The following is a 68,853-nucleotide window of genomic DNA, read 5'->3' as shown; positions in this document are numbered from 1 at the left end:
CCTCCCCAAATACACACGAAGCTGCCTGTACTGACCCTTGGTCCATGAAAGTCAGTATTGTCTCCTCAGGACAGCAGCGGCGCTCCAGGGTCTCAGGCGGGGGTCTTTCCCATCGCCTGCTTGCCTCGTCCCTTTGCCTGGAGAGGCCGGAAATTGAACCGGGGACCTTCTGCACAACTGTATGAACACACGAAGCTGCCGTATACTGAATCAGACCATTAGTCCATCCAAGTCAGTACTGTGTACTCAGATTGGCAGCGGCTCTCCAGGGTCTCAGGAGAAGGTCTTTCACATCGCCTGCTTGCCTCGTCCCTTTAACTGGAGATGCCCGGGGTTGGACCTGGGACCTTCTGCATGCCCAACAGATGCTCTGCCACTGAGCCACGGCCCCTTTCCATGGCTCTCCAGGGACTCAGGCTGGGTCTTTCCCATGACCTGCTTGCCTCGTCCCTTTGACTGGAGAGGCCGGGGATTGAACCTGGGACCTTCTGCATGCCCAATAGATGCTCTACCACTGAGCCACGGCCCCTCCCCAAATACACACGAAGCTGCCTGTACTGACCCTTGGTCCATGAAAGTCTATATTGTCTACTCAGGCCGGCAGCGGCTCTCCAGGGACTCAGGCTGGGTCTTTCCCATTGCCTGCTTGCCTTGTCCCTTTGACTGGAGAGGCCGGGGATTGAACCTGGGACCTTCTGCATGCCCAATAGATGCTCTACCACTGAGCCACGGCCCCTCCCCAAATACACACGAAGCTGCCTGTACTGACCCTTGGTCCATGAAAGTCAGTATTGTCTCCTCAGGACAGCAGCGGCTCTCCAGGGTCTCAGGCTGGGGTCTTTCACATCGCCTGCTTGCCTCGTTCCTTTAACTGGAGATGCCGGGGATTGAACCTGGGACCTTCTGCATGCCCAGCAGATGCTCTACCACTGAGCCACAGGCCCTCCCCAAACAGAGCTCTGAACACATGAAGTTGCCTTAGACCATCAGTCTGTCAAAGTCAGTATTGTCTACTCAGATTGGCAGCAGCTCTCCAGGGTCTCAGGCTGGGGTCTTTCACATCACCTGCTTGCCTCGTCCCTTTAACTGGAGATGCCGGGGATTGAACCTGGGACCTTCTGCATGCCCAGCGGATGCTCTGCCACTGAGCCACGGTCCCTCCCCAAACAGAGCTCTGAACACATGAAGTTGCCTTAGTCTATCAGTCTGTCAAAGTCACTATTGTCTACTCAGACCGGCAGTGGTTCTCCAGGGTCTCAGGCAGAGGTCTTTCACATCACCTGCTTGCCTGCTCCCTTTAACTGGAGATGCCGGGGATTGAACCTGGGACCTTCTGCTCGCCAAGTAGAGGCTCTACCACTGAGCCACAGCCCCTCTCCAAATACACACGAAGCTGCCTGTACTGACCCTTGATCCATGAAAGTCAGTATTGTCTGCTCAGACCGGCAGCGGCTCTCCAGGGTCTCAGGCAGGGATCTTTCACATCACCTACCTGCCTAGTCCCTTTCACTGGAGATGCCGGGGATTGAACCTGGAACCTTCTGCATGCCAAGCAGATGCTCTACCCCTGAGCCACGGCCCCTCACAGTACCAGCGCCGGAGTCTGGAAGCGGCTCCAGCTTCTGGCGGGTGGGGAAAGAAGCCGGTCCAGAGTTACTCCGCCGAGTGATGGTAGCGATGGGTTAAACGGGAGGTGATGGAAAGGCGTGAAGTTGTTCAAGAAGGGGGTCGGTAAATGTGCGGTGGGCTCGAGGGTGCGTCCCCCACGTGTCGTGTTGCTCGGTCTTGTGGATGCTGCGCACGCCAGGCGCTTCAGCAAGGCAGGTGTCAGTGCAACTCTGACGGCACTTTCACACATCCTGAATAATGCACTTTCAATCCACTTTCAAGGCAGTTTGCAGCTGGATTTTACTGTGTGGAATGGCAAAATCCACTTGCAAACAGTCTTGAAAGTGCGTTGAAAGTGGATTGAAAGTGCATTATTCGGGATGTGTGAAAGTGCCCTCACTATGCGGAGTTATTCCGGTCCAAGCTTGAGGGTCCTTTCACATATCCTCAATAATGCACTTTCAATCCACTTTAATGATGGTTTGCAAATGGATTTTGCCACTTCACACTGTAAAATTCAGCTGTGAAGTGGATTGAAAGTGCATTATTCAGGATGTGTGAAATCAATGGGCTTTGGCTGGAGTAAGTCGGCATGAGATCTTTGCATTGGAAGCGCCTTTATTCAAAAGCAAGCTGGGAAAGGCATTGGACATGTTCTCTCTTGCTAAAGTTCTGTGGGACGCTGTAGAAGAAATCGCAGGCATGGAATAGAAAGAGCTTCAGATCAGGAATCCTGGAATCCGTTCTGCTAATATCGTGCATTTTTATCCCCTCCCCCTTTACAAGGAGCTCAGGCCAGCCATAGGGGGCTCTCCCTGCTCCATTTTGCTTTTTCAATGACCCTGTGAAGTAGTTCACAATGGTCAAAGTTATCCAGTGAAGACCATGGCTTCAGGTGGATTTGAACCCCGCTCTTCCCTGGTGTAGTGTCACCTTTTGCCAGTTTGAGTCTCAGGTCTGTGATGTATGACTAGGAACAGAGAAAGGCTGGCCTTGAGCACATGCAAAAATCATTTTGCTTATTACAGCTAGCCGGGAACAACCTCCATCTTTCTGGGACTAGGGAAAAGGCTAGAATATGCGGTTGTCTGATGAGCTCCTAGTATAGCATCTGAAGAAATGGATTTTAGCCCATGAAAGTTTATGCTGTAATAAAAGGTCATTTAAGATGCCACGGGACTCAAATTTATTTATTTATTTATTTTGCTGCAGGAGACTTAACAGCTATCTCTTGTGAATTATCATGGAATTAGTTCCAGGGAAGTAACTGCATTTAGCTATAAGGAATGGAAATCCATCACTGGGGTTGCCAACCTCCAGGTACTAGCAGAAGATCTGCTATTAGACCTGATCTCCAGGTGACAAAGATCAGTTCCCCTGGAGAAAACGGCGCCTTTGGCAATTGGACTCTATGGCATTGAAGTCCCTCCCCTCCCCAAACCCCACCCTCCTCAGGCTCCGCCCCCAAAACCTCCCACCAGCGGCGAAGAGGGACCTGGCAACCCTATTCCTGCCGGTGGCGAAGAGGGACCTGGCAACCCTATCCATCGACCTAATGAAAAATCGTGAACAGATACAAACAGGACATTATTGTCTGAAGTATGCTTACAGTGTTGGGTAGTGATACAGTGATGTAGGTCGCAGTCCTTGTCCCATTACCAGTGCAACTTTCTGACCATTTCATTACAGTACAGTTCTATTTACCTGTGTGAAAAACCTTATTGAATAATTCCATTTTGCATAGTTTGCGGAAAGCCAGGAGAGTGGGAGCCTACCTGACCTCATCAGGGAGGCCTTTCCATGGGTAGGGTTGCCACCTCTGGGTTGGGAAACACCTGGAGATTTTCAAGCCTGGAGAGGGCGGGTCTTGGAGAGGGGAGGGACCTCAGCATAGGGGTCCACCTTCCAAAGTAGCCATTTTGTCCAGGGGAATTGATCTTGGTCATCTGGAGATCAACTGCAATAGTGGGAGATCTCCAGGTGCTACCTGGAGGTTGGCAACCCTATCCATGGGGGTACACTAAGGAAGGCATGTGTACGGGCATGTGTACAGGCAGGATAATACTGCTGCAGTTGTCTTTGTGGGCTTCCTGGAGGCACCTGGTTGGCCACTGTGTGAACAGACTGCTGGACTAGATGGGCCTTTGTCTGATCCAGCATGGCCTTTCTTATGAATGAAGCTGTTGAGGCAGAGCATGGGGAGACAGTCAGTCCAACAAATAAGAGGAACCAAAGCCATGAAGAGCTTTGTGTGTGATAGTCAACACCTTGAATTGAGCCCGGTAATTGATGGGCAGCCAGTGGAGTGGCTGCAGAATGGTAGTGATGTGCATGTTCCACCTAGCTCCTCATAATAACCTAGCTGCAGTGTTTTGAACTACTGGAGTCTCCAAATAGACTTTGAGGAGAGACCTAGGTCATTTATGCATGGGGACTTGGACTCACATTCGCCCCCTGTCTGACTCAGTTGTTCCTTGGAGTTCTGCATGAGTTTTACCTCCATTCGAAATGACCTCGCTGCCAGCCCTCACAATGTCCGGGTCTTCCCATTCCTCTGTTAACCCGACTCTTCCCTCTCCCCTGAGCTCAGCCCAGAAATTGCTGTGCAGAAGGCAAAGCAGGGGAACAGAAGCTGGTTTTCTCACACAGCCAATCACAAAGCAGCGTGTAAAGAGGCGGGGATTCAAACACTTCCTGCTCCCTCAGAGCTCTGTCTGAGCAAAAGAAAGCCTTTTTAAAACCGAGGCTTGGATTTCTCCCCACCCCCTTTCTTTCTGATTGCTCCATTTTTTGTTTCTTGTTCTTAAAATGCTTTTTTATGTGGCAATTGGGTTTGGGGGAGGGATCTTCTCTCACAGTGAGCACTGCGAAGTAAGCCAATTACAAAGCAGCATTTAAAGGGGCGGAACTTGATTTGAGTTTGGAGACTGCTGGTGCAGAAATTCTTGCCAGTGCAGAAATTCCCAACTGGAAAGTGTGAGTCCAGCCAGCCACGAACCTCAGCTAAAATTCCCATGCATAACTGACCCTAAGTAGAATACATCACAGTAATCTAGTCTCAATGTTACCATGACATGGGTCCAGCTCACCAGATCGGCTGAGTCAAGGTAGTGTTACAAAAACTCCCTCCCCCTCAACTAGCATTCAGAAGCATGCTGTTTCTAAACATGGAGGGCCCAGCTATCATGGCTAACCACCATTGATGGGCATTTTCATCTGTGCATCTGTTGAATCCTCTAAATCAGGGGTGTCAAACATAAGGCCCACGGGCCAGATCTGGCCCCTTGAGAGCTCTTATCTGGCCTGCAAGCCAACCACCACCACCCTACTCTTGATGTGGGCTAATGAGGCACAGCACGGCCAAACCAAGTGACATTTATCTCAAATTCGGCCCTCGTAACAAATGAGTTTGACACCTCTGCTCTAAATTGGTTTTTCCCCAGTCTGAAAAAAAGGCAGACTGCCCTAGAAAAGCACTCTGGAAATTATATATAAATGGTGCTTGACTTTGCAATGTCGTTGAAGCATAGAGGGTCAAGAATGCCTGAATGGCAGACTGCCTGAACCCCCCATACATGCTTCCTTGAGCTCCATAGAGGAAAGCCACAATATAAATAAATAAAAAATAAGCCTCAAATCTTTTGATACCACATCTATTTGGGGAGGGAAGGCAGCATGGTATAGCCCCGTCTCATCAGATTCTCAGAAGCTAAGCAGGATCAGTGCTTGGGTGGGAGAACATAAGAAAGGCCCTGCTGGATCAGCCCAAGGTCCATCAAGTCCAGCAGTCTGTTCACACAGTGGCCAACCAGGTGCCTCTAGGAAGCCACAAACCAGACGACTGCAGCAGCACAATCCTGCCTGTGTTCCACCGCACCCAAAATAATAGGCATGCTCCTCTGATACTAGAGAGAATAGGTATGCAGCATGACTAATATCCATTCTAACTAACAGCCATGAATACCCCTCTCCTCCATGAATATGTCCACTCCCCTCTTAAAGCCCTCCAAGCTGGCAGCAATCACCACATCCTGGGGCAGGCAGTTCCACAATTTAACTATGTGTTGTGTGGAGACCACCAAGGAAGGCTCTGCAGAGGAAGGCAATGGCAAACCACCCCTGTTTCTGCCATAAGTTAGCTGCAACTTGACAGCAAATACATTCTGTCAACTAAACATGAGCGAATCTGTCAATATCAGATACACACACACACACACACACATATATATATATGGACCCAAGCGTCTTTGGCCATCGCTTGCAAAATCCAGGGGGAGGTGGAAGACAATGTAATTGATATGCCTGTATTATTGTATCAATTCCCAATGACAATAACACAATAGGAGGTTGATAGTTCAAAGCAGTTTGTTTATTAGGCCTAGTATACACACGGGTGAAAATTGCCCCAAATGTGCAGGGCAATTCACACAAACATCAAAGGAGTGCAAGCACAGATATAATCTTTGTTAATGGGAGGTACAAAGACGTAATACATGGCGTCAATACATAGAACCAATAATAGATATTTAAGGATTTGAATACCCTATTAGAGATTCGGAGGCGTTACATAGAAGTGGTGATTTCATTCTCACTAATGAGCAGTGAAGACCCTCATAGTCAGGTGCTTCTCTATTTGATCCTAAATTACCGCAGTTCTTCTTATCTTGGACCCTGGCAGCTGCCAAGACTAACTAAGGGAGTTTTTTCCTAGCTGGCCCTTATGAGTGGGGAGCCAGCTTATGAAAACATACTCGGGCCGTCTATGGATTCTCTAATTAGCTTCTAACGAGCAAAGCTGGGCCTCTTATACTCAAGGCCTTTAACATATATATGTGCTTGGTGTGACTTTAATCATAGATGCCAACTCTTATACACTGATAGTAGAAAAGAGCAAGAGTCCAGTAGCACCTTAAAGACTAACAAAAATATTTTCTGGCAGGGTATGAGCTTTCGTGAGCCACAGCTCACTTCTTTGTTAGTCTTTAAGGTGCTACTGGACTCTTGCTCTTTTCTACTACTGCAGACAGACTAACATGGCTGTGTGTGTGTGTGTTAAGTGCCGTCAAGTCGCTTCCGACTCATGGCGACCCTATGAATGAAAGTCCTCCAAAATGTCCTATCTTTGACAGCCTTGCTCAGATCTTGCAAATTGAAGGCTGTGGCTTCCCACTGTGAATTATCTTATACACGGAGTATGGCATATTCATAAGTGCAGATTATACTTTATTGATTACAAAGAATATATTTCAAATCAGAGAATACGTTTCCAATACATTTTTAGTGAATGAATACATTTCTTCAGTGAAAGAATGCATTTTCAATAACATATAACGATTTCAGGCATTACATAATTGCGCGAGATCTGGGTTAACTAACCCAGATTAGGCTAGCCCTTAGAGACCCTGTCACCCTGAAAAGAGACAATAAACACGATGTGTACTGATATAAGGTATGCAATCCTAAAGGAAATAATACTCAGTACACAGCCACTGATAATTACAAATATTCACTACTGTAATTTCAACATAACCATCAATGTGTATACAAGTTACCAACTTTTCTGGAATCAGAAAACACAGTGTTACCAAGTAACGCAAGTTACCAACTTTTCACATTCAATTAACCTGTCTTGGGTTATAAATTCAGTTCACGGTGATCCTGGAATCAGAAAACACAGTGTTACCAAGTAACACAAGTTACCAAAATATTGTCGAAGGCTTTCACGGTCAGAGTTCATTGGTTCTTGTAGGTTATCCGGGCTGTGTAGGTATATCCGGGTCTTGGAATTTTCTTTCCTGACGTTTCGCCAGCAACTGTGAGACACTGTCCTTCAGTGTGACTCCTCTGAAGATGCCTGCCACAGTTGCTGGCGAAACGTCAGGAAAGAAAATTCCAAGACCACGGTTACACAGCCCGGATAACCTACAAGAACCAACAAGTTACCAACTTTTCACATTCAATTAACCTATCTTGGGTTATAAATTCAGTTCACGGTGATCCTGGAATCAGAAAACGCAGTGTTACCAAGTAACACAAGTTACCAACTTTTCACATTCAATTAACCTATCTTGGGTTATAAATTCAATTCACACAGTGTTTTCTGATTCCAGGATCACCGTGAACTGAATTTATAACCCAAGACAGGTTAATTGAATGTGAAAAGTTGGTAACTTGCGTTACTTGGTAACACTGCGTTTTCTGATTCCAGGATCACCGTGAACCGAATTTATAACCCAAGATAGGTTAATTGGATGTGAAAAGTTGGTAACTTGTGTTACTTGGTAACACTGCGTTTTCTGATTCCAGGATCACCGTGAACTGAATTTATAACCCAAGGCAGGTTAATTGGATGTGAAAAGTTGGTAACTTGCGTTACTTGGTAACACTGCGTTTTCTGATTCCAGGATCACCGTGAACTGAATTTATAACCCAACACAGGTTAATTGGATGTGAAAAGTTGGTAATTTGTGTTACTTGGTAACCCTGCGTTTTCTGATTCCTGGATCACCGTGAACTGAATTTATAACCCAAGCCAGGTTAATTGAATGTGAAAAGTTGGTACCCACGTTGTACACGCATTGATATACACATTGATGTACACTTGTATACATGATATACACTTGTATACACCTTGATGGTTATGTTGAAATCACAGTAGTGAATATTTGTAATAGTATGATTTCCTTTAGGGTTGCATACCCTGACAAGAGAAGCGCGATGGGAAGGAAGGGATCCTTCTCTCTAACTCCGCCTTGGCAGGCCGGCCGGTCACCGCCCAGCTGGGCCGCCCCTGCAGGGAGGCGGCGCCGGATTCCCGTCCGCGCAGAAGCGGCGTGAGATGGAGAGCTCCGGAGGAGGAGAAGAGGAGGAGGAGGAGGCGGAGGAACCGGATTGGCGGCTCCCGGCGCCCTGCGGCGGACTGGGGAGAGGCTCGTGTAAACGCAGCGGCTCTGGCTTGCGCGGAGAGTGACGGGGGGGGGGTTGGAAACCGCTTGGCCGCCGGGCGCTTGGGGTGGGGGGCGATCCCGCCCCTTATGGGTGCAAGGGGTGGGGGACGGGATCGCTCCCCACGAAGCCAGACTTCTGGAGCTGGTTTGGAGCTCGGGGTCCCTTGCGCCTTGGTGTGCGCCCTCCCCCCTCCCGGGGAAAAAACAACCGCCCAGTAGTAAGGGCGTGCTACTCTTGCACAAACGAGCCTACTGGTGCGTGCAAATAGTTTTGCATTGGGAGCCCAGCCCAGGACGTCTCGGATCTCTCCCCCCCCCACACACACACACACACCAACAATCCTTTTTAACCTTAGGCGCTTTCGCACACCCTGCATAATGCACTTTCCATCCACTGTCAATGCACTTTGCAGCGGGGTTTTACCCTGGCCATTGATGCATGGGAGGTTTTGCCTTGGATTTGCTCCTTTCTAGATCACTGGTTCCCAACCAGGGGTCCATGGACCCCCAGGGGTCCACGAGAACCAAACCAGGGGTCCGCGAAACAAAGTTTTAAACCCATAATAAATTAATATTTTCAATTAAAAGTTCTCTATTATAAAAATATATATTCAAATATTATTCTAAGTTTAACGTTTACCTAACAAGATAATTCACAGTGGGTAGCCGTGTTAATCTTTCTGCAGTAGTAGAAAAGGGCAAGAGTCCAGTAGCACCTTCAAGACTAGCAACAATATTTTTGGTAGGGTGTGAGCTTTTGGGAGCCACAGCTCACTTCTTCAGATACCTGAAGATATCTGAAGTAGTGAGCTGTGGCTCACGAAAGCTCATACCCTACCAGAAAATATTTTTGTTTACCTAACAGTTATGATTAAAGTTTATTTTCAAATTCTCGGAATTTTTATTTTGAACCTTGGGGTCCCTGCACCGAACAAAAAGGTCCTAGTGGTCCCTGGTCAAAAAAAGGTTGGGAACCACTGTTCTAGATGCATGTGCATCTACAGAACAGCACATCCAAGGCACAACCTCCCATGCATCAATGGCCACTGTGTGAAACGGCAAAATCCACTTGCAAACGATCATTAAAATGGTTCTTGTAGGTTATCCGGGCTGTGTAACCGTGGTCTTAATATTTTCTTTCCTGATGTTTCGCCAGCAGCTGTGGCAGGCATCTTCAGAGGAGTAACACTGAAGGACAGTGTCTCTCGATCATTAAAGTGGATTGAAAGCGCATTATTCAGGCTGTGTGTGAAAGTGGTACTTCTCTCCAGTGATGCTGAAGCGGAATAACGGTCCCATGTAGGGTAGGCAAATTAGAATAAAACCACAGCGTTTCCCAAATCCGGATGGGTTTCCTGGGCAAGGGAAAGAGGAACTGGCCCCCTCCCACAAATTAAAGGTGATGAGGATCCTTCACTACCGAACTTTTCATCCCTTCCCCCCCCCCAACAAACATTGTGGTTGATGGTGAATCTTCTGCTTGCTTCAGGGGCACCCCCACCTTCACTCTTGCTGGGTTATATATGATTACCATCTTCAAGTACTTGAAGGGCTTTTATATAGAGGATGGTGCCCAGTTGTTTTCTGTTGGACCAGAACTAATGGGTTGAACACATGAAGCTGCCTTATACTGAATCCGACCCTTGGTCCATCAAAGACAGTATTGTCCATCAAAGTCAATCTTGTCTACTCAGGCCGGCAGCAGCTCTCCATGCTCTCAGGCAGAGGTCTTTCACACAACCTCCTTGCCTATTCCCTTTAACTGGAGATGCCGGGGATTGAGCCTGGGACCTCCTGCATGCCAAGCAGATGCTCTGTCACTGAGCCACGGCCCCTCCCAAAAAGGCGACTGCGGGACTGGTGGGGGACAAATTGCGCTTTGAGAAATGAACTCCTTCCCATCCAAAGGCGCTTGGGCTGTGACTCTTTCAAAAAAGATTATGCCAAAGCAGGGTTGGGAGAGATTGGAGGAAAGCAGAGGAAAACCTGGAAAGGCGATGTCATCAGGTAGATGTGTTAAAAAGTGTTCCAGTTGGGAAGCTAAGAGAGCATAGAATATCCATGTGGATATGGTGAAGATGAACCCACTGAGCTCTGGCCTTTCTTTACAGCCGGTCATGGCAACGTGGTGAGTTCTGGAAGCACTCTGCAGCATCGCGTCATTGTGCACTTGGACCTGGATTGTTTTTATGCACAGGTTGAAACTATCTGTAGTCCTGAATTAAGAGGCAAGCCTTTAGGTAATCTTATTTGATTGCTGAATGTTTTTGAAGTTACATGAATAATGAAAGTGTGGATGTGTTGTTACTTACCCTGTTTTCCCCTCTGAGTAGTTTGCTCCATTGCTGTTACTTACAGGTGGTAAAATATGTTGCTCTGAGTTCCCTTTAAGTTTTGTAACCACTTCTAGTGCAATATGAGCAGCCTGAATAGCTGGATTCGCATGTGTTTTCTCTCATTCTTATTCTCTCTCATTCTCTCTCTCTCTCTTGTTAGAGCTTTTAAAAATTTCTTTCTTTCAAAAAACCAGAAAAAAGAACAAGGGGGGTGGGGAAATTTAAAACCCAGCAACTAAATATCTTTTGTAAAAAAAAGAAAAAAAAGATATACATAAAGACAAAGATATAACAGTGGTGGCAGATCTACACATAATGTGTGCTGTTTGTGGCTTCCTAGGGGCACCTGGTTGGCCACTGTGTGAGCAGACTGCTGGACTTGATGGGCCTCGGCCTGATCCAGCAGGGCCTTTCTTATGTTCTAAGTTTCTAGAAATAGTTACCAGGTATCAAAAAATAAGTCCATATGAACATGTGTGTGTGTTTAAAGCGCTGTCAAGTCATAGCTGACTTATTGTGACCCCAGCAAGAGAGGAGCAGAGGTGGTTTGCCATTGCCTTCCTCTGCAGAGGCTTTCTTGGTGGTCTCCCTTCCAAGTACCTACCCTACTTAGCTTCCAAGTTCTGACGAGGTCGGGTTCTACCATGCCATCTTCCCTCCTCATATGAATATAACTCTTGAAAATAATATATCCAATCTATAATGTCATCAATCGTTAGTGCTTGGAAGCTTAAGCAGGGTTGCCCATAGTTAGGCTTTGGATGGGAGACCACCAAGGAAGACTAGTGTTGGTTTTGCAAAGGGAGGCAGTGGGAAACCACCTCTGCTCGTCTCTTGCCTTAAAAACCCTATGGGGTCGCCATAGCACACAATTATTATTCTTAGTGCAATTTTCCATATTTGCGCTTTAAAAAAAATCCTATATGTCATGTTATGACCGGACTATCATCTTCCCTTTTCCTGTTCTTATTTGGCTGGCCTGTGCACTGTAAGGTCTATACAGAAACTAGCACTGTGTAGTTATGTTGGTGCAATTGACCAATTCTGAGGTTCTGTGAAATGTTCTGGAGAGTTTACGTGCAGTGATACAAGATCACAATACACATTTGTCAGTCCTCGTTGATTGTAAATGTATTTTAACTTCAAATACAACCCGCACAGACTCCCTTTCATCAGCTGAAATTTTACCACTTTCCCAAAGAAATGTTTTGTGAGTGCTCAAAGGTTGATGGAAGCTGGCATTTAATAACCTTTACTTAAACACTTTATAAGTATGCTACAGTGACTTTCTTGCAATACGTTATTATGTTACTGCTTGCCCAAAATGCTAACCTTGGCTATGTTGAGAGTTTGAATTGTAGTGCTTTGGCTTTTTAGGAAAGGAGGGTGGGAACAAAAACAAACCAGAGCTTGGGATTTATTTGCAGATTGTTTGATATGCTGAAAATCACAAATGTGTAATTCTCTCACTCAGGTGTGCGTCAGAAAAACCTGCTCATCACCTGTAATTATGAAGCCAGGGAACTCGGTGTAAAGAAAACCACGACTGTCAAAGAAGCCAAAGAAAAGTGTCCAGAACTGGTGCTGGTTAGTGGAGAAGACCTGACAAAATACAGAGAAATGTCTTACAAGGTTACAGGTATTGCTTCTCTTCTTTGTGGAAGAGATCCCGTGGGGTGTAGCAGTCAGAATGTTAGTGACTAGCATCTGGGAGACCCAGGTTTAAATCCCCACTGCTGTGGAACATAAGAAAGGCCATGCTAGATCAGACCAGGGTCCATCAAGTCCAGCAGTCAGTTCACATAGGTGCCTATAGGAAGTCCACAAACAAGACAACTGCAGCAGCATTGTCCTGCCTGTGTTCCAAAGCACCTGATACAACAGGCATGCTCTTCTGATCCTGGAGAGAATAGGTATGCATCATGACTGGTATCAACTTTTACTAGCAGCCATGAATAGTCCTCTCCTCCATGAACATGTCCACACACACCCTTAAAGCCTTCCAAGTTGGCAGCCATCACCACATCCTGGGGCAGGCAGTTCCACAATTTAACAATGCATTGTGTGAAGAAATACTTCCTTTTATCTGTTTTGAATCTCTCACCCTCCAGCTTCAACAGATGACCCCACGTTGTAGTAATTTGAGAGAGGGAGAAAAGCCTCTCCCTGTCCGCTCTCCCCATACCATGCATAATTTTATAGACCTCTATCATGTTTCCCCTTAACTGCCTTCTTTCCAAGCTAAACAGCCCTAAGTGTTTTAACCAATCCTCATAGGGCAGTTGCTCTAGTCCCCTGATCATTTTGGTTGCTCTTTTCTGCACCTTGCTTGGTGGGTGATCTTGGGTAGCAGTGGATAAACAGATAGCAGTGGTGGCCAGGGTTGCCTTTCACCAGTGTCGGCGGGTGAGCCAGCTGTGGCCCTTCCTGGGCAGAAAAGATCTTGCCACTGCAGTGCATGCCCTGGTAACATCTAGATTAGATTACTGCAATGTGCTTTACCTGGGGCTGCTCTTGAAGACTGTCCAGAAGCTCCAGTTGGTACAGAATGCTGCAGTGTTGACTGGGTCATAGGGACCGTATCACTCCAGTCTTGTTCTTCTTACACTGGCTTCCAGGCTCAATCCAGGGTGCTGGTATTGACCTTTAAAGCCCGGTTCAGCCTGAGACCATTGCACCTTAAGGGTTGCCTCCTCCCCCATACTTACCTACCCACGCACTCCGGTCATCCTTGGAGGCCCTTCTTTGGTTGCCCCTGCCATCTGAGTCTAGACAAGTGGCGACCGGAGAAAGGGCCTTCTCCGTCATGGCACCAAAACTTTGGAACTCCTTCCCCAGGGAGATTCATCTGTCTCCCTCTAATGGTGTTTTTCGCTTGCAGGTGAGTACCATTTCATCTGGCATATCCCTGATAATGGTTATTTGCCTTCCTTTTTACGTGCTGTTTGTTTATGTCTTTATAGTTGAATTTTGTAATTTTAACTATTTTTAATTGTTTACATGTTTCATTGTTTTTATGTTTGCTGCCTTGTGGACCCCGAAATGGGTGGTAAGGCAGCATAAAAATGATTTAAATAAATAAGCTCAGAATCGTCTACTCAGAGTGGCAGCAGTTTTCAGTGGTCTCAGTCTGAGGTCTTTCAGGCCTGCTACCTGATCCTTTTAACTGGAGATGCCGGGGACTGAACCTGGGACCTTCTGTTTGCCAAGCAGATGCTCTGTCACTGAGCTACAGCCCCTTCCCTCCTCTGGATTGTCCAGGGCTGTTGGAAAGGCTTAGGGCCGAGACCTTCTTTCTTCATGCTGTTCTGCCAACCTTCATTCTGGCTCACTTTAAGGCAGTTTCATGGGATCATGTGCAATATTGATCTCTTACAAATCTTATACCGTACAGAAAATCTTAGGTTTTCTTCTTATGGAGATCTCATGTGTTTCAGATCTTTCCCCTGAAGTTACCCTACTAACTCTGTGTTACGCTTGTGTTTTTGCTTTGTTTTTAATCTGTAGCACTACTGGAAGAATTTACACTGCTGGTGGAAAGGCTTGGATTGGATGAAAACTTCATGGACGTCACTGAGATGGTGGAGAAGAGGGTGGAAGAGTGGAGAAGGGATGCTTTTTCTCAAATCTCTATCTCCGGTCACGTATACGGCAATCAGAGTAAGTTGGACTTTCTTCTTTCTGTGTTTCCCCCTGTTAGGTCTTGAGCAATAAAACTGTAAAACCTAAATAAGCCCCATCTCTGAAAACGCTTCTCTTCGACTCTTTTCTGCAGCCTTCAAAAAAACGAGCAAAAAAAGTACACTGAGGGTCAGAGTCCTCCAAGAGGAACTGAACCTTTTGTTTCAAAGTTGCTCGAGAAAATACGGACCATTTGTTAAAACATGGTATAATCCATTTTAGCCTAAGTTGGTACACGTAAGGATGATGCAAACAGATATGTACCAAGGAGAGCAGTAAATTGGACTAAGACACACCGGCACCGATGGAGCCGCAGCTTGTTATGTGAAGGGCTGTGGCTCAGTGGCAGAGCATCTGCTTGGCACACAGAAGGTCCCAGGTTCAATCCCCGGCATCTCCAGTTAAAGGGACTAGGCAGGTAGGTGATGTGAAAGACCTCTGCCTGAGACCCTGGAGAGCCGCTGCCGGTCTGAGTAGACAATACTGACTTTGATGGACCAAGGGCCTGATTCAGTATAAGGCAGCTTCATGTGTTCATGTGTCCTGGGGTCTCTTGAGGAAATCTGCCTGTCTGTGTGCTTTTCTGTCCTGCCCATCCTCTGAGATGCTCAGGGTAGCATGCGCAGTTGTCCCATTCCTACGTTATCTCAGCAACACTTTGAGGAAAATTAAGCTGAGAGTGTGTGATTGGTCTAAGCTTCATATCAGGGAGGATTTGAACCCAGGCCACCCAAGTCCAACGATCCTTAGTGCTACTCCATGCTGATATAATTCTTATGGCATGTCTGTACCCTAAACCCGTACTAGTTGTGTCCCATTTCAATTTTCGTGGCTTCCCACAAAGAATCCTGGGAACTGTATTTCAGCTGGAAATTTGTGTTTCACCTCCTTCCCTATCTACAATTCTTCAGGGAAAAGGGAATGACTAGGAAACAGGGTAGATAGTTCCTCAGTTCCTCAGTCCTGCATTAGAAGAAGAAGCGAAGGTTTTTATATAACGACTTTATCTATTTTTTAAGAAGAATCAAACCGGCTTACAATCTCCTTCCCTTCCTCTCCCCGCAACAGACACCTTGTGAGGTAGGTGGGCCTGAGAGAGTTCTGAGAGAACTGTGACTAGCCCAAGGTCACCCAGCTGGCTTCATGTGGAGGAGTGGGGAAACCAACCCGGTTCACCAGATTAGAGTCCGCCGCTCCTGTGGAGGAGCGGGGAATCAAACCCGGGTCTCCAGATTAAAGTCCACCACTCCTAACCACCACACTACGCTGGCTCTCTCTGGGTTGGATCAAACATCTTGCATTACTGTGTGTTGGATCTGACCAGCTTTTCCTGCTGGTGAAGAGGGGACCCTCCTGACCGCCCAGAATGGCTACGCTGGGGATCATGGGACTTGCATGGACAAAAGCCATGTGGGAAAGGAACTGTAGTTAGGAGAATTTTTGAAAATCTCTACATTTAAATATGACGAGTCTCGCGTGCTGAATGGGGGGGGGGGTGCCTCCCTCTTAACCCAGTTCTTCTTTCTTTCCCCTTTCTGCCTTGCAGCTGTCAATCTACACGATCTGGCACATGTAAGGTTTGCAGCTGGATCTCAGATAGCGGCTGAGATGAGAGAATCCGTGCATGCCAGGCTGGGCCTTACGGGTTGTGCCGGCATTGCTTCTAATAAACTGCTGGCCAAGCTGGTATCTGGGACCTTCAGACCAAATCAGCAGACTGTCCTGTTACCCGAGAGCCGGCAGGATTTGATTGCTCGCCTTGACCACATAAGGAAACTGCCTGGTATGAAGATTCCTCTACCTATTTTGCATATCTGTGACAGAAGGGCCATTTTGGGTGAAGGAGAATGAGAATCTTCTCCCCCCACACATAGTGTTTAGTGGATCCCCATTTTACCTGTCTGTCATAATTCTGTCACACTCCAGCGTGACCAAGAGCAACACTAGGTACAACAAGGGAGTTATAGCGCTTCTGGTCCTCTGAAACACTGTGTGTGTTAAGTGCCGTCAAGTTGCTTCCGGCTCATGGCGACCCTATGAATCAAAGTCATCCAAAATGTCCTATCTTTGACATCCTTGCTCAGGTCTTGCAAATTGAGGGCTGTGGCTTCCTTTATAGAGTCAATCTATCTCTCATTGGGTCTTCCTCTTTTCCTGCTGCCCTCAACTTTTCCTAGCATGACTGTCTTTTCCAGTGACTCTTGTCGTCTCATGATGTGACCAAAATATGATAGCCTCAGTTTAGTCGTTTTAGCTTCTAGGGTCAGTTCAGGCTTGATTTCATCTAGAACCCAGATTTGTTTTTTTGACAGTCCACAGTATCCGTAACCGTCTCCTCCAACACCATATTTCAAAGGAAACATTAATGCCATTTAAATTGACTTAAATATTAGGAGTACTCAGGTGCATCTCATTTTGGTACTATGGTTGTAGCAGATTATTTTTTTCTTGTACAGGTATTGGGTTTAAAACCGCACAACGCCTTGCAGCGCTAGGACTTACCACCATTTGCGATCTCCAGGTGTGTCCAGCTGCAGTACTAGAGAGAGAGCTGGGTGTTTCAGCTGCACGGCATCTACAGAAAGTGAGTCGTGGAGAAGATGATGCTCCAGTTACCCCATCAGGGCCTCCTCAGGTATGCATGTGACAGTGTGGTGTAACAGCTATAAGGGTGCCAGGAAGTGTCGCAGATATAAGGGTGCCAGGGAGGGCTGTCGACAGGGATATGGAGGGAGACATGGTGCCAGTTGCAACATCATGTCACTTCCGGTAAAAATACTAGAAGTAATATAGGTAGCTCTAGGAATCTCTGCAAAGTCTGTGGTAAACCATAGAGTTTTCAGTCATTCCTAGAGCTACCTGTGTTACATCCTTTTCTTTTTTTTTACCGTAAGTGATGTGACACCGCAGCCGGCATTGCAGTTTTTAAAAAATAAATAAATTTTAAAAGAGTCAGTGTGGTGTAGTGGTTAAGAGCGGTGGTTTGGAGCAGTGGACTCTGATCTGGAGAACCAGGTTTGATTTCCCCACTTCTCCACATGAGTGGCAAAAGCTAATCTGGTGAACCAGGTTGGTTCTCCACTCCTACACATAAAGCCAGCTGGGTGACCTTGGGGTAGTCACAGTTCTCTTAGAGCTCTCTCAGCCCCACCGACCTCACAGGGTGTCTGTTGTGGGGAGGGGAAGGGAAGGTGATTGTAAGCCGGTTTGATTCTTCCTTAAGTGGTAGAGAAAGTCAGCATATAAAAACCAGCTCTTCTTCCATTGCTGCTTTGGGCCATGAGAGTGGCAGATGGAGTACCCCACCCCACCAAGGGGCTTGGCAGCCCTAATCGGCTAGTGTGTTGGACTAGGATTGGAGAGACCCAGGTTCTTATCCCCATTTTACTATGAGACTCAATGGGTGATTTTATGTAGGTCATATCCTAACTGACCTCATAATGTTGTTGTGAAGTTAAAATGGGAAAGCTGAGAGTCACATAAGCCACCCTGAACTCCTTGGGGAACAGAAAGCAAGCTAACACTGGTTAGGTAGAATTTATTAAGGTAAGAGACAATATCTATAAGCTGATTCCTAACCCTTTGTCACCTTGAAATGTGATCAACCGTGGCCGGTAATAAACTCCCACCCCAGACTCCGAGTCCCCAAATGCAACCTTTTTTTAAACTTTCTTCTCCTGTAAAACTGAATGGTGTTTCACTATTATAGGGGGGAAGTAAAACATTGCACTTATGAGAATGTCTTGTGAGTGCAAATCCTGCCCTCCATCCCTGACAGTGAATGGCTGAGGTCCCATTGTCCAGAATCTAGATGCAGGGTGTGAGTGTGTTTGTGTGTATGCGCACGTGCTGGTTCTCACACTGGCTGGGATTTTTTCTACGCACATGCGTATCTTACCACTATAATGCAATGCATTGTACTCACATTGAAATAAGGACTGGTGATTTATCACAAAAGAGGTTTGCAGTCAGCTCAGTGCGGAATATGTTACAGATGATTCCATAAAGTACAGAACAGGGAAATGGTGACTAGGTGTTTTAAAATACACAGATTCGTAGCCACCTTACACCATTTCTTCATTTCCAAGTTGTGGATTTTGTTGTGCCTTTTATTATGATAACGGGGTTCGGTGTTTGCATATTTTGCAGTCTCTAAGCGATGAAGATTCCTTTAAAAAATGCTCTTCGGAAGCAGGAGTTAAGAAGAAAGTTGGAGAGCTGATTGCTAGCCTTTTGGACAGGTGATTGTCACTGTACTTCTTTTGCCTGACTTCAGTCGCACCTGTGATCAGAAGACGAGCCATTAAGCGTGCACTGAAGTCATGCTAGCTCACTGCAACTGTGTGTGTGTTTAATTTTTCTCACCTTATTTTGCCAAACCGCTCATGCATTTTTTTCATCTAAATGCTGCAGATTTCCCCTCTCCCTTAGCTGTTTGTGTTGGATTTAGTGGCACAACATACTTGGACGTTTGGGGTGGGGGGTGCTACAGCGTGGTGTAGTGGTTAGGAGCAGTGGTTTGGAGTGGTGGACTCTAATATGGAGAACCATGTTTGATTCCCCACTCCTCCACATGAGCAGTGGAGGCTAATCTGGTGAACTGGATTTGTTTCCCCACTCCTATACATGAAGCCAGCTGGGTGACCTTGGGCTAGTCACACTCTCTCAGCCCTACCTACCTCACAGGGGGTATGTTGTGGGGAGGGGAAGGGAAGGTAATCCGGTTTGATTCTCCCTTAAGTGGTAGAGAAAGTCAACATATAAAAACCAACTCTTCTTCTGCATCACTCTGAGTTTGTATAAGTGTTATCTGCTTGAATGGGATGTGTAGTGGTTTGGAGCAGTGGACTCTCATCTGGAGAACTGGGTTTGATTCCCCACTCCTCCACATGAGCAACGGACTCTAATCTGGTGAACTGGGTTGGTTTCCCCACTCGTACACATGAAGCCATCTGGGTGACCTTGGGCTAGTCTCAGCTCTCTTAGAGCTCTCCCTGCCTCACCTACCTCAATAGGTGTCTGTTGTGAGGAGAGGAAGGGAAGGTGATTGTAAGCTGGTTTGATTCGCCTTAAAAGGTAGAGAAAATCGGCATATAAAAACCAACTCTTCTTCTTCTTTGTCTTAATCTGGGAGCAGCCCTTTGGCTCTTCTTCTCTCTCTGTGCCTTATTCTCCCCTTTCTCTACATGGCTTTTCCTGAAGTCACACATCTCTACAGGTCTCTCCTGGAGAAACAGTGCCTCATACTTCTATACACATAATGCCAGATCAGCTGGCCACTTGTGATAGGGAAAGTACTTTTTAGATTAGTCTTCTCTCTCTTCCTTTCGACTGTAACCTGAACATGCACAGTCTCAGTTCCATGTATTATCCCCATGTCTCTCTCAGTGTTGGCTGATCACAGTGGCTTGTCGTTTTTCAGGATCATGACATGAATTATCAAGTAAATGAAGCATGTTTTAAAACTTTGCAGTAGTATTTAAGTGCAACGTGTTTCTAATCATTTGCTAGCTTTCTTTGTCGGGGAAAAGAATTCCTTTCTTGAGGCAACTGGGATATTTGCAAAATAAAAAGAAGAGTTGGTTTTCATATTCCTACGTTCTCTGCCACTTAAGAGAGAATCAAACCGGCTTAGTCACCTTCCCTTCCCGTCTCCACAATGGACACCCTGTGAGGTAGGTGGGGCTGAGAGAGCGTGACTAGCCCAAGGTCACCCAGCTGGCTTCGTGAGTTGGAGTGGGGAAATCAACCCAGTTCACCAAATTAGCCTCCGTCACTCATGTGGAGGAGGGGAATCAAACCCAGTTCTCCAGATCAGGCTCCACTGCTCCAAACCACCGCTCTTAACCACTACACTACACTGGTGTCATATCAGCCCCTCTCCACTTCTCTGTCTTTTAGGTTGCACAAGGATGGAAGAAAGCCGCATACAATAAGATTATCTCTTCGCCAGTTTTCTACCACTCGATGGCTTAATCGGGAGAGCCGCCAATGTCCAATTCCATCTCATGTGGCCCAGAGAATCGGAACAGGTAATTGCTCTGTAGGGTGGCTCCATTTTTGTCCCTATGAATGGGCACAGCAGATAGTTCTCAGTATGGCAAGGAATCAGGGCAAGCAGTAACTATCATAAACCCCCATTTAACCTTCCGCAAGCATCAGGTACCAGTCTCTCACACTGCTCCAGCGATGGTAGAAGCCACGACTGACATTTTTATCCCAGCTTTCCCTTACGGAGCTCAGAGCAGCTAGATTTATTTAGTTGAAAACATTTTTTTTTATACAATCAACAACATTCCAACCAGTTTTTAGAATACCTAATATTAAAAACACTGACTAAACATAACACAGTTAAAATGCATACTCAGGAAGGCGGGTCAGTGAAGGAACGCCAGTCGAAACAGTTAAGTCTTTTCTCACTGGCATAAGACTACGATAGAGGGGGAGAGGTGCCACGACAGAGAAGGCCCTTTGTCAGATCACTACCCATCTAGCCTCTGAAGATGATCACAGTGGTTGGGTAGGTTCATATGGGAGTAGGCAGTGCTCAAGGTATGTTGGACTCAAGCCGACTTACATAGGTGACTGTCTTCTTTTCCATTTCATTCTCACAACATCCCCGAGATGTAGTGATTGGTCTAAGGTTACTCCGTGAGCTTTATCTCTGAGCAGGGATATGGCCCTGTCTCCCAGATCTTAGTCTGCCACTAACCACTACACCACACTGTCTCTCAGTTCCCTGTTTCCATTTAGCCTTCCTTCCTTGTGCATTTCCTGCTACATAACGTTCGTTCAACTTCTCTTTGGGTTCATTGTTTCTTAGCTCCCTTGCTTAATGGGATCCATTCAGCCTTACTGATGACTGTCTCTTCCCTCACGGAAGTTGGACTTCGACCTGTTTAATTCCATAATTCCATGATGCCACAGCAACTCAACCAATCAGTATCAGAGGCTTCCTCAACACGAGCATAATACAATAAGATGATCTCTGTTGGAAGCATAGCTCAGATCTTATTTGATACCGTAGACTTTGAGTCACTGAAATGTTCTTCTTTAAATGTTCAGGTGACACCAGCGTCCAGAGTCAACTGGTCACCTTAGCGATGAAACTGTTTCATAAGATGATAAACGTGAAAGTTTCATTTCATATAACCCTTCTGAACGTCTGCTTCTCCAACCTGAAAGCCCCTCCTGCTTCCACCAAGCAGTCCATCGGATTTTATTTAACTCGGCCGTCTTCTTCCGACTGCAGCAAACTTGTTCATGTAAGTTTGGAACCAATTTATTGTCAGCTCTACCCTGTCACATCCTCAATTAGCTGGAAAAATTAACTGGAAAAGTCTGCTTTCTTCTTTCTTCTGTTAAGAAAACGAATGTGCCGTTTCTCTGGAGGATGTGAGGCAGCTCACAAATGAGACCTTCAATTCATGAAAGCTGCATTCTGTGACCAATGCTGCGTTCTTCACTCTTTCCCCTCTTTGCAGGATATATACAGCTCACGTTTTAGGATGTAATTTTCCTATCCATCACATTTTTATCCTGCATGTCCTCCAAATAGCTTAGGCTAGCAGGGCTCCCCCTCCTCTTTTTTTAAATCCTTACAACCTTGTGAAGTAGGTTACCCAGCGAACTTCATGTCCAAGTGGGGATTTGAACCTAGATCTCTCCAATCCTAATTGGATACACTCACCATTATTTTGCGGTGGTTTTCAATATTTTAGACCTCCTGTGCTGTCTTTTCTAAAACCAACTCCCTGTTCACATTTTTAGTGCCTCCTTTTTCTTCCCGTGCTTTGTTTGAATATGCAGTATATTTTATTTGGTGTGAGCATCATAATTTTGAATTAACTTTTAAAACCGTGCTGGTTAAATAAACCACAGCTATAGCTTTAGCTGGCCTACTGGATTGTATCAGTCATAACGACTCTAATAGCAAACTAGCGGGACCCTGTGCAGGTGGTGAAAACCGCAGAGTAGGCCTGCTCACAGACACGGGAGTCATTTCTACATACTTGGGGATACCCCAGGCATGCAGTAAACCATGGCTTTGTCAAGTAATGAAAGAAAAAGACAGACGTCCCCTAAAAAAGAATCCCATTCTGAGGAGTACCGAATATGTTCTCGGAGGCGGGGAATGTAGATCTGTTGAGAGTCAGCTAAAGGGAAAGGGGGAAAGAATTCAACTGCTTAAGTGCCTGAGAGTTTATAGAATCTAGGGCCAGGGAGAGAGATTAGGGTTGGGGTGGAATTTCCAAACTGTTCTCTTCCTCCCTCCCCATCTTGCAATTTCATGTCTCCCCCCGCCAGGTTGTTCTCTGTTCTTATTGTGTGAGTGATTCGTAAAGGCAGCAAAATGGGCCTATCCAATATGCAGTAAAACGGAGTCCCTCACCCGCTACCAGGGGTGGATCTTAGCCAATGGGCAACAGTGCTTTGGGTACACGATGGGTTAGGGGCAACTGCTCACAGCGTTGCCCCCTCAAAGGGGAAGAGAAGGCTCCTGCCGCCGCTTCCACCTGCCCCATCTGGGGTTCGGGCAACTGGCTTCCGGTGGCAGTGGTGTCTCCCACCCACCTTGTATGGGGTAAGGGCCACTCTGTGCTTAGCCTCAGAAGGGGGTGGCAGTGATTCTGGGGGCCCCATCCTAGTCCTTTGCCTAGGCCCCCTCCTGATGCTCGTTGCTTTTATTGTTGAGAGCCGTACTGGGGGGAAGGGGAACATGGAGATGAAAGACATGGTCTGCTCGGGCCCCCCCTAAATGGTGGGGAAAGATTTGGAAGGAATTGACCTGTCATTTACCCGCCATACCCATGATTCCCGGGGGGGATTCCAGCTTATAGTCTGATCTGCTTTTGATAATTACTTCTAAATGCTGGAGCACACTGCAGACAAGCCTGATCACCTCTAGTAAATAAACATTTCCTCCAGGTGACCAGAAGCATTTGGAAACTGTAAGTGAGTTGGTTCCTTGATCTGGGGACACACACAAAAATAGGTAAATGTCCACACAGTAATTTGGGTGGGTTTATTTTTAAGATGGTGCCACAGGCCCGTGTATATGGACATGCCGTAAATGTAGTGAGGGATCAGTAATTTGCGGTGCTTTCAGTAAATTGAAGGATACTCTTTAAAACAGGGGTGTCAAACATACGGCCCCCGGGCCAGATCCGGTCCCTTGAGAGCTCTTATCCGGCCCGTGAGCCAGCCGAGGCAATTCCACCCCCACCCCGGTCCTGATCTGGGCTGGTGAGGCGTGGCCCACCCCAACCAAGTGACAATTATGTCATATCCGGCCCTCGTAACAAATGAGTCTGACACCCCTGCTTTAAAACGTCGGAGATTGTATATGAAAGATTGTGTTGCGTTGCAGAAAACGGAAGACGTCGATGCAGAACGTGCAACTCCAGACGGTCGAGTGGGGAGCTGTGGAATCTTACTGGGAGAAAGAAACAGAAGCATTACACAAACGCCGCCAGAGACCCCAGACCAAACCGGAGGTCTCGAGTTCCCACATCTCCTGCTTCCTGCCGGCATTGACTATGATGTGTTTAATCAGCTTCCGAGGGAAATTAAAGAAGAAATTATTTCTAGCCAAAGGGGGGAAAGCGGTACAGCAGCAAGTGTTTTGAGTCAGTCATTCTTTGCTTCAAGGGAAGAACGGTCGGACAAGGCCCGAGAACAAATGAGCCATGCTCCTCTGCGTTCTGAGAGCACCCATCAAAACATTTTCTCTTTGGCGTCATCTGACAGTGTATCCCCCAATGGGGCGGCACCACCTGCCCCACTCAGGTCCACTCCCAGGTGCCTTGGTGCACAGTGCGGGCCTCTGAAGGTTGTTGCAGATGCATTGGTGAGCGAGCATACGACGACGGGCATGGCTTTTACAAGCTCGTCTCCTGCTCAGCCTCGGTTTCACCAAGCCTGCCCCCCGGAGCTGCAGAAACAAACTGACAACAGGAGCCCCCGTGACAGAGGTTGGGAAGGAGAGTCAAAACGTGACCTCCCTTCCAGCGTGGATGCCAAAACGTTTTCCGAGCTGCCTGCCGAGATACAAAAGGAACTGCTGGTGGAATGGGAGCGCCGGGAACCGGTTTCCAAAATGCGTGCCGCGGTGACTCCCACCAAGTTCAAAATGAAAAAACCAGGAGGCCAGCCTTCGACCCGGCAGTCAAATAGCTTATTAAGATACTTTAAATCAGCCTGATTATGGTGCACATTTGGCGCGGTGGTTGCAGCTGGAAATGTAGTTTGGGTAGGACTGTAATGAAACGAGGCGGAAAGCTGATCCATGTATTTAGCCAAGTTGTTTGGTTGAGTGATTCTGGAACTATAATGGTTTGCTGGATCTCATAAGGAGGTTTGACTGCCCGAAAGGGAAGACATTTTCTCTTAATAAGGGGAGAGGATCCTAAATAACCCTGGCAGGGGCTACTGTGAGGTCTCTGAGCCCCTATTTCCCTGGACTAAAACATCTTAGTCTTGCTGGGATGCGTCAGTTATATCTTTCTTGAGGTGTTATGCTAAATCTAAACGGACTCAGATAAGGCAGCGCATATTTTGAAAAATACGTACACTGGCAATGCATATACACCAGACTGCAAATGGGGATGGTAGCGGAATACTCCCTTCGCATAGAAAGCCAGCGCAGAAAGGTGAGGTTAGGCTAGAACTTTGCAATGCGCTATTTTTCTACCTGGCAGGATATTTTTTTAATTTTATGTTAACGTACAGCAGTGTTCAAATGGCAACTCTTCCCCACCTAGAGTATGAAGTGGTACAGTCCCGAAGAACTCCGATTCTCCCCCCCCCCATCTTGTAGGTCAGCTCTACAAAGTTATTTCCCCCAAATGCTTATGTATTAAAACGGCAAGGAGAGAATGAGTTAAGAAACTGCCTCAGCAACTGTTTCTCTTCAGTTGTGGATCCTCTGGCACTGGGTTTTTTGATCTGTGGAAATAAAAGCGTGAACTCTAACAGGGAAGATGAGGGGATTGCCGTGAGGAATCGGTCATGAAGACAAGATAATAAGCAGACACGGGGATCAGAAGCTCTAGGGGTCTTGTTCAAGGAAATAAGGCTTCGAATCCTCCCCTGAAAATGTGAACACGGCAATTAAATACTGTATGCATTGCAACAAAAATACTTCCCTGCACTGAAAGTCTTGTAAATTTCCATGGCAAATAAAAGTTACCTTCCGGCCAGACTATGGGGTGAGCCTCGGATTGTCGGGAACGCATCCTGGCAGGAACCCGCAGGCCTTCAAGAGTTTTATAGAAACTGCTCTCCCCAATTCATACCCAAATCCGACCCAGAAGGCTATCAAAAATGTACGGCTACACCCAATGTAAGCAAACAATGTATTCCAGGTAAGAAAAAAAGTAAAAAAATGTACAAACGATCTGGCTCTACGGCCAGGATACAATCCACATATGTATATGTCTAATTACAGATTTAGTACATGAATGAGAGCTTCTTATAAACCAGAACCCTTCTCATAGTCCACGATATCAGGTGTTTTGCAGACAAGCTTCTCTTTCAATTGAAGGAAGATAAGTAGACCAGCAGACGGCCGTTTCGGTTTCTTCGTCAGTTCCACTTTAACAATCTTCCTTAAATACTTAGCAATGTACAATACATGTCATCTTATTCATGCAATCATGACATCTATAAATCAAAATCAAATACAAGAATTACCTTATCTAACTTATAGAGTCCACTTCTTCTCTGAATGTGGTACAAACTTGTCAGCCTAGCATGAATAAGATGACATGTATTGAATATTACTATATATTTAAGGTTGTTAAAGTGGAACTGACGATGAAACCGAGACGGCCGTCTGCTGGTCTACTTATCTTCCTTCAATTGAAAGAGAAGCTTGTCTGCAAAACGCCTGATCGTGGACTATGAGAAGGGTTCTGGTTTATAAGAAGCCCTCATTCGTGTACTAAATCTGTAATTAGACATATACATAGGTGGATTGTATCCCGGCCGTAGAGCCAGATTGTTTGTACATTTTTACTTTTGTTCTTTCCTGGAATACATTGTTTGCTTACATTGGGGGTAGCCGTACATTTTTTATAGCCTTCTGGGTCGGATTTGGGTTTGACAACAAGTTGTACACAGTGATGTTATAATTTTTGTTACTCCCCAATTCATAAGCTTCATTTGGGGAACTGGTTAGAGCTTCCAGGTGTTTACCTACTTTTATTAAAGAAATGCAAGCCTTGTCCACCTTGGGGGTGTTGTAACCTCTAAATATGCCTCTTCTTCATAGTTTGGATTTTAATATTGCCTGTGATGAGGGCTTTGTTCCAGCCATGCGCCCGAGGGTGGGTTTGATTCTAACTTCCATTTTCAGAAATCATTGTTACCCATTGTAAATGGAGACTGATTTTTCACCAGTTTCTCCTCTCTCACTTTGCCCCCTCCCATGTTGTTCTGGGTGGGGCAACCAACCCCAGTAACAGGACTGGGGGGCACGGTAGGTTTTAGTAGGAAGGGAAAGCCAGCAACTTGGCTTCTACAAGCGTTGCCACACACACGCAATATAGGATCTGGGTCTGTAGCTTTAAATACATTGTCTTCACTCACAGTATTTACTATGTTGTGTTAGTTTAGGCTGCAGTCCTAAGAATGCTTTCCAGGGAGTAAGCCCTGCTAATATGGAGCTGACTTCTGAGTAGACCTTCCCAGGTCGTTACTCCGAATGGTATTAGGTGACAGGAGCTTTGACTCTCTTTTATTTTGCTGTCAAGTCATAGCTGACTTATGGGGAACCTGTGGGGTTCTCAAGAGATGTTTAGAGGTGGTTTGCCATTGCCTGCCTCTCAACCCTGGACTTCCTTGGTGGCCCCCCATCCAAATACTAACCAGGGCCGACCCTGCTTAGCTTCTGAGATCAGGCTAGCCTGGGCATTCGGAGCAGAACTAGATTCGAATCCAGTAGCACCATAGAGACCAACTAGATGGTCGGGGTGTAATCTAGTTGGTCTCTATGGCGCTACTGGATTCGAATCTAGTTCTACTCTGAATGCTCCTTCATGCTTATCTTCATACAAATGCTTGCCACGCTTCTACAGGGCCGCTATGATCCTTTCTGTATCATTCCCAATTAAGATATATCTCACCATTTTTTGTATTGTTTTTGTGTTTGAAATTGTGTGTGTGGGGGGATTGGTTGCCTGAGTTATACAGGTAGAGTATCCCTCATCCAGACATTTCTATGGAAATGCATGTGCAAATGTCTTTATAGCTTAGATTTTACCTTTCATTTTCAGAAGTCATTTTTACCCATGGTAAACGGAGATTGGTTTTTCACCGGTTTTTCCTCTCTCACTTTGCCCCCATATTGTTCTGAGTGGGGCAACCAAGCCCAGTAAAAGGATTGGGATGAGGCATGGAAGGCTTTAGTGGGAAGGAAAAGCCAGCAATTTGTGGAGCGGCCGTGGTTCAGTGGGAGAGCCTCTGCTCGGCGTGCAGAAGCTCCCAGGTTCAGTCCCCGGCATCTCCAGTTAAAGGGACTAGGCAAGTAGGTGATGTGAAAGACCCCTGCCTGAGACCCTGGAGAGCCACTGCCAGACTGAGTAGGCAATACTGACTTTGACAGACCAAGGGTCTGATTCAGTATAAGGCAGCTTCATGTGTTCATGTGACATCCCATGTCCGGACTGATCAAAGAAACAGACCCTTGGAGCTGGCATGCAGGCAGATCTGTGCTATCTGCTTTCATTGTTTCCTCTCACCTAAAATAAAATACAGTGTACACTGCAGTGTAGGTGGAGGCTGAAAGCCTGCCTTTGTTAGTTTGTTTGTTGTTGCTCTTGTTTACCAGCTGATACAGGTAATTCTATTTTGGATTGACTCATCATAGGGTTTTCAAGGTAAAGTGGTTTACCAGTGCCACCTTCTGCGCAGTACTAACCAGGGTTAGCCGTAGTGGCACTGCCGTTGTCTACGAACGATCCTCCGCCAGTGTCACCTTCCACTACTGCTGCTGCCCAGTAGCTAACCTTCAAGGATTCCTCTTCCCCCATCACCATTGGAACTCCCTGCGGATTTGGCCATTGATCCCTTAAGGGGGTGGATGCATCTTCGTCTGGTGTCTCAGCTGTGACCACTCCGTCTTGAGTGACTCTGCTAGGAGTTTAGTCTCTTGAGAGACTCTAGACCCCTAACGGTATTGCTCTCAGCTTCCCTGACACACACAAACCCCCTCACCATATTAAGGTGTGTATCCAAAAGGGTCGCCATGAGTCGCAAGCGACTTGACTGCACTTAGCACATACACACAGGTAATTCTGGTGAGATAGTTACACCTTTGCTTTCTGATAGTTCAATGTACACATTCAGGATATGTGTATAAAGTGTACAGAAAACATAAATTGGGTCCCATCCCCAAGATATCTCATTATGTATATGCAAAAATTCCAAAATATTCCAGTATATAGAAAGATCTGAAATACGGACCACTTCTGGTCCCAAGCAGTCCGGATAAGGACTACACAAGCTACACAAATTCTGACTCCCTCAAAAGCCTCCTACTGTTTTTTAAAAAAATACCACAGTTCTTGTGAAATACAGGATTTGGGAAAAGTCATTTGAAAAGCTATGTGGGTCTACTTCATTTATTCCTGACTGTGGTGGAATCCCTGGATCCCTTTTCGGCCTGGCCCTAATGAAAGGTTGGAACGGTGGCAGGTACCCCAGTGACGTGGTTGTTTCTCAGCCTGTTCTAGTGCTCTGAAGGGGAAATGGTCACCTTGGAGCATTTCTTACGACCAAGGGGCGTGTGATTTAGGCCAGTGCGCTTTGACACGAAAGGAGGTTTAGTAAAGATTCTTGAGGAAGGAAAAAAGAAATAATCGTTCCCTATGAAAACTTGCGTCAGCTGGCTTGACCACACGCTTTTGCTTTCCCTGAAGTCTTCAGCAGATGGCCGCCTCCACGAAACACGCTGAGAACTTCCTTGGTGCATTTTCCGTGGACACTCCAGAGACAAAATGGTGGATTAGATGGGCCTTTGGCCTGCCTCATAGTAGCAAAGCTCTTACGTAGTCTGTGCTGACCCCCGTTGAATGTATTCCCTTTAAATGAAACCAAACAGCAGCACGTGTGTTAACCGATAACAGCCTTCCTTCTGCTCACCGGTAGGCTTTTCTGAGGCACCTTAATATTTCAAGGCCTTAATTCCAGCTCTGCAATCTGTGACCAAGTTCATGAGGCTAGTTGGCATGACGGAGTGTACCACTGAGGGAAGCAGCATCCCTCCTAAGTCCACCTGGACGATTGCCACCATTTTGCAGTGCGTTGGATTTCTGAAAGACATAATTATTTGATAATAAAAGGCCTAGAAGAATGCTCACTCCTTGGAGTCAGATATGATACTGCATCATGGCGGTTTTTGATACACCCAACTCCAGCCTTTCCTGGTAATCTGAGGAGAGGATGCCAAAAGGTATCCCTGCCGTCAGTGATAGATAACATAGCGTAATACATAAGTACATGGAATAATATAACATTATGTACTTAAGTATGTAGCACTTCATGATTATGAATTGATAATGGCCATGTATCCCAGTTCACTAGATAGGAAGCCTCTTTAACTAGTAGGGCAGCCAACCTGCAGGTACTAGCTGGAGACCTCCTGCTATTACAACTGATCTCCAGCCGAGAGAGATCAGTTCCCCTGGAGGAAATGGCCACTTTGGCAATTGGACTCTATGACATTGAAGTCCCTCCCCAAACCCCGCCCTCCTCAGGCTCCACCTCCCGCCGGTGGCAAAGAGGGACCTGGCAACCCTAGTGGCTGGAGACCTGCTATTACAACTGATCTCCAGCCAATAGAGATCAGTTCAGCTGGAGAAAATGGCTGATTTGGCCATTGGACTCTATGGCATTGAAGTCCCTCCCCAAACCCCGCCCTCCTCAGGCTCCACCCTGAAAACATCCCGCCGGTGGCAAAGAGGGTCCTGGCAACCCTAGCACCATGGCACCCAGTATTTTTAGAAAGTGAGTGAGCTCTTTTAGTCGTTTGCCCAGCAAGCCTTGATTGGCTCGATGGATTTTTTTAAAAAAATGTTGCTTTGGCAGCAGCTGCCACCACAGTACTGCCACCACAGTAAACTGCAGCATTTTGTGGCTGGCTTTGCCTCCTGTTGGCTTTGCCACACTGGGTCAGAATTCCAAAGGTGCAATACGGTCTACAAACACTTACTCTGGTGAGGGGTAACACGCGTAGCAGGAAGGGTAGGTCTTACCACGAACGTAAGAACAACACGGAGGGCATTTGGGATGATCCACGCTGGTGGCTACAAAACAGGATTTAAAAGCTGTTCGAAGAGCAAGCACGTGGATTTGAGTGCAATCTGATTTCTCAAAATGACGCCTGAGTATTTTGCAGCATAGTGGAAGACCACTGAAAATTGTATATGAACACATGAAGGTACTTTCTACTGAATCAGACCATCAAGGTCCATCAAAGTCAGTATTGTCTACTCAGACCGGCAGTGGCTCTCCAGGGTCTCAGGCAGGGGTCTTTCACATCACCTACCTGCCTCGTCCCTTTAACTGGAGATGCCGGGGATTGAACCTGGGACCTTCTGCGTGCCAAGCAGATGCTCTACCACTGAGCCAAAGTTGCCCTTGAGGGCCCAGAGGTCAAGGCCTTCCTCTTATGTTGCCTCCTAGCACTGGGATTCAAAGGTTGACTGCCTCTGGCTGTGGAGGCTCCCTTTAGTCACCATGGCCAGCAGCCATTCATGGACCTCTCCTTCCATGAACCTGTCTGGCCAATCGCCAACATGTCTCTACTCACACACACCTCCCCCCTTCTAGCTGCCCCCACAGACCCGGGGTCATCCCAGTGAGATATTCTAGCAAAGGGTAATGGAAATCTATCTCGTTCACACACATACCTATTCATACATTAAACTGTTCCCAAGGTGTAATAATCACTTACAATTTGTCGTGAGAAGACTGTTGTATTTTTTAATATGCACAAGGTAGACAAAATCCCTTGGCGGAACCAGCCCCATGCCAAAACTGTGGGTAACACTGTGATAAATAGCAGTGTCCTGCAATTAGAAAAAGAAGAAGAGTTGGTTTTTATACCCTGGTTCTGACTACCTTTAAAGTGTCTCCGAGCGGCTTACAATCACCTTCTCTTCCCCTCCCCACAACCGACACCTTGTGAGGTAGGCTGAGAGAGGTCGGAGAGAACTGAGACTAGCCCAAGGTCACCCAGCAGGCTTCATGTGGAGGAGTGGGGAGACCGCTAGATTAGAGTCCGCCGCTCATTTGATGGAGTGGGGAATCAAACCCGGTTCTCCAGATTACAGTCCACCGCTCCAAACCACTGCTCTTAATCTGACAGAATCACCTGATCGAGTGTGTCTATAATCCTGTACAACTGTAATGATTTGTCCCACTTGGTGCGATGCTCAGGAAGGTAAATAAACGGAAAGACTTTTTCAGCCGGTTGCTCAATGGTGGCTTCCACGCGGTATCTGGGTTCGATATAGAAATAAGTTGTTTGGTTCGCATTACCGGCAGGAAGAAGTAACGTCCTACAGCCAGTGAAGTTTCAATAAGAGGCACCACCCTTGGTTGCTACCCTGGGCTGCTGTCGCCACCCTTTGCTGCCACCCCCTGCAGATTTACACCCACCTGCCTGCCAACCACCTCTCACCATCCCCATCCAAGAACCACAGCAGCTAATGTAACTTTCCCCCGTTCCCCGGTAGGGTTGCCAACCTCCAGGTAGTAGCTGGAGATCTCCTGCTATTACAAGTGATCTCCAGCCGATATAGATCAGTCCACCTGGAGAAAATGGCCACTTTGGCAATTGGACTCTATGGCATTGAAGTCCCTCCCCAAACTCCACCCTCCTCACTCTCCGCCCAAAATATCTCCAGGTATTTCCCAACCCTGAGCTGGCAACCCTATTCCCCGGGCATTTTTCAAGTTAGCAAGCTACATATACCCAATTGGGCTTCCCGCTATTACAACTGATCTCCAGGCAACAGGGATCAGTTCCCCAGGAGAAAATAGCCGCTTTGGCAATTGAACTCTATGGCATTGAAGTCCCTCCCCTCTCCAAACTCCAAGCTTATTGCCTCTGTTGAGTTGTGTTCCCCCTTAAAAGCTGTGGAGGCTGGAGTATATCTCAGCATTTCCTAAGGCTTGACCGACGAAGACCAAGCCCTTTGTCAAGTGTTTTGGGGACTATCTTCGACTTGTCCTGCTTCTGTGTTTCCCCCCTTTCCTGGAATCTTTCCCAAACCTGGTTTGCTACAGGCTTTTGGGAAAGATCAGTTAACGTGCCTTTGGATGCTGTGTGGAGGGGAAAGTGTGCAGCTTTGCAAGTCCCGCCCACACTGGTGCCATTTTCATTAGTCCAGCTGCCGCGGCCATCATTCCCCACCCACCAAAGGGATTTGGGAGGCTTATATGAAAATCAGTAATCGACAGATAGCTACAGTGTAATCAGGTTGTAGCAAACTAGTCTAACCATGTTCTAGTTTAGTTCCTAACTTTCTTTTTAAGTGAGTCTTTAGTCCTTTTCCTCATGATGTCATACAGCAAAATGTGCTGGCTGCACATTTCCCCTCATAAAGCCTTAAGGAGAAGGGCTAGAAAGTTACTGTTTGAAAAATGAACCCTAGGAATTGATACATTGTTACAATAGATCATTATAAAATTATTGCACTATAGCACAATCCGTTCAGCTCTGATTTAGAAGTCCTGAAGAAGCCCTTCAGTGGCCAAGGCGAGGGGAGGTTCAGGCAAGGAAAGTGCCAGGAACACTGCAGTGTGGATGCACCGCTGCTACCACAAATGCAGCAAGAGCTACACACAAAATTGTCTCCATGTGGAAGTAGTCTTGCCTGGGTACGATCTCTCTGTGAATATTGTACTCAAAGCAGTTTTGGGATCCTTGTGGATGGGAAGGTGTGGATATCCCCCTTTCCTGTTGTGCCTGCAATTCTCCCCATCACCACCAGAGGGCTTTTAGGTACACAGCTACAGTGTTTAAAAAAAACCCTAAGCAATATATATAAAATGACATTTGAGGGGCAGGGTATGGGGAGAAGGAGCGTCACTCAACATGGCTATATCATTTCCAGTTGAAGACCCTGAAGTGATGTCATTGCACTGAACAATGCTCTAGGAATTTCCCTAAACTCTATGGTAAATACCATAGAGATTGGGGGAATTCCCGCAGCATCCATCAATGCTGTGGTGCTGTGTCCCTTCACATTTTTACTTCCACTGCCGCATCAAGCAGCAGCAGGGGACAGGAGTGTGGGGATGCGAGGAAACCTGGATATATCTAGTAGCGATATAAAGGTAAAGGTAGTCCCCTGTGCAAGCACCAGGTCATTCCTGACCCATGAGGTGACTTCACATCCTGACGTTTACTAGGCAGACTATGTTTAATGGGGTGGTTTGCCAGTGCCTTCCCAGTCATCTACACTTTACCCCCAGCAAGCTGGGTACTCCTTTTACTGACCTTAGAAAGTCGGAAGGCTGAGTCAACCTTCAGCCGGTGACCTGAAACTGACTTCCGTGGGGATCGAACTCAGGTCGTGAGCAGAGCTTGGACTGCAGTACTGCAGCTTACCACTCTGCGCCACGGGGCTCTACTTATATTAGCTCTTTAAAAAAACATACATTGGATTTTATTTATTTCTATATTTACTTCATTTCTATCTTGCTTTTCCGCCCTAGGGGAACCCAGAGCAGCTTGCAGTGCTCTCCTCTTCTTCACTTTACCCTCACTAAAACCCTGTAAGGTAGGCTAGGTTGACAGAAAGTGACTGACCCAAACCTGGATATATCTAGTAGCGATATAAAGGTAAAGGTAGTCCCCTGTGCAAGCACCAGGTCATTCCTGACCCTGAGGTGACTTCACATCCTGACGTTTACTAGGCAGACTATGTTTAATGGGGTGGTTTGCCAGTGCCTTCCCAGTCATCTTCCCTTTACCCCCAGCAAGCTGGGTACTCCTTTTACCGACCTCAGAAAGATGGAAGGCTGAGTCAACCTTCAGCCGGCGACCTGAAACCGACTTCCGTCGGGATCGAACTCAGGTCGTGAGCAGAGTTTTTGACTGCAGTACTGCAACTTACCACTCTGCACCGTGGGGCTCGTATTAGCGATATACCTACTACTATTTTTTTAAAAAACAGCAAGTGGTGAAGACATGCCCTGAATTTGGGGGGGGGGGGTTGAATGTAGCAAATCCCTGTGCAGAGTTTTCATTGCTTTTGAAAATGCAATGAGAGCAGAACAGGGAATGACCCCCATGTGGAACTAAATCTCGCCTTTAAGATGCCACATGGCTGTTTCCCTTACAATTCCCAGGGTTCCCTGGGGTGTACGAATGACTAACCAAGCCTGTATGATTACAGCTTTTGTCATTAACGCTTCACCGAAACAGCAGGGCTTTTCTGATGTACTTTGCTCATCAATACTATTTGTGTGGAGGAAAAGTCTACTTATTACATGAAAAGCAAAGCCGACGTACTTACATATTTCCCGGGTAGTCTGTTGATGGTCTAATTGACACTGTAATAAGTTTCTCAGGTTGACAAAGAAAGGAAAGAAAGAAAACAATCAAATGCCTCTGCTTCTGAAATAGCAGTAACGAAATTGCAAAACTAAACTATTTATTACTTTTAGATGTAAAGCAGTTATTTCTTTATGTGTAGCTGTTTGAAGCTACAAAGACTTACTCTGACCACCCGTGGCAAATAAGAATTCTCTCCTGGTTACCAGACTGTAAATTTTACCAAAATACAGGGGTTTATTTTCTCCCTGTTTTGAAACACGTATTTGCATTCATTTATATCCTGCTTCCCCCACACACACACACTCATTTTGGGCTCTAAGCAGCTTTTAGAACATTGTCTTCCCCTCCTCCACTGTAAGGTAGGCAAGGCCGAGAGTTTGAGAGGGACCCAAGGTCACCCAGTAAGCTTCCACTGTAGAAGCGGGGATTTGAACCCGAGTCACCCAGGGTTCTAATCCACCACTGTATCTACTATGCTACACTAGGTTCATTTATGCAGGGGAAATTTGTGTTTGGTTTGCTGCACAGTTTTCTGCTCCGAAATCTCAAACATCATATGCATGAGGGCTCCCTCCCCTCAAATTCCAGGAGTACTTTGTGATGAATTAGGCATCCCCAGTGAATCACGGAGCTTCTGCTTCCCTCCCCCTAAAAACGCAGCCTTGTTGCACTCTACTTGGAGGGGGAGGATCAGCTCTTAAAGGGACTGCGTGTGCTTTTGCTGGGTATTCCTCCCCACCTTTCTTCAACCGCTCCCTGCCGGGAGCTGCCTTCCAACCTTTGCAGCCTCTCTTCGGTGTCTTCCTGCACATTTCATGAAGGTTTAACTCCCTCTTTTGTGCTTTCCTTTGACGGAAGGGTTGGATGGGAGGGAGAGACACCTGGGAGGGAGAAGCCAAAATGGCCGTGGGGAGAGAAACCCGAAGTTAAGAGCTATGCATGGAAATAGGGTGAATTTGCATCGTTCTTGCCTCGAAGCCATATTTAAATTAGTCCTAAAAGAGGATCCTAGAACTGCAGGGAAAGAGCGAAGGCAGAGCGAAGTCACATCTGAAGGTCGGTAAAATCATGAATAACACAAAGGAAGCCTTGAGGCAGTCCAGCAGGGACTGTGAACTAAATACCCCTGCATAAATGGCCTGGCTCTCAAAGAATACAGGCATATATAAGAGGACCTGTTAAAATTTAAGCACACTGCTAACTTCCGGGGTATCACTTCCAAGAGAGAAATAACTTTTAAAAGGATAAGTTCCACTTACTCCTTTTTTAATCTCTTTCCATCCAGATGTATCTTTGATGTACGACAACATTTTCCTAGACACGTCATCTGAAATTTTCTTATAGTCCATCTATCTGGCACAAATGCAGACAAAGGGCAGATTGTATCACAAAGGGAGTGGGGAAACAGATGGAAGCACCGCCTCGAGTGTGTGCCGGGCCGCAATGTTAGGGTTTCCAGGTCCCTCTTCGCCACCGGCGGGAGGTTTTTGGGGGCAGAGCCTCAGGAGGGCCGGGTTTGGGGAGGACCTTCAATGCCATAGAGTCCAACGGCCAAAGCAGCCATTTTCTCCAGGTGAACTGATCTCTATCGGCTGGAGATCAGTTGTAATTGCAGGAGATCTCACACTAGTACCTGGAGGTTGGCAACCCTGATTAGAAGCAGACTGTCTCTTTGTGCCAAGCTCCCAAGTATTGTACAGCAGTCAGCAAACTAGATAGCTTAGTTGCTTTGTATCAGGGGTCCCAATAATGACACCCATGGGCACCACAGTGCCCAATGACACCTTTACTAGTGCCCACCGACTGATTTTAGAAAGTGGTTGGGAGTGGGGCCAGGTGGGGCTGATTGGCGGATGGAGATCTGATTGGCTGTACTGATTTTAAAAGACGTTGCATTGGCAAAGGTTGCAGAGTTATTATTACAGTGATGAATAACCTAACATTCTGTGGTGGGGTGACAGCAATTTTGTGGTTGGCTCCACCTAGGGTTGCCAACCTCCAGGTACAAACTGGAGATCTCCTGCTGTTACAACTGATCTCCAGCCAACAGATATCAGTTCACCTGGAGAAAGTGGCCGCTTTGGCATGTCTCCCCTTAACCACCTTTTCTTTCCAAGCTAAACAGCCCTGTTTAGGCTGATAGAGGTCTTTCCCTCCTCCACTGTAAGCTAGGCCAGGCCGAGAGTTTGGGATGGGCCCAAGGTCACCCAATGATAGACATGATAGAGGTCTATGAAACTATGCATGGTATGGAGAGAGTGGACAGGGAGAAGCTTTTCTCCCTCTCTTATAATACTAGATCGTGGGGTCATCTGCTGAAGCTTTAGGGCGAGAGATTCAAAACAGATAAAAGGAAGTATTTCTTCACACAACACATAGTTAAATTGTGGAACTCCCTGCCCCAGGATGTGGTGATGGCTGTCAACTTGGAAGGCTTTAAGAGGGGAGTGGACATGTTCATGGAGGAGAGGGGTATTCATGGCTACTAGTCAAAATGGATACTAGTTATGATGCATACCTATTCTCTCCAGGATCAGAGGAGCATGCCTATTATATTAGGTGCTGTGGAACACAGGCAGGAAGGTGCTGCAGCAGTCGTCTTGTTTGTGGGCTTCCTAGAGGCACCTGGTTGACCACTGTGTGAACAGACTGCTGGACTTGATGGGCCTTGGTCTGATCCAGCAGGGCTTTTCTTATGTTCTTATGAAGCTGCATTATACTGAATCAGATCCTGGTTTCATCTTCATGTAGGGTTGTTAGCCTCCAGGTGGTAGCAGGAGGGTTCAGATACAATAAACATAAATTATGCCCTAAACAATGTATTGTTAAGCATTAACTCCCTGCTATACAATTTATTGTTAAGCATTAACTCCATGCTATACAGTAGAAACTAACAAAAAAACCAGCTAGTGAAAATATAAATACAGAACCCAGCAAATAATGACACAAGAAAAAATGCTGGAAAATACGGTGAAGAGCAACGGAAAGTCGTCCTAGGAGGAAAGAACGCGCGACTGATATTTTATGCAGAGGACGTATTTCCCTGGCGTGACGGTCCTATATCGGCAATACTGGATACAATTCATCTTTATTTGTTGCCGGTTATATTAAAGCACATTGAGCTGAAGAGGCCTTTTGAAACATGGATGTACGACTAGCCACACATTCTCAAGCTTTAAAGCTCCTTGGACCTTTGCCTTCGGGCTTCTCTTGGACTGACCATACCCACCACCGGATTATTTCTGTCTTGAATTTCTTTCGAACCTCGCAAGTGGGGTGCTGCTGTGCATTAAGGCTGTGCGACTTTGGTCTTCCTTGCGTTGTGCTTCACCGTATTTTCCAGCATTTTTTCTTGTGTCATTATTTGCTGGGTTCTGTATATATATTTTCACTAGCTGTTTTTTTTGTTAGTTTCTACTGTATAGCATGGAGTTAATGCTTAACAATAAATTGTTTAGGACATAATTTATGTTTATTGTATCTGAGCCCTCCTGCTACCACCTGGAGGTTGACAACCCTACATGAAGATGAAACCAGGGTCCAAGGAACTGCAGTTACTCCAGTCTAACTCAATGGGGTTAGGCTAGGGTTGCCAGCTTTGGGTTGGAAAATAACTGGAGATTTTGGGGGTGGAGCCTGAGGAGGGCAGGGTTTGGGAAGGGGAGGGACTTCAATGCCATAGAGTCCACCTTCCAAAGCGGCCATTTTCTCCAGGGGAACTGATCGCCGCCTGGAGATCAGTTTTAATCCTGCCACCACCTGGAGATTGGCAACCCTAGGTTAGGCTGGAACATCTCAGGATAGGATTGCATTTGCGGGCGCCTAAAATCAGGATCCTCCTCCTGCCAAGCTACAGCATAGGGTTGCCAGGTCCCTCTTCACCACTGGCGAGAGGTTTTTGGGGTGGAGCCTGAAGAGGGCAGAGTTTGGGGAGGGGAACAACCCTAAGCATTGTACCCCATTGAAGTTGCCAAAGCGACCACTTCCTCCAGGGGAACTGATCTCTATTGGCTGGAGATCAGTTGTAATAGCAGGAGATCTCCAGCCACCACCTGGAGGCTGGCAAGCTAAAGTACAGCACGAAGCTAAAAAAATACCATACAAGAAAATAGTGGAATTCTTTTACCCAATTCGAGTTATAAACCTTTAAACAATGTGTACATTCATATACTTTTCAAATAATATAGTCATGAACTATGTGTACATTCATAAATACATTACTCTGATTTTCCAATATGATAATAAATACCCCTATGTCTAATACAATGGAGGCCCGTGGCAAAGAGTGTTAAGCTGCAGTACTGCAGTCCAAGCTCTGCTCATGACCTGAGTTCGATCCCGACGGAAGTCGGTTTCAGGTAGCCGGCTCAAGGTTGACTCAGCCTCCCATCCTCCCGAGGTCGGTGAAATGAGGACCCAGCTTGCTGGGGGTAAAGGGAAGAGGACTGGGGAAGGCACTGGCAAACCACCCCGCAAACAAAGTCTGCCTTGGAAACGTCAGGATGTGATGTCACCCCATGGGTCAGGAATGACCCGGTGCTTGCACAGCGGACCTTTACCTTTACCTAATACAATGGATATTACAATACAATACAAAGCCGCTTTACATTTAACAACTTTTTTAACTAATGGTGATGTCAGCTATAAAGGTGATATCTGCAACCCACAAATATTTATACTCTCCCATCAAATATTCAAAATAGCAATGCCTGCCCAAAGGGTATTCACAAAAAACACTGTGTCTCAACCGGAATCGGACAGGAATGAGCCTCTTCTCAAATCAAACCAGAGCAACCAAAAGCATGTATATGTGGTGAGCGTAAAAAGCTGCGTGTGCTAGATGTCCCGTTTCAAATTTACTGGGCGGCAAAGGCATGGACACAGAGGAACAGATGAATCCCAAAGGGGGGAATGATTTTCAGGAGTTACAAATAAATGTGGCTATCAATGGAAGGAAGAAAAGACATTCAATGGAAGATCCAGACTTTGTGCCCGTGGCTGAGGTTAAGAGACTAACAATTATAAGGAGAAGGAGTGGGGCTAGGGAGGGGGATGGGTGGGATGGAAGGGAATGAGAAAAGAATACGTTATACAAACAACGTATGTAGATAATTCACAGCGGGTAGCCGTGTTAGTCTGTCTGCAGTAGTAGAAAAATATTTTTGTGAGTCTTTAAGGTGCTCCTGGACTCTTGCCCTTTTCTACGAATGTGTGTAGAAAAAGAAATATGTTTGAAACTTGTATAAAAAGAAATAGTAATAAAATAATAATAATAAAATAATAAAATAAAATAATAATAATAATAATAATAAAGTAGTTGCAAATTAATGCAGCCCCTACGAATCTTAAACAGTCTAAATGCTATGCAAACGCTCCATCTAGGCTGCAGCCCCCTGGAGGCTGGCAACCCTCAGCATCATCCCAGTCAGACTGGGTGCACCATCCCTGGGAGGGTTTCTGGGGGGGGAGTTGCAAAAGGCGGCCCCCGCCCCGCACCTGAACGGGGTCGGCTGTTTGGGGGGCGTCGCAGCCCCCCTCCTCTGCCCCCCCACTCGTCCTCCCGGCTGCAGCGCCCGTGTCTCAGCGCCGGGGGGCAGTGCGGCCCGGGGAGCATTGTGACGCCGCCGGCCGCGGGGCGTGCCGGGAGTTGTGGTTCTTCCGAACGCCGGGCGGCCGCGAGGCGGACCGAGCGCGCGTGCGCGGAGGGCGGGGGAGGCGAGGCGTCGCAGCACGCCCCCTCCGTGTCTCAGCGCCGGGGGGCAGTGCGGCCCGGGGAGCATTGTGACGCCGCCGGCCGCGGGGCGTGCCGGGAGTTGTGGTTCTTCCGAGGTGGGCCGAGCGCGCGTGCGCGGAGGGCGGGGGAGAAGAAGAAGTCCGGCGGCGCCATCTTGGAGGAGGCGGCCGTTGTCCCTTTCAAACTTGGGGGGCGGGAGGCGGCTCCGTGGGGCTGGTGAGTGAGGTTTTGGGGGCTCAGGCAAGGGGGCGTGGCGCCCGGTGAGCGGGTCCACACGTGCGGGGGGGGCCCTGCCCGGGCGTTTTCCTTTGAGAGCGACTCGCGGCCGCACGTGTGAGTGCCGTTCACGTGTATGCCGGGGACTGAGCCTGGGACTCCCCTTTGCACGCAAAGCAAAGGCTCTGCCGCTGAGCCACGGCGACACCCGCTTCCCCCGCCCCACAAGAAACTACCCTTTGCAACTACGCACGTGTGAGTGCCGTTCACGTGTATGCCGGGGACTAAGCCTGGGACTCCCCTCTGCACGCAAAGCAGAGGCTCTGCCGCTGAGCCACGGCGACCCCCAGTTCCCCCGCCCCACAAGAAACTACCTTTGCAACTACGCACGTGTGAGTGCCGTTCACGTGTATGCTGGGGACTGAGCCTGGGACTCCCCTTTGCACGCAAAGCAGAGGCTCTGCCGCTGAGCCACGGCGACACCCACTTCCCCCGCCCCACAAGAAACTACCCTTTTCTCCCCAATGGAGACTCAAAGTGACTGACAGGCTCCATTTTGCCCTCACAACAACCCTGCGAGGAAGCTAAGGCTGAGAGAGTGTGACTGGCCCAAGGTCAGCCAGCGAGCTTCCATAGCACGAGTGGAGAGTCGAACCCAGGTCTCCCAGGTCCAACACCCCATCTTCCAAAGATTTCGGAGTAAGACGTATGAGGCCGTGGCTCAGTGGTAGAGTATGTTTTTACATGCACAAGGCCCCAGTTCACTCCTGGGCCTCTCCAGTTAAAACCATCATGAATGACGTCTGCCTGAGACCCTGGAGACTGCTGCTGGTCAGAGTAGACAATACTGACCTTGATGGACCGAGGGTCTGACTCAGTATAAGGCAGCTTGGGTACTCCTGCAAGCAAGAGGTAGCTGACTGGTGAAATATGCAGTGAACCAGAGAGCGAGAGTCCAATAGCACCTTAAAGACTAACAAAAATTTTGGCAGGGTGCGAGCTTTCGTGAGCCACAGCTCACTTCTTCAGAAATATGTGTGTTAAATGCCGTCAAGTCGCTTCCAACTTAATGGTGGTCCTAAGAACGAACGAACTCCAAAACGTTCTGTCTTTCACAGCCTTGCTCAGGTCTTGCAAACGGTCTGGTAGTTCTGCATTCAGTCTGAATACTGGTTTTGTAAGGGATATTTTCTGTCCGTCGAGACTAAGGTTGCCTGCTCTTGAGTTGGGAAATACCTGGAGATTTTGGGAGTGGAGCCTGGGGAGGGATGGCACCTCAGTGGGGTATAACGCCGTAGAGTCCACCCACCAAAACAGCCATTTTCTCCAGGGGAATTGATCTCTATTGCGTAGGAATCTGTTCTAATTCCAGAAGATACCCAAGCCCCACCTGGTGGCTGCCAGCCCTAACTGAGACCTCGATTATATTCACACGACTAGGTGTGTCATAGTGAGTATTAATTGTTAACCGTAGGGGTCAAATTGGAAGGCAACTTCTGTTTACTGGACTTCGAAATTCATAGTAAATTGACATGATTATGTTTTGATATCAGGGCAGCTGATTTTCCCCCTCTTATTTATTGACATTGATTTCAGAAACATGAATGACAATCCCTGGAGTCCATTTGGATGAAAAGCAGTGGCATGTTCGATTTAAAAAGGTAATATCTGTCCTCTGGAAACTACAACGTCTTCTCTTATGGCGAGGTATTGCCTCACTAACAACAACAATTCTGTGGAGTCGCACAGCTCAATCCAGTACAAGGACAGGCTGTATAACTCAGCATCTCAAGCTTTGGAGGACTATATTAAAGATTACAATATCAGCCTTGTGTCTCCAGAAATAAAACCCGGAAAAATCTGCGTTAACCAGAGCACTCCTAGAGACTTAGAGCCTTCCAAGGATTGTTTCCAGCAAAAAGATGGTATGTGGGTTTTCGTTTTGTTTTTTCTTAGCAAAATGTGTGATGAATCATAGAATTATAGAGTTGGAAGGGGCCATACAGGCCATCTAGTCCAGGGCTGCAAGCAATGGTAAACCACCTCTGTTAATCTCTTGCACTGAAAACCCCATGAGGGGTCGCCATAAGTTGGCTGTGACTTGAGGGCGCTTTACACAGACACAGTAGGCCTATGAAATCAGTACAACAGCCAATAGGGGAAACATAGAGCTGGAATGGGGCCTCAAGGCTCATCTAGTGCAACCCCCTGCACAATGCAGGAAATTCACAGCTACCTCTCCCAGTGACCCCTGGTCTATGCCCAGAGGAAGGCACAAAACCTCCGGGATCCCTGGCCTGGAGGATAAGTCCTTCCTGACCCCGAAGTGGCAATAGGCATTACTGACTCATCCCTTCCTGCCCTCCCTCTCATGATCTTCTGCCTAAGTTCACAGAATCAGGAAGGGGGGGCGGGAGACTCAACCAAAGGTTTGGAAGAAAGAAATGTTTTCTTCTGATGCCTAAATCTTGTGTCAGCAAGTGTCTCAAGGGAAGGAGTTCCAGAATTGAGAGTGCCTCTCTTTTTTAAGACTGTCCTTGGTAGTCTACAAAAGATGGGGAATGCAGAACAGGGTCTTTGACAAAAGTCTTAATTGCAAGGATGGCTCAGTAGTTTTGAAGTTGGCGCCGCGGAATTTCAGCTCTGTCCTCTGTTGGTGTATGTTTTATATTGCTGGCGTTAGAGTGTAGTAAATGACTGACCGCTCTGCCCTCAGCCTAAAAACTGTACGGAAAGGTCTGTCGGTGAGGCCTTTGCAATCCCGTAAACAGGTGTGTATAAAGTTTCTCATAATGCAGTGCGCTGAGCTTTATTTATTTATTATTTCAATTTAATTCCCCGCTCAGAGCGGCTTACAAGGGAATAATATCCCATTTAATCAATAAAACCATTAAAACAACGTTTAAAATAGCCCTAAAATTATATAAGCCAACTATCCTAAAACTACATAGGCGAAGTTACAACTAAGTTACAACTAAGTGTAAAAAAGTTACAACTAGGCGAGCAGATGGACTAAATACAACAGCGGTGACGGTTAGGAAGGCCAGCAGTCATATATAGGAAATCATAGCTGGCCTCAACCATAAGCCTGGCAGAATAGCTCTGTTTTACAGGCCCTGCAGAACTCTTTAAGGTCCCACAGGGCCCTGGTCTAACTCGAGAGGCTATTCCACCAGGCTAGGGCCAGGGCAGAGAAAGCCCTGGCCGAGGCCAGCTGAATATTCATCGGGCCGGGGACCACCAAAAGATGATATGTTGTGGGTGCTCCTAGCAACTCTGAAGTTCAGAAAATGTTACCATCCTGCCCCCGAAGTTCCTTTGTGTCCCTGCATTACCAAAACTATGAGTCTAGCACATTGCTTTCCTGGGCATAATTATTTATCTTGGATAAATGTCTGACTGCAGGGCTGTTACATCTGACTTCTAGTGCAAAGATATTGTTTCTGCAACTTTTAAAGGTTCTTTTCTTTTTCTGGGGAATGTGTGGGTTAATGTGTGCTAAATCGCTTGTTTTCCAGCTCGTGAGAACTTTAAACAGCAGGCAATAAAACATCCTGTTTCTCCACGTTTGAGAAGGAAATCTACTTGTGACCACGACATGCTCAGTCTCACCACGGATGATCTTCTGGCCTTTCCTCCTGACGGTTCTCTGTCTTTTAACCAAGTCGCTGCCTTACAGCCGGCACGTCAGAATAACAAATCAAAGAGGAAATCCCAGATTTCTGCTTCTCGTGTTTGTTACCAGACCTCATCTTTTGGCAGCGAAGGAAAAATGAGCTTTCCAGGAGATCCGGTAATTTCCTCTTCATACGGAGACTTTAGCAGAAAGTCCGCACGATGTACGTTTCACAAATACGATTCTAACGCTTCCGGGCATTCGCTGCGGAACCGCTTGGCTAAGCAGGAGGAGTCAGGGCCCAGTTTTCATAAGAACTATCCAAGGTGGCTTACAAGTCAAAAATCCGACTTGAGTTTTTCGGGGATAAGCAGCCTTCCAGATTTCAAGTATCCAGCTTGGCTTGACAGCCATAACCTCTTGCCAAATTCTGTGAATGAAAGTTTTCCCCAGACTGGCGATGTGGAAAGCGATTCTTCCCGTTGGCAAGGGAGCCCGAAGCTGACCAGCGGACAAAATCTTGGCGGATCAAAGAACTCTAGACCTTCTGAACGCAACAGTTTGGCGGACCTACAAAATAGGGACACTGTTGTAAGAAATGGCCACCGTGATCACCGGAGGGTGTGCTTTGCGCCTGAGGGTTCAGGAGAGGACGTGGATTCATGGAGAGGTAATTCATCGGAGCGCTCTATTTGGCTGTCAGCGAAACCAGCGTGGTGTAGTGGTAAAGAGTGGTGGTTTGGAGTGGTGGACTCTGATCTGGAGAACCGGATTTGATTCCCCACTCCTCCACATGAGCGGCAGAGGCTAATCTGGTGAACTGGATTTGTTTTCCCACTCCTACACACAAAGCCAGCTGGGTGACCTTGGGCAAGTTACAGCTCTGTTAGAGCTCTCTCAGCCCCACCTACCTCACAGGGTGTCTGTTGTGGGGAAGGGAAGGTGATTGTAAGCCGGTTTGAGTCTCCCTTAAGTGGTAGAGAAAGTCAGCATATAAAAACCAACTCTTCTTCTTCTAAAATCTGTGCTGGGCTGTGTTGTTCGACATCTTTATAAATGATTTGGATGAAGGAATAGAGGGGATGCTTATTAAATTTGCAGATGATACTAAATTGGGAGGGGTAGCAAATACGGTAGAAGACAGAGCCAAGATGCAGGATGATCTTGACAGGCTGGGGGAGACTTGTCTGAGCAGTAGTGTGTGTGAAAAGGATCTTGGGGTCTTAGTAGACCAAACACTGAACATAAGTCAGCAGTGTGATGCGGTAGCTAAAAAGGCAAATGCAGTCTTGGGCTGCATCAACAGAAGCATAGTGTCCGGATCACACGAAGTGATGGTATCGCTTTACTCTGCTCTGGTTAGACGTCACCTAGAGTACTGTGTTCAGTTTTGGGCACCACAATTTAAAAAAGATGTAGACAAGCTGGAACGTGTCCAGAGGAGGGCAACAAAGATGGAGAGGGGTCTGGAGACCAAGTACTATGAGGAAAGGTTGAAGGTGCTGGGTATGTTTAGCCTGAAGAGGAGAAGAATGAGAGGGGATATGATAACCATGTTCAAGTACTTGAGGGGCTGTCATATTGAGGATGGTGCCGAGTTGTTTTCTGTTGCCCAAGAAGGTCGGACCAGAACCAATTGGTTGAACTTAAATCACAAGAGTTTCCGTCTAGACATTAGGAAATTCTAACAGAGCAATTTCTCAGTGGAACAGGCTTCCTCCAGAGGTGGTAAGCTCTCCTTCCCTGTAAGTTTTTAAGAAGAGGTTAGATGGCCATCTGTCAGCAGTGCTGATTCTGTGACCTTGGGCAGATGATGAGAGGGAGGGCATCTTGGCCATCTTCTGGTCACTAGGTGTGGGAGGGAGGTAGTTGTGAATTTCCTGCATTGTGCAGGGGGTTGGACTTGATGACCCTGGTGGTCCCTTCCAACTCTATGATTCTAAAATGATGCTGAGTCCAAAATTCTTTCAATACCAGCTTTTTGCAATTGGTCCAGGGAAGATGCAATGTAGCCCAACCATGCTGCTAATTTATTCTTTGTTATTATGCTGTTTTATCTTATGGCTTTTTGTGTAAAGGTAAAGGTAGTCCCCTGGGCAAGCACCAGGTCATTACTGACCCATGGGGTGACGTCACATCTTGTCATTTACTAGGCGGACTTTGTTTACGGGGTGGGTTGCCATTGCCTTCCCCTGTCATCTACACTTTACCCCCAGCAAGCTGGCTACTCATTGCACCGACCTCGGAAGGATGGAAGGCTGAGTCAACCTTGAGCCGGCGACCTGAAACCAACTTCTGTCATGATCGAACTCAGGTGGTGAGCAGAGCTTGGACTGCACTTATCACTCTGCGCCACAGGGCTTTTTGTGTACTACTCAATAATGGTTCCTTAAAAAAAAATGTTTATGTGCATCTTTTCTTTTTGTGCCCCCCCTTCTCTGCTTTCACTTTGTTTTTATTGCTGCCTGTCTTTTAACAGCCCTGACCTGGATGGCCCAGGCTAGCCTTATCTCATCAGATCTCAGAAACTAAGCAGGGTTGTCCCTGGTTAGTACTTGGATGGGAGACCACCAAAGAAGCCAGGGTCGCTATGCAGAGCCAGGCAATGGCAAACCACCTCTGTTAGTCTCTTGCCTTGAAAACCCCATGGGGTTGCCATAAGTTGGGTGTGACTTGACAGCACTTTACACACACTTTAACAATTGATTGGAGAGCCAGCGTGGTGTGTCAGTTTGGAGCAGTAGAGTCTGATCTGGAGAACCGGGTTTGATTCCCCACTCCACACGAAGCCAGCTGAGTGATCTTGGGCTAGTCACAGCTCTCTCAGCCCCACCTACCTCACAGGGTGTCTGTTGTGGGGAGGGGAAGGGAAGGTGATTGTAAGCCGGTTTGATTCTCCCTTAAGTGGTAGAGGAAGTCGGCATATAAAAGCCAACTCTTCTTCTTCTATTGATATTTTATTATCAATAATTTTAGTCATCTTATCTGTTTAAGTAGTTCTCTCAAGGGCCTTCGGCTGAAAGCCCAAGGGAAAAATACTGTGCTATTTGCATGCTTCCCTCCACCCCCCAATCTTGCATGGGCATTTCCTCCTCCCTTATGGCCTTGGAGTTAAATGGCGAGTGTTTCATTGACATCCCTGTTTTCACACTCCTTTGCAAAATGTGGTTTAACCTTACTGCAGTCATCCAAGAGGACGCACAATGCCAACCGTGGTTAATGAGACAGCTCTCAGAGGACTGTGACTAGCCCAAGGTCACCCAGCTGGCTTCAAGTATAGGAGTGGGGAAACCAGCCTGGTTCACCAGAGTAGCGTCCACCGCTCATGTGGAGGAGTGGGGAATCAAACCCGGTTCTCCAGATTAAAGTCCACCGCTCCAAACCACCACTCGTAACCATTATACCACGCTGGATAGGAAAAGATGGGCACTTAATCAGTGTGCTCATTATTCACAGAGTCTCTTCCCATTCTGCTGTGGAGATGACTCAGCTTATTAGTTTCAGGTCTAGAAGAGACACACCTGCTACAAACTTGCTTGCCTTTAAGGCCTCTCTGGTGTATTTACTGCATTGGACTAACACAATTCCTGGGTTTCTTTCTGGGTTTCACTAAAAAACAAGAGGATTTTAACTTGAAATATTTGTATCTGTATTTGATTTTCTGCACCAAATAATATGCATTACATGTCTCAGTCATATGTACGTGCTGAATCTTGCACTGAATCTTGGCTTAACAATGAATTGTTTTAGAGAATGACCTCAAGGCCCACCTTCTGCAGGAAAAGAGAATGCTGGCGACCTCTGCAGATGAATTAGCCAGCGTCCTGAACAATGACAGCAGTCCTTGTACGGTGGACATACTGGAGGCAGAAAGGTCATGGGATAATGTTCCCGTTGGTTTGTGAGTAGTGGGACACACATTTTTATTTAGAAAACATTGTCAAGATTTCCCAGGATTTATCACTCAGTTGTGCCATGGCATACTGGTAGAAGAAGAAGAGTTGGTTTTTATATGCCATCTTTCTCTACCACTTGAAGAAGAATCAAACTGGCTTACAATCACTTTCCCTTCCCCTCCCCACAACAGACACCCTGGGAGGGAGGTGTGGCTGCGAGAGCTCTAACAGGGCTGTGACTAGCCCAAGGTCACCCAGCTGGCTTCATGCCATGCTGGCTCTCTGCTGGTACTGTGTGGGTCATTCTGAGTTTCTTGGGTGAAGGTCAGATTTAAAAATATAATGGATGGGACATCATCTCGGGTTTTACAGCTGTCTTCCAACCCCCTCCCCCAATCACTCATGGGTGATTCCAGGCCAGTTATTTTCTCTCTCTGCAATATCTGCTTCAGAGGGTTGTTATGAAAAAAAGGGAGAACCAATGTATATGCTGCCTTGAGACCCTCAGAGGAAGGGTGGGCTAAAAGTGTAGTGCATAGAAACATAGAGCTGGAAGGAACCCCACGTGTCATCCAGTCCAACCCCCTGCACAACACAGGAAATTCACAGTTACTTTCCTCCAGTGACCCCTGCTTTATGCCCAGAGGAAGGCAAAACATCTCCAGGATCCCTGGCCAACCTGGCCTGGAGGAAAATTCCTTCCTGACCTCAAAGTGGCAATCAGCATTACCCTTGGCATGTAAGAAAGGGCCACGAGATAATTTATATCTCAACTTTCTGCTTCCACAAGAGCCACTGAGGCAGCAGCTAAAAAATTAAAACATACATAACAAAATCACATTTTAAATCCAACCACTCCCCCCCCAAAATGCACACATAATTAAAACAATTAAAAACAGAGCAAAAATACGCACAAAGTCATAAAAACAGCAATTAAAATATTGGGCAGGAAGGAAGGATCACTGAGGGAATGCCAAACGAAACTAAACAGTTTTCACCCACTGGCAGAAGATGGCAACAGAAGGGGACAGACCAGTCTCCCTGGGAAGAGAGCTCCAGAGTTTATCGATATATTTTGGGGGTGGCGGGGAACCCACTTCAGAATTTAAACTCTAGATGTCTGTCTTTAGGAAATCTCCTGTGCCTGTATGCTGTGAAGAGAACTCTCCACAGTCCCCCAAAGCAAGTATCGTTGATGGATTTTTAGAAGATTGTCTACAGAACAGCAGTCAGGTAAGTTTAAAGTGCTTTTTGCTTTATATACATAGACATATCGGTTCAAAGCAAGATCCAAAACAGCTTCAGTGAAGACCAACCAAAACAACACCAAGCAGTATGCAAGTCATTGAGTTCTCAGGAACTTTTCATCAGGCTGAAACGGGAAGGGGGGATGTTTCAACTTATGATGTTACAGCATTCACATCCTGGGTAGAAGGCGAGGTAGGCCAAAACAGCTAGTGGCGCTAGGGGGGACAGGTATCAGGTTCCACTTCTGACTTTCTGAGAAAGGGAAGGGTAGCATCCCAAATTTAGTGGTTCATCAAATATTTCCTAAGTGGCAGACTTGATTTTCAGGGAAATATTCATTCAAACAAGCTGATTTTCAGGGAAATATTCATGCAAACAAGATGAAGAGTTGGTTTTCATATGCCAACTTTCTCTGCCACTTAAGGAAGAATCAAACCAGCTTACAATCCCTTCCCCTCCCCACTACAGACACCCTGTGAGGTAGGTGGGGCTGAGAGTGTGTGACTAGCCCAAGGTCACCCAGCTGGTTTCATGTGGAGGAGTGGGGAAACAAATCCAGTTCACCAGATTAGAGTCCGCCGCTGATGTGGAGGAGTGGGGAATCAAACCCGGTTCTCCAGATCAGAGTCCACCGCTCCAAACCACTGCTCTTAACCACTACACCACGCTGGCTCCCAGTGGATTTTCAGGGAAATATTCATTCAAACAAGCTGCAACTATGGTCCAGTATACCCTGAGAGCAGATGATTTACACACACACATGCATATGTATGTGTGTGTGTATGTATATATATATTTATCTATATATGCACCCTGACCTGGATAGCTCCAGGCTAGCCCAATCTCATCAGATCTCAGAAGCTAGGCAGGGTCGGACCTGGTTATTATTTGGATGGGTACCCGAGGTTGGGTGAGAGGAAGATTTATATAAGTCTATATAGAAATATTACAAATATAATTTATTAGAAGCGCTATGCAAAATTTAAAATTATTTAAAAGCATTAAAATAGCACAATGGCAAAACTTAGGCTGATATCTATAACTACAAACCCTAACGCGTTTCGCCCTCTAGGGCCTTTATCAGTGGTTAGTTAAAACCTTTTCTTAAGTCTGCACACATATATAGAAATACAATGATGTAAACAAATGCAGATACAAACAGTTTAAAACCCAACCAGGTAAGTGAATATGTTGTAAATTTTATTCTCAATTATTAAACAACTGGTATATTTGGTTGTTGTTGTAGTACTGGTTAGTATAAGTCTCGTATATTTTGTGTGCAGATATCAACCTGGGATGGGCAACCTCCAAGGAACACCAGAGTTGTGACGCAGAGGCGGGCAGTGGCAAACCGCCTCCGAACATCTCTTGCCTGGAAGACTCTACGAGGTCGCCATAAGTCAGCTGTGACTTGACGGCACACAAAAAAATAAAATCAAAGCTCTTCCCCAGTGCAAGGGTATCCTGCATAGTATAAGACCCCCGAGTTAGATTAGACTAAAGCATCACATAATATCATAAGAAAGGCCATTCGGGATCAGACCAAGGTCCATCAAGTCCAGCAGTCCGTTCACACAGTGGCCGACCAGGTGCCTCTAGGAAGCCCACAAACAAGACGACTGCAGCAACATTGTCCAGCCTGTGTTTTATGGCACCTAATATAATAGGCATGCTCCTCTGGTCCTGGAGAGAATAGGTATGCATCATGATTGGTATCCATTCTCACTAGTAGCCATAAATAGCCCTTTCCTCCATGAACACGTCCAGTCCCCTCTGAAAGCCTTCCAAGTTGGCAGCCATCACCACATCCTGGGGCAGGGAGTTCCACAACTGAACTATGCGTTGTGTGAAGAAATACTTCCTTTTATCAGTTTTGAATCTCTCACCCTCCAGCTTCAGCAGATGACCCCGCATTCTCGTATTAAGAGAGAGGGAGAAAAGCTTCTCCCTGTCCTCTCTCTCCATACCATATATAATTTTATAGACCTCTATCATGTCTCCCCTTAACCTCCTTATTTCCAAGCTAAATCACCATTAGCTGAATGGATCCCTAGGGCTCAGCCCTGTGTTAGGAAACATACAGAACCCATTTGCAAAAACTAGAAGGCTTCCAAGTACTTATATATAAGTTTTTTACAGTCAAGTCACATCTGTCTTATGGTGACACCTGGTGGGGTTTTCAAGACTAACAGAATGATTTCATAATGTTGGATACGATAAGAATAGATTAATTAAAACAATATTGGGATTAGTTCCGTTAGCAAAGATTATACAATTTAATTTTAGATGGAAGAGGGAGTGGGGGAAGTCATTTGATTGTTAAATTAGAAATACTATTTTTCTTTTTCTTTATTAGTATTATTATATTGTTTTTATGGATATATTAAATGAAGAAAAAAATTATTTTTTTAAAAAAAGACTAACAGAGGTGGTTTGCCATTGCCTGCCTCTGTGTCACGACCCTGATATTCCTTGGAGGTCTCTCATCCAAGTACTTGCTAAAAAATGAAAGCCCATTAAGTCACAATCCTAAAATTGTGATAATTTTTTTTGTGCAACTTCTGCTTTTGTTTACAGGAGAGTACTTTTTCTGGGGGAAATCATCATGGGCCCGTGGAAGCTCTGAAGCTGATGCTGTTTAATCTTCAAGCATTTCAGCAAACCCTTAACCTGAAGAAGACCGCTGAACAAAATGAAGAGTATGAAAAAGCAAGTAATTCCATTTTAAACAAAGCTTCCCTAGGGTTTTAATTTTTCTGCAACCTCCGCCCCCAACAAAACAAAAAACAACCTTGCTTGAAAAGGCCCGTTGACAAAGTAACCTTAATGTAAAGGATTTTGAAATAACCAAAGTGTCGTAAGCATAAAATGGTAGAGGTGCATGCTAGAATTGTTAAATATTAAGTAGCCTTGCAAATACATTTGTAAAAATCACTGTGCCCAAACACAAGTTCTGGGGTTAGCGCAGGCCACTGAGTGTCCCCAGGGAATTATTATTTGCTTTGGGTGAATGGCCTGACTACTAAAGGAAATAAATTATTACCCTTTATTTAGTGCTTTAAAGTGTTCGAAGTATTTCATGTTTACTCTCCAGTCCCTGTCAAACAGGTCGTTGTTATCCCTCTATTATTGATGGGGTAACTGAGGCTGAAGGAGAAGAGTAAGAGTTGGTTTTTATACTTTTTGTACTCTACCTTTAGGAGTGGCTTACAAGCACCTTCCCTCCCCCCGCAACAGGCACCTTGTGAGGTAGGGGAGGCTGGAGAGTTCTGAGAAAACTGTGACTGGCTCAAGGTTACCCAGCTGGCTTCATGTGGAGGAGTGGGGAATCGAACCCGGTTCTCCAGATTAGATTCTGCTGCTCTTAACCACTATGCCATGCTGGTTCTCTGAGAGGTGAATCATAGAGTTGGAAGGGACCACCAGGATCATCTAGTCCAACCCCCTGCACAATGCAGGAAATTCACAACTACCTCCCCCGCATCCCCAGTGACCCCTACTCCATGACCAGAAGATGGCCAAGATGCCCTCCCTCTCATCATCTGCCAAAGGCCATAGAATCAGCATTGCTGACAGATGGCCATCTAGCCTCTGCTTAATAACCTCCAGGGAAGGTGAGCCCACCGCCTCCCGAGGAAGCCTGTTCCACAAAGGAACTGCTCTAACTGTTAGAAAATGACTTGCTGAAGGGTCCTATACCGAGCAGTATCCAAGATAAGATTTGATTTTGGGATTTCATGGCCCACAGGCTTGAACACATGAAGCTGCCTTGTACTGAATCAGACCCTTGATCCATCAAAGTCAGGGGGTTACCGCACTTTGTATTCCCAGCGATGTATTAAGAGTTTGAAAATGTTATAAAAAACATCGCTTTAACAGGGTTTTTCGATACTACGGCTTATAAATGGTTGGAAAACGTCTTCACAGCTAAAGGGGCCAAACAAAGTGCGAACAGTATTTTTTATAACGTTTTCAAACTCTTAATACATCGCTGGGAATACAAGTACGGTAACCCCCTCAGTATTGTCTACTCAGACCAGCAAAAGCTCTCCAGGGTCTCAGGCAGAGGTCTTTCACATCACCTACTTGCCTGGACCCTTTAACTGGAGATGCCAGGGATTGAACCCGGGACCTTCTGCATGCCCAGCAGATACTCTACCACTGAGCTTAGTTACTACACTGCTGCAGCAGCTCCCTAACATTTTGTTTTAGTATAAAATTCGTACTCTGTCTCCCTTCCTGGTATGAGAAAGAGGTAAGCAGTTTGTTATGATTAGGGCGCTATGGAAACCTTAATCTGATTCAAAACAGACGTTGACTAGTCAGTGGCAAACTTAAGTAACCTTTGAAACGTTTTCTGAGCAGTTCCTGAGAACATCTGAAAAAATGCCTGTTAAATGATGTTTTGTTTTTCAGGCTTCCCAGGAGGACGTTGATTTGAGGCAGTGCGAGAGCGATATAATCCCTGTAACGAGGTCCCTTCAGAGGTAAGGATGCGATGGCTGCAGGGCTCAGATCTGCAAACCGATTTGGCTGGAATTGTTTAGTGCAGTGGTTCCCAAACTGTTCTAAGGAGCACTTGGTGCTCCACGAAACATCTAGTTCTCCGTGAAGAGATTGGAAAGGAAAATATGACTGTCATTCGGTTTAGTATATAGGTGCTAGGTGAAAATTCGTGCTCCATGACAAATTTCTCTCCTGAAAAGTTCTCTGTGACTCAGAAAGTCTGGGAACCGCTGGTTTAGTGCAGGGGTCAGCAAACTCATTAGTCAAAAGAGCCAAATATCAACAGTACAACGATTGAGATTTCTTTTGAGAGCCAAATTTCTTAAACTATATAGGTAGGTACACTGTTTATTAACTTAATAATCTTTAATTAAAGTTTTAAGTCTTAATTAAACTATAGGTATACTGAATAAAACTTGATATCATACTTAATAGTGATCTTATTTATTGATAAAAATTAAATTGTAAGTCCCTGCCATTTCCCCCTCCCCGTCCGGAGTCCTCGTCTGGAGGCCAGGTCTACCGCCATAAAAGCCTATTGGTAGACCTGGCCTCCGGCTGAGTCCCATTGGGAGGCCAGGTATACCTATTGGCTTTCTTGGCAGTAGACCTGGCCTCCGGAGGCCCATAGAAGCCAATTGGTAGACCTGGCCTCTGAAGGGAGACTTTTTCCCCTCCTCGGAGTCCAGATCTACCGCCAAGAAAGCCAGTGGGTAGACCTAGCCTCCGGCTGAGTCCCCTTTGTGAGGCTAGGTCTACCCATTGGCTTTCTTGGCAGTAGACCTGGCCTCTGGAGGCCCATAGAAACCAATGGGTAGACCTGGCCTCTGAAGGGGGACTTTTTCCTCTCCTCGGAGTACAGGTCTACCGCCAAGAAAGCCAGTGGGTAGACCTGGCCTCTGGCTGAGTCTCCTTTGGGAGGCCAGGTCTACCCATTGGCTTCCTTGGCAGTAGACCCGGCCTCCGGAGGCCCATAGAAGCCAATTGGTAGACCTGGCCTCTGAAGGGGGACGTTTACCCCTCCTCGGAGTCCAGGTCTACCGCCAAGAAAGCCAGTGGGTAGACATGGCCTCCCAATGGGACTCTGCCGGAGGCCAGGTCTACCAAAGGAAGCCTGCCCCGCCCAACAGCTGATAGGCGGGCGGGGCGGGCCAGGAACCGCCGAGCCGCCCGCCCAGCAATCGCGCTGCTAGAGGGGAGGGGAGGCTTGGGGGAAAGGGGGACCCGGCCATTCTCCGCGGGGGGGGGGGGAGAAACAGCGCGCCCGCTCGCCTGCTCTCTCGCGCTCGCTCTCTCTCTCAGGCGCGCCGGCTCCGCAGCCCGGCTGCCAGCGCGAGCAGGCGCAAGAGCAGGGGCTCCGAACCAAGTTTGGAGAGCCGCACTCAACGGGCCAAAGAGCCGCATGCGGCTCGGGAGCCGCGGTTTGCCGACCCCTGGTTTAGTGCATCTAAATCCAGGGGCAAATGTATAAAAATCCCCCAAGTGTGCTAACTCCCTTCCTGCACCCAGGTACATGACTCTTCCTCCCCACCCCCCTATGCTTGAACAGAAATTAACATGAATGTGACTTCTGTAGAGGAGGCCATTGATGGAGACCCCCTACAGGCCTCATGGTGTAGCGGTTAAAAGCAGCAGACTAATCTGGTGAACCGAGTTGGTTTCCCTGCTCCTCCACATAAAGCCTGCTGGTTGACCTTGGGCCAGTCACAGTTCTCTCAGAACTCTCTCAGCCACACCTACCTCACAAGGTGCCTGTTGTGAGAAGAGGAAGAGTTGGTTTTTGTATGCCGACTTTCTCTGCCACTTAAGGAAGAATCAAACCGGCTTACAATCACCTTCCCTTCCCATCCCCACAACAGACACCGTGTGAGGTAGGTGGAGCTGAGAGAGCTCTAAGAGAACTGTGACTAGCCCGATTTCACCCAGCTGCCTTCATGTGGAGAAATGGGGAAATAAACCCAGTTCACCAGATTAGCCTCCGCCGCTCATGTGGATCAGTTGGGAATCAAACCCAGTTCTCCAGATCAACGTCCACTGCTCCAAACTACCGCTCTTTACCACTACACCACTCTGGTGAGGGGTGAGGTGGAGAGGGGGAAGGAAAGACAATTGCGAGGTCCTTTGGGGCTCCTTAAGGCAGAGAAAAGCAGGCTATAAAAACCAAGTCGCCTTCTCGTGTTACCTCTACAAAACTGCTACAGATGGAGGATTTTTAAGCATATGAACTGGAGTTATATCTCCTAAACTTTTACCTGGGCTTAACTATTTCCTGGATCATGCCATAAATTAGCACAACTAATCACGCCTTTTTCGGTCTTGTTTAAAAATCTGGATGTTTAGAAATGACTCATCATACTGGGGAGAGGCTGTGGCTCAGTGGTAGAGCATCTGCTTGGCATGCAGACGGTCCCAGGTTCAATCCCCGGCATCTCCAGTTAAAGGGACTAGGCGAGTAGGTGATGTGAAGGACCTCTGCCTGAGACCCTGGAGAGCCACTGCTGATCTGAGTAGACAGTACTGACTTTGATGGACCAAGGGTCTGATTCAATATAAGGCAGCTTCATGTTTTCATGTGTTGGTTTGGAAGCAAGGTGACTTTGTGGAAGCAGTCCAATTTATACAATCTTCATTGTCTGCGTTCTGGAGGAATTTGTGTTGGGATATGTTAAGATGTATGATGTTTTGCCTTTGAGTTTCCTGGAGGCATCTAGCTGACCACTGTTGGAAATGGGATGCTAGACTAGTCTGCCCAAGTGGATCTCTCCTCATGCTCTTGAGCAGGACCAACATATGTCATCAAAAATAATGTGCTGCTTTTCCCCCCATACCATGACTGACAAGACTTCTCACGATCTACATTAAAAGCCGAATGCCCAAAAGTAATCTGATCGAATTTGCGGGTGTAGCCCTCTTTGTTTTTGGTTGTGTGTGTGAACATAAGAACATAAGAAAAGCCACGCTGGATCAGACCGAGACCCATAAAGTCTAGCAGTCAGTTCACACAGTGTCCAACCAGGTGCCTCTAGGAAGCCCACAAACGACTGCAGCAGCACCATCCTGCCTGTGTTCCACAGCACCTAATATATTCGGCATGCTCCTCTTGATACCGTAGAGAATGCATCATGATTAGTATCCATTTTGACTAGTAGCCATGGATAGCCCTCTCCTCCATGAACATTCCCACTCCCCTCTTAAAGCCTTTGAAGTTGGCAGCCATCACCACATCCTGGGGCAAGGAGTCCCACAGTTTAAAGATGCATTGTATGAAGAAATTCTTCCTTTTATCTGTTTTGAATATCTCACCCTGTAGCTTGAGCAGATGGCCCTGCATTTCAGTATTATGAGAGAGGGAGAAAAGCTGCCTATCCTGTCTCTCCTATCATGTCACATGTGTGTGTGTTACTGCAAAACATTCTTTCGAATCACTACAGACAGATATATTGACCTGTATCTTAGGCAGCTGCCTGAAGCTGAATTCATTGGTATGCCACTGGAATGCAGTTATTTCCACAACATGCTTATATAATAAACCATGTACATTTTTCTGTTTGTTTGCAGAGCTTTACATCATTTATCTCGACTTAAAGGTCTGGTCGAAGATACGTGTGGCAAAGAGGAGTTGAAAAGATCGTAGCGAGACACGAAGGATAAACTGGCGTAATCTTCCCCCATGAGATCACTTACTGCGGACTTAGTGAAGTGTACAGCCACAGCTATTATTGAATCCAGTGGGAAAACTTATAGGGCGAGCCAGTCATTTGCTGGAGGTTTGAGAGGAAGGACCGGCAGTCTTCCTTAGCTCTTCAGTGTTGGGGGAGGGTAAAAAAAAACCCTCAAACCTGGGTGTGTATTCCTAGCGCTCCATCTCTCTGGAGTTCGCTGGTTTCCCAGTGAAATGTTTTAATTTTTAAAACCTCTATGCCAAAGAGCTGGTGAAGCTCACAGAAGGGGATTGTGCTAGCCCAATAAGATTTTTTTTTAAATAAAATTTTATTGTTTTATATAACTTACAATTTATGTACACATCACACACTCCTTAAGCTTCATATCACAACAAGATCCTCAAATAACAGGGCGGAGCTGATACATTCTACATCCGTTAATACATTTCTTATTAATCTGGACTCACACTATTCTTTACTGAAACAAATACATATATGCTTATTCTCTAATTTACATTTAATCTAAATTATTTATCTGTGATTCTGTTAACTTAAAACATTAATACTCCAGGCTAGAGCTAATAATATTTTTGAACTGCCATTAAAACCAAATATAGCTTGCTAAGGTTTTGAGCTCCTTTTCCTTCAACCGCCAGCGCCTCTGTGCCATGCCACAAAATTGCCTTTGAATCGCCACAAAACCAGGTGGCCGCTGCCTGAGAAAAAGCAAGTCTATAACCCCGCATGCGCAACCCCCCTCCCACTCCCTGCCCCCAGGCTTACGGAGCTAGTTTTATGGGTTTTTTGATCCTGCTGCCTGTTGCTGGGAGTATTAATGATTTAAAATAAATATTGCATCAAACAACCATGAGCTACCAAATCCAGGGCTACGGAGACAGAAAGGGAGGGGATCCAGATCATGAAGTGAAAGGGCTAAGACAGCATCATGGCGAAAGGTATTCCACACTAGTCAGGTTGAGGCGGCTATACTGGGCCAATCTAGACCTTAACCCTTGTCTAATCTGTCAACGCTAGAAATGCCGACCGCTCAGAACCCAGATCACGCTTCCTTCGCTGCGACTGGCAATCAGCAACATAACACTAGATTTCACTACAGCAAAAAATAATTTCAAGTTGCATGTGGCAATGTGTGTTTCTGTTTTTTGGAACAACATGGATTATCACAATCCTATGGGGAGTCAGCGAAGCCAAGCTGTGGTGTCTACCACTGTTTAGAAGCACCATGTAATATGTGGGCATTGCCCATTGGATTCCGTCAGCTTTCATGCACAAAAAAAACACTTATTTTTATGAATGTCCAGTTAAATAAAATACTAATGAATTTTTTTATTCCAGCGTACATTTTTGGGGACTAGAGCCCACATTATATGTTAATTAATTTATTTGTTTCATATCCTTCCTGCCTCCTTTGTGGGGGCCTGGGGCAGCTTTCATCAAGAGTGTCGAACTCATTTCGTACAAGGGCTGGATACAACATTGTCAAGGGAGAGGGCATTCCAAAAGCCACCACCGAAAATGCCCTGTCTGTTCTTGCCTGCCTGTCAGTGACACAAAGAATAACCCCCCAAACCCTCACAGGACTGAAATTTTCCGTAAGTTGTTTAGTTCAGGAAAGCTCAAGCTGGGATGCACACCAGGGCACCAACCTAAGATTTTGTGTGTGTGTGTATTGTGTTAAATATAGGTCTGGCTGCCTCTGACAAAACATAGACCAGGGTCCCCAGCGTGGTGCCTGTAGGCACTGTGGCTCCCACCCACACCTTTTTCTGGAGGCCGCCAAGGGTTTTTTAAGGAGTGGGTGGGTCCAAGTAGGGCTTTTGCCCAGCAAGGCTTTTGATTGACTATGGAGATTTGATTGGCGGTGCAGATTTTTTAAACGTTGCTTTGGAAGAAGCTGCTATCGCGGCACAAGGATCAACACTATATTACTGAAGGGAAGGGGCCGTAGCTCAGAGGTAGAGCATCTACTTGGCATGCAGAAGGTCCCAGGTTCAATCCCCGGCATCTCCAGTTAAAGGGACCAGGCGAGTAGGTGATGTGGAAGACCTCTGCCTGAGACCCCGGAGAGCTGCTGCCGGTCTGAGTAGACAATACTGACTTTGATGGACCAAGGGTCTGATTCAGTATAAGGCAGCTTCTTGTGTGTGTTCAAGTCAAGCTGTGGCAATTGTTTGGTGGCTGGCTCCGCCTCCTGAGACCCTTGACATAGACCAAAGACAAGATGTCACTTTGATATTCTTTAGGGGGGTGGAAACTGCATATCTATGGCCATATTGGACCGAGAAGCTTTGTCATGACAGAAATCAGGCAAAGACTAGTTTCTGGGGACAAGCAGCACGGCCTTGGTTCTCTGCTTGTATGGCCCTCTTGTCTCAGCGCTCTGGGAAGTGTGATGCTGAGCTAGATAGAACCTCCTGTTCCTGCAGAGCACAAAATGGGTTTTTGAATAGGGCGGGTGCGATTCGGGCAAGACGTGGAAATTGCTAATCTTTCTGAAAGATTCGAACAGCAGGAGATGATACTTGCGCTTAGAAGCAGCAAACAGATCTTTTATGTTTATTTGTGGAACAATTGGCTCACCATTTGCCAAAAAACAGCTCATAAAGTAATAATCTAGGCTGCGTACCAAGTAACACAAGGTTTTATTGTGCCTGTAGATAGACAGCGTCCATTGGGGGTTTCTGTTCAGCATTCCTTACACAGTACCAAGCTGTTCTTGTCCTTGGCCGAATGCAGAATTTTGCACCTTTCTCTTTATTTTTTAATATATTTTATACTTTATATATTTATTTAAAAATCAACAGCTTCAGAACGGAAAAAGTGAGCTGTGACTGAGGGAAGCTCATACCCTGCCCGAAATTTTGTTAGTCTTTAAGGTGCTACTAGACTCTTGTTCTTTTCTACTGCTACAGACAGACTAACACGGCAACCCAGGGTGATCTAACATATTGATTACTTGCTTTTTAAAAAAGCCCTTGGTGGCACGGAGGTAGGGTTGTCAAACTCCAGGTACTAGCTGGAGATCTGCTCTTACAACTGATCTCCAGCCGACAGATCAGTTCACCTGGAGAAAATGGCCACTTTGGCAATTGGACTCTATGGTATCGAAGTCCCTCCCCAAACCCCACCCTCTTCAGGCTCTGCCTCAAAAATTTCTCACCGGTGGCGAAGAGGGACCTGGCAACCCTAGTCCAAAGGAAACAAAGGACTTCTTGACACGATGCGTAGGCAGAGATCAATTAACATTTAAGTATGAAAAGCAGGTCCTACACCATCTGCAAACATTTACAGGGAAGTTGAGAGAAAAAATCTGGAAGATTGGAGCCCCTGCGGAGAAAGCTCTTGACCTGACAGATTTTGATTTTAAAAGTTAAATAGAGATGGAACTGTTAGGGGGTGTTGTTGACTAAACCTCAGTTGGCACATGGACGGAAATAGGAAAAGGCACAGTGAATCATGATGTCTAGAAAAGTGTTGTAGTTTTTTTTTTTTAAATAGACACTGTATATGATGCTGTAGATTTTGAATGCCAGTAACTTTAAACCAGCAAAATATGAAAACCAGATAGATAGCTCCTTTGGGTCACTGATCATGAATAAAGGATGATACAATCACTTTTGCCCCCAGTTCAATATTCTTTTCCCTTTGGCAGTTGCAAACCCTTGATATGGATGACCGTTTCCATGCCACAGCGGACCACGTACTGGCTCAGCTTCCCTTCCAAAAGCAAGAGGAGTTTTAAGAAGATTCCAAGGTTTAATGAGGATCAAGCAAATAATCTACCCGAACAGGCCACGGTAATCGCAAAACAAAAAGAACTGCCACGGATTCACTTAGTATTAATGTTCACACTGCCTTTCATGGGCTGGTCCCCTTGGAGCAGAGTATCAGCTTGCTTTACAAATTGGTGGCCGGGGCTGCGGGGAGGAAAATTATTAAAGGAATCTCTGTCCATGAAGATGAACTTTGCGTGGTCCTTATTAACAGATGTTGCTGTGATGATTCCTCATGAGTATCCGGAAGGCACGGTAAATGCTGTAAGCTGTGTGCGACATTGTTGTGTATGTGCATAGGAAAACGTGGTATGGAGCCAAAGCAACGGCAAGAAGCGATAAGCAACTGAGGAAGTGTTTCAATACGAAGAAGGAGAGTTGGTTTTTATATGCTAACTTTCTCTACCACTTAAGAGAGACTCAAACCAGCTTACAATCACCTTCCCTTCCCCTCCCCACAACAGACACCCTGTGAGGTAGGTGAGGCTGAGAGAGTTGTAACTTGCCCAAGTTCACCCAGCTGGCTTTGTGTAAGAGTGGGGAAACAAATTCAGTTCACCAGATTAGCCTCCGCCGCTCATGTGGAGGAGTGGGGAATCAAACCTGGTTCTCCAGATCAGACTCCACCGCTTCAAACCACAGCTCTTAACCACTACACCATGGCTTGAGTGCCTCTGGAGGATAATTTCCATCTTGTGCATGTTCTTGGACTGTTTTGGTGATATATTCAGGCGCATACCATCACTGGAGGATTTTGTGCTTGAGTTTGGACTATTGCGCTTAGGCTTCCAGACAACATTGAAATAATTTGTGAAATTACTACTGTAGTTTAGGCTTCTAGCCAATGTTGAAATAATTTATGGGATTTTTGATGTGTATTATTTCTATATACGTGCACTTATGTGGTTACGTTGTATGTTGTAGTTTATGTATTGTATCCTATGAGAGTCCACATGTTGAATACATTTTGATTTAGTATTTTGGCTGTACGATGCGCTTTTCTGTAGCCGTGACGATTCCTGCATTTAATCTCCTTTCTTTGTTTTGTAAGAGCTTTTGGTCAAGGGTCCCCAACCTTTTTGAGCTGAAAAGCACTCTTTGGTCATTTTTGCATGGGTACTTGGACCCACCCACGTTCACCCCATCTGACTCGGTTATTCCTTGGAGTTCTGCATGAGTTTTCCATCCATTAGAGATGACCTCACTGCCAGCCCTTCTAATGTCTGGGTCTTCCCATTCCTCTGTTTTTTTTTATTAATTTTCAAGTATATAGTAAATAAATAAAACAACCAGTTAACAACATTGTAAAATAAATCATAAATGAAAAAAACACCTTAAATTGTTGTTAAAAGTATAGATTAATAAATCATATATGACTTCCCCACCACCTCCTTCTACCTCAAAATAAATTCATATATTCTATTGTTTATAGTTCTGACCCGAATATTAGTCATAAACATCTAAACTACAACCAATATTTGTATAAAATCAGTTTTCCATTTATCTAGTCGTAGAATTAGTACATAACGGATCAGATCAAAGAATAACCTTCCATTTTCCCCAGTTGCAGTTCTTGCTCACAATAAACCTTCCATGCCTCCCATTCTCTCATAAATTGTGCATTATCTTTTTGGCTTATCATTGCAGTCAATTTCGCCATCTCCACCAGTTCTAACATTTTTAATATCCAGTCTTTTTTCTCTGGGATGTCCGTTGATTTCCATTTAGCTGCATAAAGCAATCTTGCAGCCGGGGTGGCATAAATCAAAAATGTTCTTTGAGTTAAAATAGTATCTGGTATCACACTAAGTAACATCATCTCTGGTGATTTGGGTATGTTATTTTGAACAATCAATCTTATCTCGTCGTATATCATATCCCAAAAGTTTTTAGCTTTATCACATGACCACCATATACGATAAAATGAACCAATTTCTGTATTTTCCCATTCCTCTGTTAACCCTACTCTTCCCTCTCCCCTGAGTTCAGCCCAGGTGAAATCTCTGTACAGAAGGCAAAGCAGGGGACACAGAAGCTGGGTTTCGGTCACAGCCAATGACAAAGTAGCATTGAAATGCTTCCTGCTACCTCAGAGCTCTTTCTGAGCAAAAGAAAGGCTTTTTTTTTTTTTAAACTGAGGCTTGGATTTCTTCCCCCGTTTCTTTCCCCCGTTTTTTGTTCTTAAAGTGCTTTTTTATATGGCAATTGGGTTTTTTTGGGGGGAATTTTCTCTCACAGTGAGCACTGCGAAGTAAGCCAATTACAAAGCAGCATTTAAAGAGGTGGGGACTTGAGTTGAGCTTGCAGACTGCTGGTGCAGAGATTCCCAACAGGAAAGTGTGGGTCCAGCCAGCAACGAACCTCAGGTAAAACTCCCATGCATAAATGACCTTTAATTCTGAGAAAAGGTAGTAGGTTCGATGACAAAATGTCTGCCACGAGGAGAAGAAGAAGAGTTGGTTTTTAGATGCTGGCTTTCTCTACCTTTTAAGGAGAATCAAACCAGCTTACAAGGTGGGGCTGGGAGAGTTTGGAGAGAACTGTGACTAGCTCAAGGTCACCCAGCTGGCTTCATGTGGAGGAGTGAGGAAACAAACCTAGTTCGCCAGATTAGAGTCTGCCGCTCAAGTGGAGGAGTCGGGAATTAAACCCGGTTCTCCAGATTAGAGTCCACCGGTGTTAAGGCTGAGGTGTGTCCCAAATCCCAAAATGTTTGGACTAGGTTCCAAGCTGAGCATCCTTTTGGAATGAAGGCAGTTTCTTCTGCATGAATGATCCCCGTAGACATAAAGGTGTTGCCTCCTGGAGTCCTCTGAAGCTCACCAAAGAGGGAAAGAAAAATCAGGTTGATGCTTCGCTTTGAAGAAGAGATCCTGTTTTGCTTCAGTTTCCAAAAAAAAAAGGAGAGGGTTTTCTTCCTGTTTGGCTATAAAGAAGAGTTGGTTTTTACATGCTCATTTTATCTCCTTTTTTTAAGGAGAATCAAACCAGCTTACAACCTCCTTCCCTTCCTCTCCCCACAACAGGCACCTTGTGAGGTAGGTGGGGCTGAGAGACTTCGGAGAGAACTGTGACTAGCCCAAGGTCACCCAGCTGGCTTCATGAATGTCCTTCATGAATGTGTCTAATGGTACTTCTACCCTCCACCATTGGGATACATACTTCCCCCCCACCCCCCAGAGAGATTTCTTTCTCCCTCCCCCAGATCTTTCACATTATGAGAGTTGTAAGCAAACTTGGGAAATAATGTTCTAATGACTATAAATTGAACAACATTGTAGCTTTCTCCATTGTAATTAGGTGGTGATTGGTTTCCATTTAGGAATAATGGGGATTAATAGACCATGAAATGCATTTGTGGGATGTGATTATTTAGCTACCTAGTCAGAGGCTTCCATCATGCGCTGGGGCTCGATCCAGGACAAATGCGGGATGACAGAGGCTTACCAGGGAGTAACCCCCAATGAACACCGTGGGCCTTGAGTTTTGTTCACTCACGGCAGAAAGTGGTTTTCAGAAACCGCCTTCTACTGAGTCAGGCCACGGGTCTGTCAAGGTCAATATTGTCTATTCTTTGGTTCTTGTGGGTTATCCGGGCTGTGTGACCGTGGTCTTGGTATTTTCTTTCCTGACGTTTCGCCAGCAGCTGTGGCAGGCATCTTCAGAGGAGTAATACTGAAGGACAGTGTCTCTCAGTGTCAAGTGTGTAGGAAGAGTAATATATAGTCAGAAAGGGGTTGGGTTGAGCTGAATCATTGTCCTGCAAAAAGTATACAAGGTAATGTGCTAATCATTGTCCTGTAAATATCAAGATAATGTGCTAATGAGGGTGTGGTATGTTAATATGTTACACAGCCCGGATAACCCACAAGAACCAATGAACTCTGACCGTGAAAGCCTTCTACAATTGTCTATTCTGTTTGGCAGCAGTTCCCCAATGTCTCACACAGAGGTCTTTCACATCACCTACCACGTCAGGCTTTTAACTGGATACAATGGGGATTGAACCTGGGACATTCTGCATACAAAGCAGATACCCTACCACTGAGCCACAGCCCCTCTAACATTGTGGACTGTAGAATTTCATGCTGTTCATGAGGACCAGAATGATCCACTATATGACAACCCCTAGCGATTAAAAACTGGCATAGCATACTAAGACCTGGGCTGGATCCTTTGCCCCTGGCATGCTAACTTTCTAGATGCAAGGATTTTTTTTTAAAGAAAAGTAGTGTAGCTTTTGTAATTACACTTTCAAAAGTAGCATCCTCCATCTAGAGTTTGAAGTTATCTATTCTATCAGCTCTGCATTTTTCTACTGTGTTACACTGCATGTGTAGACCAGGCCTTCCCTCTGAGTAAATATGCATAGGACTGGGTCTCAAGTCAAACTGAAAGGTATCCGAACAAACTATCAAATGGGCTTTGTTGTGCAAAGGGCCTTCAGGACACAGCCTATTCATGGCAACCCCTCGTGTAGTTTTCAAGGCAAGAGATGAACAGAGGTGGTTTGCCATTGCCTGCGTTTGCGTAGCGACCCTAGGCTTCTTTGGTGGTCTCCCGTCCAAGTACTAACCAGGGCTGACCCCTGCTTAGCTTCCAAGATCTGACGAGTTTAAGCTAGCCTGAGGCATCCAGGTCAGGGCATCAAATGGGCCTCAGCCAATGTGAATTGGCAGCATGGTGTAGTGGTAAAGAGCGGTGGTTTGGAGCAGTGGACGTTGATCTGGAGAACTGGGTTTGATTCCCCACTCATCCACATGAGCTAATCTGGTGAACTGGGTTTGTTTCCCCATTTCTCCACATGAAGGCAGCTGGGTGGAATCGGGCTAGTCACAGTTCTCTTAGAGCTCTCTCAGCCCCACCTACCTCACAGGGTGTCTGTTGCGGGGAGGGGGAGGGAAGGTGATTGCAAGCCGGTTTGATTCTTGGTAGAGAAAGTCGGCATATAAAAACCAACTCCTCTTCTTCTGCTGAACTGTGCTTTTGCTGTTTTAGAAACGTTTCGAAAACTGAGGTGGCTGCTCATTGTATTAAAAGTTCTTTATATTGTTGCTTTGAATTATAAATGGACTTGGGAAGTGAAACAAGATTCATGCCAGCACTTGTATCAAAGCTTTATCGCTGGTAGGCTTGCCACCGTCTTAACTGTCCCTACTACTATGCCACTCACAGCAACCAGGTGTAGAAATTTAGAAAGTAAAGGGTAACTTTTTTGGCCAACAGGTGGTATCATGCATTCATACAGGTCTAGTGAATGAATTTGGCTAAAATAGCCTAAGGGAAACGTCAAGCCCAGGAAATCTGTTATTAAAAGTGTGTGTGTTGGTGGTGGGAGCTGGGAGTTATGTGTTATTATATTTTTATTACCAGAATTGGGAATAGTCTCTCATTCCAAAATCTGGAATGAGAGCCTGCGTGGTGTAGGGGTTAAAAGCGGTGGTTTGGAGCGGTGGAGTCAGATCTGGAGATCCCCATCTGGTTTGATTCCCCACTGTTCCACATGAGCGGTAGACGCTAATCTGGTGAACCGGGTTGGTTTCCCCATTCCTACACACGAAGCCAGCTGGGTGGCCTTGGGCTTGTCGCACTCTCTCAGCCCCACCTACCTCACAGGGTGTCTGTTGTGGGGAAGGTGATTGTAAGCCAGTTTGATTCTTCCTTAAGTGGGAGAGAAAGTTGGCATATAAAAACCAACTCTTCTTCTTCTACCTCTTTGTTGCCAATGTTTTTAAATTACCGGTAAGTTTGCAATTGTTGTTTGATGTAAAAATGTTTGTGTCAACATTTTTTACCGTGAGGTTCTTTTAAGATTTTTTAAAAAGAAAAGTAATACATAGTCAGGAGGGAAGGCAACATGGTATAGCCCGATCTCCTCAGATATTGGAAGCTTAAGCAGGGTCAGCCCTGATGGATGGGAGACCACCAAGGAATACCAAGGTTGCTATGCAGAGGAAGGCACTGACAAACCTCATGAGGTTTTTAAGCAGAGGCTAGATGGCCATCTGTCAGCAATGCTGATTCTGTGAACTTAGGCAGATCATGAGAAGGAGGGCAGGAAGGGTTGTGCCAGTATTTGGCTCTCGTGGTTCTTTCTTACATGCCTAGGGTAATGCTGATCATCACTTTGGGATCAGGAAACCATTTTCCTCCAGGCCAGAATGGCTAGGGATGCTAAAGGGTTTTGTTGCCATCTTCTGGGCATGGAGTAGGGGTCACTGGGGTTGTGGCGGTGGGGGAGGTAGTTGTGAATTTCTTGCATTGTACAGGGGGTTCGCCTAGATGACCCCAGTAGTTCTCTTCCAACTCTATGATTCTGTGAAACCACCTCTGTTAGTCTCTTGGCTTGAAAACCCCATGAAGGGTTGCCATTAGTCGGCTGCGACGTGGTGGCACTTTACACACACAATACATAGTCAAAAATGAGTCCAAATGACTAGTTTATGGAATTAGACATACGCGTTATCTCTCGCTAAAGTCCAGACAGTGGGATTCTCAATACATCCAGGAGGTGTCTCTATTGTGCTTCTTTATTAGTATGGCTGTTCCAGAAAAAAACAGAAGCTACCCAACGAAAATTGTTCATAAGGTGTTTATGTTATACTCCCAAGAGAGCACCCTGTATAACATCTAGGTTACGTTGTACTACTACTAGACATTAGGAAGAATTTTCTAACAGTTCGAGCGGTTCCTCAGTGGAACAGGCTTCCTCGGGAGGTGGTGAGCTCTCCTTCCTGGGTGGTTTTTAAGCAGAGGCTAGATGGCCATCTGTCAGCAATGCTGATTCTATGACCTTAGGCAGATCATGAGAGGGAGGGCACTGGGGGTGTAGGGAGGGCGGTAGTTGTGAATTTCCTGCATTGTACAGGGGGTTGGACTAGATGACCCTGGTGGTCCCTTCCAACTTTGATTCTATGATATGATACTAGAATGAGCAGGCATAAACATCTTGTTCTGTATCTAAGTTTGTGTCGACTGGCCAAACCTCTAGTAGTTCAGAAGGATGACGACTCAAAACTTTTGCCCCTTTATAATAA

At 46.2% G+C, this 68,853-nt stretch overlaps 3 protein-coding genes across 3 annotated transcripts; 2 read left to right on the top strand and 1 right to left on the bottom strand.

Annotated features, from left to right (window-relative positions):
- Positions 1-8,446: 8,446 nt before the first annotated feature.
- Positions 8,447-24,776, top strand: POLI (DNA polymerase iota). The gene is made up of 10 exons (XM_056849070.1): positions 8,447-8,543; positions 10,667-10,795; positions 12,366-12,530; positions 14,399-14,551; positions 16,119-16,355; positions 17,029-17,207; positions 18,722-18,813; positions 20,474-20,604; positions 21,638-21,837; positions 23,943-24,776. Exons 1-10 carry the CDS (start codon positions 8,447-8,449, stop codon positions 24,774-24,776), a joined length of 2,217 nt encoding a protein of 738 aa, XP_056705048.1.
- Positions 24,777-29,738: 4,962 nt separating this feature from the next.
- STARD6 (StAR related lipid transfer domain containing 6) lies at positions 29,739-36,493 on the bottom strand. Its single transcript, XM_056849069.1, has 6 exons — positions 36,404-36,493; positions 35,104-35,153; positions 31,950-32,076; positions 31,530-31,644; positions 30,786-30,879; positions 29,739-29,886 (listed from the first exon to the last, which is right to left on the bottom strand). The coding sequence occupies exons 1-6, from the start codon at positions 36,491-36,493 to the stop codon at positions 29,739-29,741; spliced, it is 624 nt and encodes a 207-aa protein (XP_056705047.1).
- Positions 36,494-42,793: 6,300 nt separating this feature from the next.
- On the top strand, positions 42,794-58,012 carry C4H18orf54 (chromosome 4 C18orf54 homolog). Its single transcript, XM_056848150.1, has 7 exons — positions 42,794-43,019; positions 44,613-45,380; positions 48,461-48,611; positions 49,737-49,839; positions 52,432-52,563; positions 54,271-54,341; positions 57,919-58,012. The coding sequence occupies exons 1-7, from the start codon at positions 42,794-42,796 to the stop codon at positions 57,992-57,994; spliced, it is 1,527 nt and encodes a 508-aa protein (XP_056704128.1). The 3' UTR covers positions 57,995-58,012.
- The last annotated feature ends 10,841 nt before the right edge of the window (positions 58,013-68,853 follow it).

This window comes from Euleptes europaea, chromosome 4 (genome assembly GCF_029931775.1).
Source record: "Euleptes europaea isolate rEulEur1 chromosome 4, rEulEur1.hap1, whole genome shotgun sequence".
NCBI classification, from domain to species: Eukaryota; Metazoa; Chordata; class Lepidosauria; order Squamata; family Sphaerodactylidae; genus Euleptes; species Euleptes europaea.
The sequence above is the reverse complement of the archived record's forward strand: the minus strand, read 5'-3'. Positions and strand labels throughout refer to the sequence as shown.

What these genes read in the sequence shown, in the direction of transcription:
- STARD6 (XM_056849069.1), bottom strand. Translation starts at nt 36,493, where the DNA reads ATGGACTATAAGAAAATTTCAGATGACGTGTCTAGGAAAATGTTGTCG. An exon ending in ACAGACTACCCGGGAAATAT is followed by an intron (nt 32,077 to 35,103) that starts GTAAGTACGTCG and finishes TATCGAACCCAG; the next exon opens with ATACCGCGTGGAAGCCACCA. An exon ending in TTATAGACACACTCGATCAG is followed by an intron (nt 31,645 to 31,949) that starts GTGATTCTGTCA and finishes TTCTAATTGCAG; the next exon opens with GACACTGCTATTTATCACAG.
- C4H18orf54 (XM_056848150.1), top strand. Translation starts at nt 42,794, where the DNA reads ATGGCGAGGTATTGCCTCACTAACAACAACAATTCTGTGGAGTCGCAC. An exon ending in TTGTTTCCAGCAAAAAGATG is followed by an intron (nt 43,020 to 44,612) that starts GTATGTGGGTTT and finishes CTTGTTTTCCAG; the next exon opens with CTCGTGAGAACTTTAAACAG. An exon ending in GATAATGTTCCCGTTGGTTT is followed by an intron (nt 48,612 to 49,736) that starts GTGAGTAGTGGG and finishes GTCTGTCTTTAG; the next exon opens with GAAATCTCCTGTGCCTGTAT.
- POLI (XM_056849070.1), top strand. Translation starts at nt 8,447, where the DNA reads ATGGAGAGCTCCGGAGGAGGAGAAGAGGAGGAGGAGGAGGCGGAGGAA. An exon ending in ATTGCTAGCCTTTTGGACAG is followed by an intron (nt 18,814 to 20,473) that starts GTGATTGTCACT and finishes TCTGTCTTTTAG; the next exon opens with GTTGCACAAGGATGGAAGAA. An exon ending in GGCCCAGAGAATCGGAACAG is followed by an intron (nt 20,605 to 21,637) that starts GTAATTGCTCTG and finishes TTAAATGTTCAG; the next exon opens with GTGACACCAGCGTCCAGAGT.